This window comes from Doryrhamphus excisus, chromosome 17, assembly GCF_030265055.1.
Source record: "Doryrhamphus excisus isolate RoL2022-K1 chromosome 17, RoL_Dexc_1.0, whole genome shotgun sequence".
Taxonomy (NCBI): Eukaryota; Metazoa; Chordata; class Actinopteri; order Syngnathiformes; family Syngnathidae; genus Doryrhamphus; species Doryrhamphus excisus.
The window spans coordinates 18,146,209-18,217,324 of NC_080482.1; the positions used below are offsets into that span (position 1 = coordinate 18,146,209).

General features: G+C 45.5%; 2 protein-coding genes, 14 non-coding genes and 1 pseudogene across 16 annotated transcripts in view; 6 read left to right on the forward strand and 11 right to left on the reverse strand.

Moving 5' to 3' along the window:
• Positions 1-20,454: 20,454 nt before the first annotated feature.
• On the reverse strand, positions 20,455-20,536 carry trnas-cga (transfer RNA serine (anticodon CGA)). Its single transcript has one exon. It is a non-coding gene; the product is annotated as a tRNA-Ser (tRNA).
• Positions 20,537-22,570: 2,034 nt separating this feature from the next.
• trnas-gcu (transfer RNA serine (anticodon GCU)) lies at positions 22,571-22,652 on the forward strand. The gene has a single exon. It is a non-coding gene; the product is annotated as a tRNA-Ser (tRNA).
• A 1,473-nt stretch (positions 22,653-24,125) lies between these two features.
• trnav-uac (transfer RNA valine (anticodon UAC)) lies at positions 24,126-24,203 on the forward strand. The gene has a single exon. It is a non-coding gene; the product is annotated as a tRNA-Val (tRNA).
• Positions 24,204-24,574: 371 nt separating this feature from the next.
• Positions 24,575-24,648, forward strand: trnat-cgu (transfer RNA threonine (anticodon CGU)). The gene has a single exon. It is a non-coding gene; the product is annotated as a tRNA-Thr (tRNA).
• Positions 24,649-26,197: 1,549 nt separating this feature from the next.
• Positions 26,198-26,361, forward strand: LOC131105755 (U1 spliceosomal RNA). Its single transcript, XR_009119988.1, has one exon. It is a non-coding gene; the product is annotated as a U1 spliceosomal RNA (small nuclear RNA).
• Positions 26,362-27,990: 1,629 nt separating this feature from the next.
• Positions 27,991-28,061, reverse strand: trnag-gcc (transfer RNA glycine (anticodon GCC)). The gene has a single exon. It is a non-coding gene; the product is annotated as a tRNA-Gly (tRNA).
• Positions 28,062-30,019: 1,958 nt separating this feature from the next.
• LOC131105299 (general transcription factor II-I repeat domain-containing protein 2B-like) lies at positions 30,020-32,264 on the reverse strand. The gene is made up of 2 exons (XM_058053282.1): positions 31,416-32,264; positions 30,020-30,639 (listed from the first exon to the last, which is right to left on the reverse strand). Exons 1-2 carry the CDS (start codon positions 32,097-32,099, stop codon positions 30,631-30,633), a joined length of 693 nt encoding a protein of 230 aa, XP_057909265.1. The 5' UTR covers positions 32,100-32,264; the 3' UTR covers positions 30,020-30,630.
• Positions 32,265-36,811: 4,547 nt separating this feature from the next.
• On the reverse strand, positions 36,812-36,885 carry trnat-ugu (transfer RNA threonine (anticodon UGU)). Its single transcript has one exon. It is a non-coding gene; the product is annotated as a tRNA-Thr (tRNA).
• A 3,661-nt stretch (positions 36,886-40,546) lies between these two features.
• Positions 40,547-40,628, forward strand: trnas-gcu (transfer RNA serine (anticodon GCU)). Its single transcript has one exon. It is a non-coding gene; the product is annotated as a tRNA-Ser (tRNA).
• Positions 40,629-40,909: 281 nt separating this feature from the next.
• trnak-cuu (transfer RNA lysine (anticodon CUU)) lies at positions 40,910-40,982 on the reverse strand. Its single transcript has one exon. It is a non-coding gene; the product is annotated as a tRNA-Lys (tRNA).
• An 879-nt stretch (positions 40,983-41,861) lies between these two features.
• Positions 41,862-41,935, reverse strand: trnat-agu (transfer RNA threonine (anticodon AGU)). Its single transcript has one exon. It is a non-coding gene; the product is annotated as a tRNA-Thr (tRNA).
• Positions 41,936-42,277: 342 nt separating this feature from the next.
• Positions 42,278-42,348, reverse strand: trnag-gcc (transfer RNA glycine (anticodon GCC)). Its single transcript has one exon. It is a non-coding gene; the product is annotated as a tRNA-Gly (tRNA).
• Positions 42,349-43,709: 1,361 nt separating this feature from the next.
• trnas-cga (transfer RNA serine (anticodon CGA)) lies at positions 43,710-43,791 on the reverse strand. Its single transcript has one exon. It is a non-coding gene; the product is annotated as a tRNA-Ser (tRNA).
• Positions 43,792-44,782: 991 nt separating this feature from the next.
• trnan-guu (transfer RNA asparagine (anticodon GUU)) lies at positions 44,783-44,856 on the reverse strand. Its single transcript has one exon. It is a non-coding gene; the product is annotated as a tRNA-Asn (tRNA).
• A 1,553-nt stretch (positions 44,857-46,409) lies between these two features.
• Positions 46,410-46,483, reverse strand: trnat-agu (transfer RNA threonine (anticodon AGU)). The gene has a single exon. It is a non-coding gene; the product is annotated as a tRNA-Thr (tRNA).
• A 13,656-nt stretch (positions 46,484-60,139) lies between these two features.
• LOC131105764 (5S ribosomal RNA) lies at positions 60,140-60,247 on the forward strand (annotated as a pseudogene).
• Positions 60,248-69,575: 9,328 nt separating this feature from the next.
• The window catches only part of LOC131105298 (uncharacterized), a 3,666-nt gene continuing 2,125 nt past the window's right edge, over positions 69,576-71,116 (reverse strand). The window contains exons 6-8 of the mRNA XM_058053281.1: positions 70,790-70,931; positions 70,312-70,439; positions 69,576-69,966 (exon numbers count right to left, since the gene is read on the reverse strand). Of these exons, the coding sequence (XP_057909264.1) occupies positions 69,658-69,966; positions 70,312-70,439; positions 70,790-70,931 (579 nt within the window). The 3' untranslated portion in view covers positions 69,576-69,657. The remainder of the gene's footprint in view (positions 69,967-70,311; positions 70,440-70,789; positions 70,932-71,116) is intronic.

The window sequence follows — 71,116 nt, forward strand, 5'->3', positions numbered from 1 at the left end:
TCAGGCTGTCTTGCTAGGTGCTAGCATGTTAGCCGTTAGCATGTTAGCATTTAAGCTAATTTACTCATGTCTAAAGGCAAATACACACATGGCATGATGTAGGGAGGTTATAGGACAACCTTGGCACTTTCTAAACTTGAGGGTCTCTTGTTAGGTGCTAGCATGATAACTGTTAGCATGTTAGCATTTAAGCTAATTTACTCACGTTTAAAGGCATATACACACATGGCATGATATAGGGAGGTTGAAGGACAACCTTGGCACTATGTAAACTTGAAACTCTCTTGCTAGGTGATAGCATGTTAGCCGTTAGCATGTTAGCATTTAAGCTAATTTACTCATGTCTAAAGGCAAATACACACATGGCATGATGTAGGGAGGTTATAGGACACCCTTGGCACTTTCTAAACTTGGGACTCTCTTGCTAGGTGCTAGCATGATGACTGTTAGCATGTTAGCATTTGAGCTAATTTGCTCATGTTTAAAGGCAAATACACACATGCATGATGCAGGGACGTTATAGGACATCCTTGGCACTTTCTAAACTTGAGGCTCTCTTGCTAGGTGCTAGCATAATGACTGTTAGCGTGTTAGCATATAAGCTAATTTACTCACGTTTAAAGGCAAATACACACATGGCATGATGCGGGGAGGTTATAGGACAACCTTGGCAGTTTCTAAACTTATGGCCCTCTTGCTAGGTGCTAGCATGGTAGCCGTTAGCATGTTAGCATTTAAGCTACTTTACTCATGTCTACAGGCAAATGCACACATGACATGATGTAGGGAGGTTATAGGACAACCTTGGCACTTTCTAAACTTGAGGCCCTCTTGCTAGGTGCTAGCATGGTAGCCCTTAGCACGTTAGCATTTAAGCTAATTTACTCATGTCTAAAGGCAAATACACACATGGCATGATGTAGGGAGGTTATAGGACAACCTTGGCACTTTCTAAACTTGAGGCTCTCTTGCTAGGTGCTAGCATAATGATTGTTAGCATGTTAGCATTTAAGCTAATTTATTCACGTTTAAAGGCAAATACACACATGCATGATGCAGGGACGTCATAGGACATCCTTGGCAGTTTCTAAACTTGAGGCTCTCTTGCTAGGTGCTAGCATAATGATTGTAGCATGTTAGCATTTAAGCTAATTTACTCACGTTTAAAGGCAAATACACACATGACATGATGTGGGGAGGCTATAGGACAACCTTGGTAGTTTCTAAACTTGAGGCTCTCTTGCTAGGTGCTAGCATGATAACTGTTAGCATGTTAGCATTTTAGCTAATTTACTCATATTTAAAGGCAAATACACATATGGCATGATGTAGGGAGGTTATAGGATAACCTTGGCACTTTCTAAACTTGAGGCTCTCTTGCTAGGTGCTAGCATAATGATTGTTAGCATGTTAGCATTTAAGCTAATTTACTCAAGTTTAAAGGCAATTACACACTTGGCATGATGTGGGGACACTATGGGACTGCATCAACTTTTTCCGTACTTGAGGCTCTCTTGCTAGGTGCTAGCATGATAACTGTTAGCATGTTAGCATTTAAGCTAATTTACTCATATTTAAAGGCAAATACACACATGGCATGATGTAGGGAGGTTATAGGACAACCTTGGCACTTTCTAAACTTGAGGCTCTCTTGCTAGGTGCTAGCATAATGATTGTTAGCATGTTAGCGTTTAAGCTAATTTACTCAAGTTTAAAGGCAATTATACACTTGGCATGATGTGGGGACACTATGGAACTGCATCAACTTTTTCCGTACTTGAGGCTTTCTTGCTAGGTGCTACCGCAGTAGCCGTTGGCACACCGGGCCCGAGGTTCACAGCACAGGTGGCCAGTCCATCAAAATTTCCGCGGGAATTTTCTAGTTATGGACTGGCTCAGTAGCCAGCCCATAGACTGCTACTTGCAGTAGCAGTCTATGGGCTGGCTACTGAGCCAGCCCATATTGTTATTGCTGTTTAGTTATGGACTGGCCCAGTAGCCAGCCCATAGACTGCTACTTGCAGTAGCAGTCTATGGGCTGGCTACTGAGCCAGCCCATATTGTTATTGTTGTTTAGCTATTATTATTATGGACTGGCTCAGTAGCCAGCCCATAGACTGCTACTTGCAGTAGCAGTCTATGGGCTGGCTACTGAGCCAGCCCATATTGTTATTGCTTGTGGTGTTTAGTTATTTTTCTTCTTATTATATCTTAATCTTCCCATTTTTGCGCGCGAAATGCGGCCAAAACCGCAAGAAGGACCCCCACACATGTTACACCGTCGGAATCGTGACGCTCGGGACTACAGCGGTATTTATTTTTTGGAACGTTTCGTGTAACCATGGCGACGCTATTTGCGATAGAAAAAAAAATCGGCCACTAGATTAGGTACACCATTCTATTTTTAGAACAGCCGCATTCCAGAGAAAACGAGAATTTACAGACTTTTCACAGCCTTGTAGCTCAGCCATACGGCCACGTAGAAACGTGGTTGATGGCTCATTTTTTAGATAAACTTCTTAACTCTCTCTGTGGCTAAATGCTAATTGCTAGCATGTTAGCATGTTAGCATTTAAGCTAACTTACTCATGTTTAAAGGCAAATACACCCATGGCATGATGCAGGGAGGTTCTAGGACAACCTTGGCACTTTCTAAACTTGAGGCTCTCTTGCTAGGTGCTAGCATGGACCCGTTAGCATGTTAGCATTTAAGCTAATTTACTCACGTTTAAAGGCAATTGCACACATGACATGATGTAGGGAGGTTATAGGACAACCGTAGCAGTTTCTAAACTTGAGGCTCTCTTGCTAGGTGCTAGCATGGTAGCCGTTAGCATGTTAGCATTTAAGCTAATTTACTCACGTCTAAAGGCAAATACACATATGGCATGGTGTAGGGAGGTTATAGGACAACCTTGGCACTTTCTAAACTTGAGGCTCTCTTGCTAGGTGCTAGCATAATGATTGTTAGCATGTTAGCATTTAAGCTAATTTACTCACGTTTAAAGGCAAATACACACATGACATGATGCAGGGACGTTATAGGACATCCTTGGCAGTTTCTAAACTTGATGCTGTCTTGCTCGGTGCTAGCATGTTAGCCGTTAGCATGTTAGCATTTAAGCTAATTTACTCATGTCTAAAGGCAAATACACACATGGCATGATGTAGGGAGGTTATAGGACAACCTTGGCAGTTTCTAAACTTGAGGCTGTCTTGCTAGGTGCTAGCATGTTAGCCGTTAGCATGTTAGCATTTAAGCTAATTTACTAATGTCTAAAGGCAAATACACACATGGCATGATGTAGGGAGGTTATAGGACAACCTTGGCACTTTCTAAACTTGAGGCTCTCTTGCTAGGTGCTAGCATGATAACTGTTAGCATGTTAGCATTTAAGCTAATTTACTCACGTTTAAAGGCAAATACACACATGGCATGATATAGGGAGGTTATAGGACAACCTTGGCACTTTCTAAACTTGAAACCCTCTTGCTAGGTGCTAACATGGTAGCCGTTAGCATGTTAGCATTTAAGCTAATTTACTCATGTCTTCAGGCAAATACACATATGGCATGGTGTAGGGAGGTTATAGGACAACCTTGGCACTTTCTAAACTTGAGGCTGTCTTGCTAGGTGCTAGCATAATGATTGTTAGCATGTTAGCATTTAAGCTAATTTACTCACGTTTAAAGGCAAATATACACATGACATGATGTGGGGAGGTTATAGGACATCCTTGGCACTTTCTAAACTTGAGGCTCTCTTGCTAGGTGCTAGCATGTTAGCCGTTAGCATGTTAGCATTTAAGCTAATTTACTCATGTCTAAAGGCAAATACACACATGGCATGATGTAGGGATGTTATAGGACAACCTTGGATCTTTCTAAACTTGAAGCTCACTTGCTAGGTGCTAGCATGATAACTGTTAGCATGTTAGCATTTAAGCTAATTTACTCATGTCTAAAGGTAAATACACACATGGCATGATGTATGGATGTTATAGGACAACCTTGACACTTTCTAAACTTGAGGCTCTCTTGCTAGGTGCTAGCATGACGACTGTTAGCATGTTAACATTTAAGCTAATTTACTCACATTTAAAGGCAAATACACACATGGCATGATGTAGGTAGGTTATAGGACAACCTTGGCACTTTCTAAACTTGAGGCTCTCTTGCTAGGTGCTAGCATGGTAGCCGTTAGCATGTTAGCATTTAAGCTAATTTACTCATGTTTAAAGGCAAATACACCCATGGCATGATGCAGGGAGGTTATAGGACAACCTTGGCACTTTCTAAACTTGAGGCTCTCTTGCTAGGTGCTAGCATGATGACTGTTAGCATGTTAGCATTTTAGCTAATTTACTCATGTCTAAGGGCAAATACACACATGGCAGGATGTGGGGACACTGTAGGACTGCCCCAAACTTTTCAGGACCTGAGGCTGTTTTGCTAGGTGTTAGCATGGTAGCCGTTAGCATGTTAGCATTTTCGCTAATTTTCTAAAGTTTAAAGGCAAATACACACTTGGCATGATGTGGGGACACTGTAGGACTGCCCCAAACTTTTCAGGACCTGAGGCTGTTTTGCTAGGTGTTAGCATGGTAGCCGTTAGCATGTTAGCATTTAAGCTAATTTACTCATGTCTAAAGGCAAATACACACATGGCATGATGTAGGGAGGTTATAGGACAACCTTGGCACTTTCTAAACTTGAGGCTCTCTTGCTAGGTGCTAGCATGATAACTTAGCATGTTAGCATTTAAGCTAATTTACCCATGTTTAAAGGCAAATACACTAATGGCATGATGCAGGGAGGTTATAAGACAACCTTGGAAGTTTCTAAACTTTAGGCCCTCTTGCTAGGTGCTAGCAGGGTAGCCGTTAGCATGTTAGGATTTAAGCTATTTTACTCATGTCTAAAGGATAATACACACATGGCATGATTTAGGGAGGTTACAGGACAACCCAGGCACTTTCTTAACTTGAGGCTCTCTTGCTAGGTGCTAGCATGATGACTGTTAGCATGTTAGCATTTAAGCTAATTTACTCATGTCTAAAGGATAATACACACATGGCATGATTTAGGAAGGTTATAGGACAACCTTGGCACTTTCTAAACTTGAGGCTCTCTTGCTAGGTGCTAACATGATAACTGTTAGCATGTTAGCATTTTAGCTAATTTACTAACGTTTAAAGGCAAATACACACATGGCATGATATAGGGAGGTTATAGGACAACCTTGGCACTTTCTAAACTTGAAACCCTCTTGCTAGGTGCTAGCATGGTAGCCGTTAGCATGTTTGCATTTAAGCTAATTTACTCATGTCTAAAGGCAAATACACACATGGCATGATGTAGGGAGGTAATAGGACAACCTTGGCACTTTCTAAACTTCCGGCTCTCTTGCTAGGTGCTAGCATTGTAGCCGTTAGCATGTTAGCATTTAAGCAAATTTACTCATGTCTAAAGGCAAATACACACATGGCATGATGTCGGGAGGTTATAGGACAACCTTGGCACTTTTTAAACTTGAGGCTCTCTTGCTAGGTGCTAGCATGATAACTGTCAGCATGTTAAGATTTAAGCTAATTTACTCATTACTAAAGGCTACTAAGCACATGTCATGATGTGGGGAGGTTATAGGAATACCTTGGTACTTTCTAAACTTGAGGCCCTCTTGCTAGGTGCTAGCATGATAACTGTTAGCATGTTAGCATCTTAGCTAATTTACTCATGTCTAAAGAAACATACACACATGGCATGATGTCGGGACACTGTAGGACTGCCACAAACTTTTCAGGACCTGAGGCTGTTTTGCTACATGTTAGCACGGTAGCCATTAGCATGTTAGCATTTTAGCTAATTCACTCATGTTTAAAGGCAAATACACACTTGGCATGATGTGGGGACACTATGGGACTGCATCAAACCTTTCCGTACTTGAGGCTTTCTAGCTAGGTGCTACCGCGGTAGCCGTTGGCCCACCGGGCCCGAGGTTCACAACACAGGTGGCCAGTCCATCAAAATTTCCGCGGGAATTTTCTAGTTATGGACTGGCCCAGTAGCCAGCCCATAGACTGCTACTTGCAGTAGCAGTCTATGGGCTGGCTACTGAGCCAGCCCATATTGTTATTGTTGTTTAGCTATTATTATTATGGACTGGCTCAGTAGCCAGCCCATAGACTGCTACTTGCAGTAGCAGTCTATGGGCTGGCTACTGAGCCAGCCCATATTGTTATTGCTTGTGGTGTTTAGTTATTTTTCTTCTTATTATATCTTAATCTTCCCATTTTTGCGCGCGTAATGCGGCCAAAACCACAAGAAGGACCCCCACACATGTTACACCGTCGGAATCGTGACGCTCGGGACTACAGCGGTATTTATTTTTTGGAACGTTTCGTGTAACCATGGCGACGCTATTCGCGATAGAAAAAAAAATCGGCCACTAGATTAGGTACACCATTCTATTTTTAGAACAGCCGCATTCCAGAGAAAACGAGAATTTACAGACTTTTCACAGCCTTGTAGCTCAGCCATACGGCCACGTAGAAACGTGATTGATGGCTCATTTTTTAGATAAACTTCTGAACTCTCTCTGTGGATAAATGCTAATTGCTAGCATGTTAGCATGTTAGCATTTAAGCTAATTTACTCACGTTTAAAGGCAAATACACACATGGCATGATATAGGGAGGTTATAGGACGACCTTGGCACTTTCTAAACTTGAGGCTCTCTTGCTAGGTGCTAGCATGATAACTGTTAGCATGTTAGCATTTAAGCTAATTTACTCACGTTTAAAGGCAAATACACACATGCATGATATAGGGAGGTTATAGGACAACCTTGGAACTTTCTAAACTTAAAACCCTCTTGCTAGGTGCTAGCATGGTAGCAGTTAGCATGTTAGCATTTAAGCTAATTTACTCATGTCTAAAGGCAAATACACATATGGCATGGTGTAGGGAGGTTATAGGACAACCTTGGCACTTTCTAAACTTGAGGCTGTCTTGCTAGGTGCTAGCATAATGATTGTTAGCATGTTAGCATTTAAGCTAATTTACTCACGTTTAAAGGCAAATATACACATGACATGATGTGGGGAGGTTATAGGACAACCTTGGTAGTTTCTAAACTTGAGGCTGTCTTGCTAGGTGCTAGCATGTTAGTCGTTAGCATGTTAGCATTTAAGCTAATTTACTCATGTCTAAAGGCAAATACACACATGGCATGATGTAGGGATGTTATAGGACAACCTTGGCACTTTCTAAACTTGGGACTCTCTTGCTAGGTGCTAGCATGATGACTGTTAGCATGTTAGCATTTAAGCTACTTTGCTCATGTTTAAAGGCAAATACACACATGCATGATGCTGGGACGTTATAGGGCATCCTTGGCAGTTTCTAAACTTGAGGCTGTCTTGCTAGGTGCTAGCATGTTAGCCGTTAACATGTTAGCATTTAAGCTAATTTACTCATGTCTAAAGGCAAATACACACATGGCATGATGTAGGGAGGTTATAGGACAACCTTGGCACTTTCTAAACTTGAGGCTCTCTTGCTAGGTGCTAGCATGACGACTGTTAGCATGTTAGCATTTAAGCTAATTTACTCACGTTTAAAGGCAAATACACACATGGCATGATATAGGGAGGTTATAGGACAACCTTGGCACTTTCTGAACTTGAAACCCTCTTGCTAGGTGCTAGCATGGCAGCCGTTAGCATGTTAGCATTTTAGCATTTAAGCTAATTTACTCATGTCTAAAGGCAAATACACACATGGCATGATGTCGGGAGGTTATAGGACAACCTTGGCGCTTTCTAAACTTGAGGCTCTCTTGCTAGGTGCTAGCATGATAACTGTTAGCATGTTAGCATTTAAGCTAATTTACTCACGTTTAAAGGCAAATACACACATGGCATGATGTAGGGAGGTTATAGGACAACCTTGGCACTTTGTAAACTTGAAACCCTCTTGCTAGGTGCTAGCATGGTAGCCGTTAGCATGTTTGCATTTAAGCTAATTTACTCATGTCTTCAGGCTAATACACACATGGCATGGTGTAGGGAGGTTATAGGACAACCTTGGCGCTTTCTAAACTTGAGGCTCTCTTGCTAGGTGCTAGCATGATAACTGTTAGCATGTTAGCATCTAAGCTAATTTACTCACGTTTAAAGGCAAATACACACATGGCATGATATAGGGAGGTTTTAGGACAACCTTGGCACTTTGTAAACTTGAAACCCTCTTGCTAGGTGCTAGCATGGTAGCCGTTAGCATGTTAGCATTTAAGCTAATTTATTCATGTCTAAAGGCAAATATACACATGGCATGATGTAGGGAGGTTATAGGACAACCTTGACCCTTTCTCAACTTGATGCTCTCTTGCTAGGTGCTAGCATGCTAGCCGTTAGCATGTTAGTATTTAAGCTAATTTACTCATGTCTTCAGGCAAATACACATATGGCATGGTGTAAGGAGGTTATAGGACAACCTTGGCACTTTCTAAACTTGAGGCTCTCTTGCTAGGTGCTAGCATAATGATTGTTAGCATGTTAGCATTTAAGCTAATTTACTCACGTTTAAAGGCAAATACACACATGACATGATGTGGGGAGGTTATAGGACAACCTTGGCACTTTCTCAACTTGATGCTCTCTTGCTAGGTGCTAGCATGGTAGCCGTTAGCATGTTAGCATTTAAGCTAATTTACTCATGTCTAAAGGCAAATACACACATGGCATGATGTAGGGAGGTTATAGGACAACCTTGGCACTTTCTAAACTTGAGGCTCTCTTGCTAGGTGCTAGCATAATGATTGTTAGCATGTTAGCATTTCAGCTAATTTACTCACGTTTAAAGGCAAATACACACATGGCATGATGTAGGGAGGCGATAGGACAACCTTGGCACTTTCTAAACTTGGGACTCTCTTGCTAGGTGCTAGCATGATGACTGTTAGCATGTTAGCATTTAAGGTAATTTGCTCACGTTTAAAGGCAAATACACACATGCATGATGCAGGGACGTCATAGGACATCCTTGGCAGTTTCTAAACTTAAGGCTGTCTTGCTAGGTGCTAGCATGTTAGCATTTAAGCTAATTTACTCATGTCTAAAGGCAAATACACACATGGCATGATGTAGGGAGGTTATAGGACAACCTTGGCACTTTCTAAACTTGAGGCTCTCTTGCTAGGTGCTAGCATGATAACTGTTAGCATGTTAGCATTTAAGCTAATTTACTCACGTTTAAAGGCAAATACACACATGGCATGATGTAGGGAGGGTATAAGACAACCTTGGCACTTTCTTTTTTTTTTTTTTTTTTTTTTTTGTCCCGTCCAGCCATTGGGGCAGATAGTATTGTTGATCTAAATGCCCTTACATGCTAGACAGATTTGCTCTGTGTCAGGAAAGGTGTTGGCTACAACTTCCCTGTACCATGAAATTTTATTTGCCGTTATTTGATGTCTTTGTTATGCCATTTGGGACGACCGGACCGGAGCAAGAAGAAGAACAGAAAAGAAGAAGAGAGAAGAGAAAGGTGGGGTCGGGGGGGGGGGGGGCAGTAGAGGGAGAGAAAAAAACAGCAGCAACAAGAATTCCCAAAACAACAACAGTGACAAACAGAACAGTTAAATGTCAATGATGGCTAAGGGTCACACTGGAGATGATATCAGTGGAATGAAACAGTCCAACTTACCAATAGCAATAGTAACAATGAGGACATGACCCATGATAGTAAACACAATTGCAACCATACAGTTACAGTAATTAAAATCTCATTGCTTGACATCATTATTACTGTAATAATAGCATACCAATACTATATAAACATCAGGGATAAGAGAGTAGATTGTATAGAGAAGCACCCATGTGCTGTGAGTGCCCATATGGAGGTGTGTTGTGTATGTGAATGCGAGTGTGTGAATGTGTAATTGTCACTGAGAATGACAAAAGGAGAGAGACTGCCTTCTACCACCCAGCAAACCCCGCCCCGCGCCGCCAGGTCAAGCCCCCACCGCCAGAGATCCTCCGGCCCCGTGGGTGTGGGCAAAGCCAGGGCCGACTCCCCAAGACCCGCCCCCGAAGCAACTCCCCGAAGAGACCAGCAAGAGGCCATGGAGGAGCAATCCCAACCGGCAACAGGGCGCCAGCAGGCCGGAGGAGAGCCGCACCCCCGAGACCAGCGGGAGACCATACCCTACTAGGGCAGAAGGGCATCGAAGGCCACACACCCGTGGGCACAGGGGTGCCCCTGCCGGCCGGAAGGGAGCCCGTCCACGGCCGGAGGCACCGCCTCCCGCCTCCCACACACCCCCAGGAAGCAGAACCCGGCCCGCCCCAGGTAACCCCAGGCCCGACCACCGACATAGGACCGCCCCGGCCAGGACAGAAGAGGCCCGGGCACACTGCCCTATGGAGGACCGGGCGGTTGAGATGGAACACCCTACGCCAGACCCCCGCAGAGCCCCCCCCCCCGTATATCTACATGGCCATATACCCACATACACATCCACACATATACATATATATATACATATATATATAATTATAATAAAACTAATCATTAATTATCTAAGTATTTAAAACAATAAATACATAAAATAAACTCAGACACATGCACACCCCATCCACTCAGTACACACACATGCTGTGGACGTCCCCGGGTGGGGCGTCCGGGGCATCACAGGGTGGGGGACCCAGGGGTCCCAGACCCACAACCAGGCCCCGAGCCCAGGGAGGTACGGACCGCCAAGGCATAGCACCCCCAGACTCCCCTCGACCACGGCATCAGGGCTACTGCAGTGTGGCAGACAAAGGAGCGGGCGAGGGGAGGAGGCCCGCACATGAGCAAGCAGAGGGGGCGAGCAGGCGAGTGGTGAGGCGCTCCACTGCGCCGGCCGACATCCACCGGGCAGCTCACCCCCGTGAGGGAGAGCCATAGCTCCAAGTCACGGGGAGGCCACGCACCAGAGCCGAGGAGTTAAGACCAGCGCAAGGCCCCCGAAGGACCCCACCATCCACCGGGAGGGCCAGCCCCCCCCGCCCCCAGAACCAGCAGCGCTCCGCCCACGTACCGGAGAACCATCCCCGACGAGCCCTAAGGCAAGACTGGGAATGGGCAAAGACAGGGACAGCGATGCGGCAGAGCATAGGACCAGTGGCAGCAGACACCCAAACGCCCGAAAGAGCACCGCCCCCCCAGCAGGCCCCACCCCGAGGAGCATGCTCCCCATCCCCACACGCCACCCCGGCCCCCGTACCCACGAGCAGGATCAGGTCCCCTCCCAACACACAGCCCGGTCCCCGCAGCAGCCACCACAGCGCAACAACCCCAAGCCACCACCGTAGACTTCAGGCCACCAGCAGCGCGGACCCCACTGCCTGGAGGCCGGTGAACGCCCCCCCAAGGGCACGTTGGCGCCCGCGACCCAGGACAGATCCAGGGAGGTAGCGCCAACCATGACACCAGGGCAAGCCCTGGCGTCAGCTGGTTCCAGCGGGACCCCCAGGAAGGCCAGGCAGACCAGACCAAAATATCCTGCAGCCCAGGGCACCCCGAGCGAGCCGCCAAGCCCCAGCAGCCAACGGGCCAATCGCGGGGGTAGGCAGTAGGCTCTCCGGTCCAGCCCGCTACACCTGTGTGTGTGAAGATGGTATTGTGTAGATAGTGCAATTAAAAATAGGCCTGTCCCATAGGGCTGACCTATGTGTGTGGTGTATGTGTATGTGTGTGTGTGTGTGTGTGGAAGGAAGCTGAGCAAAGGTGGGTCCCCTGCCTGCCCAGACCCCCCCCAGAACTGAGTGTCTAAGGTGCGGTTAAAATTGAAGGGTGACCAGCCAGAGGAATGCCGAGGACAAAAGGGCATCCGCAAGGAAACCCTTCGCCCCCGGCAAAACCAGTTGCAGGCCACCCCCCAAAGTCCTACATGTATGTGAGGTGGTGCAGTGCAGCAGGGAGGATCGGGGCCCCACACACGCCCACCCCGCACTACCGGCCAACCGAGCCGGGCAAGCCAGCCGCCCGGAGCAAGCCCTGGGCCACAGGACCAACCACGGGCCCCACCCAGCCCATCGTGGCGGCCAGTCCGGCCTGCCAGCTCCCCCCCGGAGGGCCCCACCAGAGATTGAGCCAGCTATGCCACCCCCGGACCACCAGGAGCCGCGGACAAACCACACGCCCCGAGGCTGCTCCTACAACCACCAGAACAGCAGGAACCGCGCCCCGGCAACACATCCGTCACCATGGCAGCCCAGGGAGTGACACCACAGAGACCGCAGGAGAACCGGGACCCGCATGGGGAAGAGCCCAACCCCGCCCCCCGGGCTCGTGAGCCAAGAGTGCCAGGGCGGGACAGAGACACACACACCAGGCAGCAGAGCCCACCAGGCAGACGATACCCCAACAGCCGCAAAAAGTGAATGCCCCCCCCAGTCCCACCCTCCACCACAGCGCCGACCCGTCTCCACCACATCCCCCATCCACCCACGGACCCGCCAAGTAGGACACCCCGGAGGCGGGAAGACCGCCACCAGACCGGAGACAGAAGGGGCCAACCAGACACCGGCAAATAGCAGGGGCCGCCCGTGAGCCACCGGCCAGCCCCACCCCCCAACCCTTGGTCGAGGCCCCCCCACGACCCAGAGCCCACCACCCCGCCCCCCAAGCAAGCCCCCCGCTAATCCCGGCCCACGCCGCGCAGAGCACCACCCCCACCGCTATCCGCCCCGCTACCCACGCACCCACAGCCAGCCCCCCACCCGCCCGCCCCACATCCACCACAACCCAGCCATCCCTCCACCGAAGGGAGGGAAGCAGGTAATGCCCCACCCCAGCACCGCACCTCCCCACCCAGAGCCCAAGCTGCACAAACGAGACCCCCCCTCCCGTATGAGCTTTACCAGGCGCCCCACCCGGGGCCATACACCTACCATACACAAAAATTAAAATTGAGAATAAAAATAATAAAAAAAAATATAATAATAAATAAATAAATAAATAAAAATAAAGTAAAGTAATTGATAATAATAATAATAATAGTAACCATAATAATAATAGTAGTAATAATAATAATAATAATAATAACAATAATAATAATAATAACAATAATAGTAATAACAATAATAGTAATAATAATAATATTTATTGATAGTTATGTATGTATAATAATGATACTACTATTGATACTTAATATATAATAATTTATATAAAATATATTTTCTAATAATTTAGATCTTTTAACTATTTTAGATATGATAATAATAAATATATACATGCATACCTACACACACACATATATAGCCATGTACATACCTAAGAGGGAAGGCTCTGCAAGGGCAGCGGGGTATAACCACCCGTGCCCACACCAAGGGCAGGGCCAAAGCCTCCCATGCCCACACCCCACGGTCCCACACAGTAGCCAGGCCAGAGCACCCAGGGCAAACCCGGCCCACCCCCAGGGGCGAGGGAGGCCGCGGAGGAACCAGCACCACCGGACGCACACAGGCCCCCCCCAGCAGCAGCAGGCGCCCACCACCCACAGGATGCGGCTCCCCGTCTACCCACCACCCCGAGGGACGGCCTGCACCACCCCCGGGACGACCACCACCACCCCACCCACGCCCCATCCCCAGATCCGGACAGCCCCCCACCAACCCCCACCTGAACCTCCAGGGGGTCAGCCCAGCAGGAAGGGACAGAGATACACGGCACCCACCCGCTCACCCCCCAGACGCCAGGGCAACCCGGCGACCAAGACCATGCCCCCAGCCAGAGGAACGAGACCGCCAGGGGCAGAGACAGGCACACTCAGCCCTTCGAGAATTACAAAAAGAGATTAATTTAAGAGATTAATTATTGGAGCCCATATAGATTGAAATTCTGACAGTTGTTCTTTGGATTCAGCAGACATTCTCTCAATTGCTATATGATCTAACAGAAGATTTTTGTAAGAGGCTATGTTCAGTTTTTTTCTGGATTTCCAATTGATAAGAATGGTTTTCTTGGCAATGCTTAACGCTGTGATGAGGAGTTGTGTGTGATTTGTTTCTACGTTGACTGTAGAAAGATCACCCAACAAGCATAATACAGGTGAGGAAGGAATAGAGGTCCCAAGTGCCAAAGAAAGGTCCTCGCACACTGCTTGCCAGAAATTACTAATGGGGGCACATGCCCACATGGAGTGTAAATAATCATCTACTACATGATCTGGGCAGTATACACAGATGTTGGAGTCGGTTAGACCCATTTTAAACATTCTCTGCCCTGTGTAGTGTACTCTATGAATGGTTTTGAACTGAACCAACTGTAGGTTGGGATTTTTTATTAAACGGAACGAATTAAGGCATATTTGCTTCCAGAACTCAGGGTCACAGCTTGTAGATAAATCTAGGTTCCATTTGGAGACTGGGACCCCAACGGTGTTGTCACACTTTGACAAAAGAATGTACAACTTGGATAATGTTTGGGGAGCGGATATGTTTAAGAATTGGTCAATGGTGGGATAGCTTTCCCAAGATATGTTACGAAACCTAGCTCTAATTATGGATTTAATTTGTGAGTATTCAAGAAATGTATTCTGGCTTAACCCATACTGTGTAACAAGGTAAGTGAATGACACAAACTTTCCCCCCCTTATGATATTTTCCAAGCAACTTATTCCTTTGTCATGCCATGTTGTAGAATCCAAGGGTTTTTTTTTAAGCAATATATCCGGGTTATTCCAGATCGGAGTGTACTGGCAAGGATTGAGCGAGGACCTGGTTATTTTTAAAAATTCCCACCAAGCTGTCAGAGTGGTTTTAATATTTATGCTTTTAAAACAATCGTGTTTCCTAAGGATTTGACTTATGAAAGGTAAGTTAAAGATGGGGATTTCTTGGCTAAATGATTGTTCAATGTCTAGCCATAACTGATCCAAGGGGTTAGGTTTTATCCATTTTAAGATATACTGTAGCCTATTTGCCAGAAAGTAATTGGAGAAATTTGGCAGTTCTAAGCCCCCACATTCTTTAGATTTTTGTAATGTTTTTAGGCTTATTCGTGCTGGCTTATTTTTCCAAAGAAATTTATTTATATATGAGTCTAATGACTTAAACCAAGTTATAGATGGTTTGGTTGGGATCATAGAGAACAGATAATTGATCCTTGGTAATATCATCATTTTCACAGTGGACACTCTGCCCATAAGAGAGATCGGCAAAGTTCTCCAACGTTCAAGATCATCCTCAATCGATTTCAACAGTGGGGTATAATTCAAGCTGATCAGGTCTGACAGATTGGAGGAAATGTTGATGCCCAAATACCTGATATTCCCTGAACGCAGTGGTATAGAGGGGGTGCTCTGGAAAACGAAATTAATGGGCAATACTATGGATTTAGACCAGTTAATAGAGTAGTCCGAGAAGGTGCTAAAGTTATTGATGAGTGTGATAGCTTGGTGAAGTGAGAAGTGTGAGTTTTTTAGGAAGAGTAACACATCATCAGCATAAAGGCTTATCTTATGATGAACATTTGTTGTCTGGATACCTTTAATATTTCCATGTTGTCGAATAGCAGCTGCAAGAGGTTCAATAAAGATAGCAAACAATGAGGGGGAGAGTGGACAACCTTGCCTAGTACCTCTTTGTAAAGTGAATTCTGGAGAGATCAGATTATTGGTTCGAACGGAGGCCTTTGGGATGCTATATAATATTTGGATCCACGTTCTAAATGACTCGCCAAAGCCAAATTTCTGTAGGGTTGCAAAGAGAAATTTCCAGTTAACTCTGTCGAATGCCTTTTCAGCGTCTAGTGAGACGATTGTGGTTTCCAAATTATGGATGATAGAGTGATCAATCAGATTGGTTAAGCGGCGTACATTGCTAACTGAGTGTCTCCCCTTGATAAATCCTGATTGATCGGGATGTATTATATGAGGGGTAACTTTTTCCAGTCTTCTAGCTAATACTTTGCATATTATTTTAAGATCCGCATTAATAAGTGAAATTGGATGATAACTGGAAGGTAATGTTGGGTCCTTTTCTGATTTTAGCAAAAGACTGATTGTAGCAGAATTCATATATGGGGGTAGGCGTGCATTTTCTTTTATTTCCTGAACCATTTTAAAAAAAACTGGGGCTAGCAGTGACCAGAATGTTTTATAAAATTCGGCAGGAAACCCGTCCGGTCCTGGTGCCTTGTTATTTGGCATTTCCTGTAGAGCATCATAAAGATCTGTTAGTGAAATGGGTAAGTCCAGGGTTGTCACCTGATTTTTTTCTAATTTTGGTAATTCTATGGTACTTAGAAATGTTTCAATGTCTGGATCAGAAGGGTTAATCTGAGGTGTGTATAGTCTTTTATAAAAGTCCCTAAAGACTGAATTAATTTCCTCCGGAAGGTGAGTGATGTTACCTTCTGAGTTTCTAATGGAGGAGATAGAGTTTTTTTCTTTATTGAGTTTTAGTTGGTTAGCTAAGAATTTTCCAGATTTATTGGCATGTTCAAACTTCTCCAAACGTAGTCTTTGTAATTGGAACTGAATTTTCTTATCAGTAATTTCTTTTAAATCTAATTTCAATTTTCTAAGATTATTCAGAGTATTCTCATCCTGTGAATTTGCATAAGCGGTTTCAAGGAGTTTAATTTTTTCCTCCAATTCCAATTCCAATAATCTTTCTTTCTTTTTCTTATATGATGAGTAGGAGATAATTTTCCCGCGCATTACTACTTTTGCTGTCTCCCAGAGAACACAAGCCGAGGTTCCCGGTTGGTCATTAAAATCTAAAAACATTGTCCACTCACTCTCAAAGACCTTTAAAAAGTCTGGGTCTTTAAGCAATGATGTATTAAATCTCCAGCATTTAGTAGGTGTACTTGTGGTTTGGTTAGTGAGAAAGAGAGAGACTGGTGCGTGATCACTAATAATGATAGGGTGTATGTGGATATTTGATATGTCAGATAAGATTGAGCTACTTGTTAAGAAGTAGTCAATTCGGGAGTACGTGTGGTGCACTGGTGAGAAATACGTATATTCTCTGTGAGTAGGGTGATAAGAGCGCCAAGCATCACAAAGACCAAAGTCAGACATATATTTTTTCAGTGTTGTTGTTGCTTGAGACTCACGATGTCCCCCAGCTGGGCTAGACCTATCTAAATCTGGATTAAATACCAAGTTGAAGTCCCCTCCCAAGATCAAGCTTGAATCCAGGTGTGCAGAGAGAGAAGAAAAAAAGGTGTGAAAGAAAGAGGGGTCATCAACATTAGGGCCATATATGTTGGCAATGCAAAATTTAACATTGTCCACAGATATGTTGATTATTATATATCTACCTTCTATGTCTATAGTATTGTTGAGCAGTGTAAAATTGACCCTCCGGCGAATTAAAATGGCTACGCCCCTCTGTTTGGAGTTGTAGTTTGCTAGGTATATGTGTGGAAACTATGGTGAGTGAAATGTATGGGCAGCTGCATTGGAGATGTGAGTCTCTTGCAATAAGACAATGTCTGCTTGGATATTCTTTAGATGGTTAAACATTGTTTGTCTTTTTTCTCGAGACCCGACTCCCCTGACATTCCAAGTGACAAATTGCAGTGAGGACATCCTAGACTAGCTTATGATGATATGTGTGTGTATATATGTGCAAGTGTGAAGTATATGTGCCTGTAGGTAATGTAAGCATATACTATTACATATATGCTTAAAGTGCACATGGGCATATTATAATGTAGTCCTCCTGATCTGACTAGTGAAGGTGTAATGTTGGTGTATGCATGTGTGAGATATGCGTGTGTGTAAGTGGCAGTGTTGTAGGTTTATGTGTCAGATGTACAGTACGAGCCACCTGTGTACATGGATGTGTGTCTTTATGTACAATGTTTGTATTTGCGGGTTTGTGATAATGTGAGTGTGTGTGAACTGTATAGACATGCTGGTACAGAAAACAGACAAGTGACAAACAGGAATATAAGTGAGTGAAAGAGGGGAAAGACAGTGAGAAAGTGTGCAAGACAGGGAGGAAAGGAATGAGGTGACATGCAAGGGAGAAAAATGGGGAGTAATTTGAAGGCAGAGTGCAGGCGTTAACGAGGATGAGCGCGTTATAATATACGAACCTTTATCATGTAACTATGAAAAAGTAGGACGTTACCTTACCTTACCAAGCATATTCAGTTACCATGTTAGAATGATTAATACAGCCATGGTGTAATTTCACGATCGCGGTATAGCTGTCCATTAACAAAGAGTTTGTCCACTGTGATGACAGCTCGGCACCCCTCGTTGATGAACTTTTTTCGGATAGGGAATAGGCGACGGCGTCTGTCGAGGATCTCCCTTGGGAACTGGTCGTTCACGCTGAAGTCCGTCCCCTTCAGCTCTCGGCCTCGGCCTTTCACCTGCTCCTTCTGCTTGAAGTGTTCAAATTTTGCCACGATGGGTCTCGGTCTTGTATTTTCTGGCTTCTTGGCTCCCAGGCGGTGGACGCGATGGAAGGTGATGTCCCCGATGACGTCAGCCGGGAGCTTGAGCCGTTGCGCCATGAAGGCCCTTATGGATTCTTCCGGGTCTTCCTCGGATTTCTCCGGAATTCCTGCAAAGACGAGGTTGTCCCTCATGCTTCGAGCCTGAAGGTCCAAGATCGTTTCCTTCATGGACTTGTTTTCCTGGCGGAGTTGTGAAACTCCGTCGGTGAGGGACTTCACCGATTCACGGAGGGTTGCGTTCTCCGTCACCAAGGAGATTATTTGTTTTTGGCTGAAGTCCAGAGACTCACGGATGGCCTGAAATTCTTTATGGAGTACCTCGACAAGAGCCAGGCGGCCGTCCAAGCAAATCAGCCTCTTGTCGATGGAATCGAGGATGTCCTTGATGTCTGTGCCTGGTGGCGACGTCTCCCCAGGGGAGTCCTCATGACGGCTACGCTTGGAGTTCGGCGTCTTGGGTGACTTGCCCGACTTGCCCATGACGATACTATCGAAGCAACCGTCGATGTACTCCTCCAGATCTTCCAGGTTTGTTTTTTGTGAACTGTAACTTTTCCAGCAGTTAAATACGTTGGTTTATATGTGAGAATTCTACCACTGAACCACCAATGCCACGTTTGGAAACACTGTCGGAGAACAAATTAAATTGTTGAGTGGATGTGCCCCTGCAAAGTGGCGCTGAATGACAAAACATCACAACACACGCATGGGATGCCAGGGGAGGCCGAGTACTAACAGAGCTGAGCGAGAGGGCATAAGAAAAAAATTTGTGACCTTGTGGTGGTTACCCGGCAGCACCAAGGATATGGTGCACGTCTGATGCGTAATGCATGCCAGGTGATGTTCATCTAGCGAGCGGACATTCTTGTGGGGGACAAGCTCAACAGTAGGAATGTTGAGAGAACTGACCAGTCCGCTATCAATGAAGTTCTCGTCCGCCCCATAGTCAATTAATGCTGTGGTAGGAGAAGCTTCCCCCGCCCAGGATATCGTACCTTCCACCTGAAGTCGGCCCACCAAAGCGGATGACGCAGCCGGTGTGGTTGGAGCGGGCAGTGCCAGCAGCTGGGGAATATCCCTGGTGGAGGAAGAGCGTTGGCGTGCTGGGCGAACTGGACAGCGGGAAATTGTGTGTAGGACTCCCACAGTACAGGCACAGCCACAGGCGTGGACGGTGACTCCTCTCCGCTGACGAAAGGCGACTGGCTCCCAGTTGCATGGGGACGACACTCCCGACGTCATCAGACGGCGCTCCGCTGCTGGAGCAGGGAGGGAGGAGTGGTGCCGGAAGAGCCCCAGGAGGTGGGATTTGGAGCCGACGTGTGGGTCGGAGAGGCTCCGCCCTCCGCTGTGCGCTGCGCTCCCGCAGCCGGTTGTCGAGTCGAATGGATAGCGACAGAGAGCGGCTGGAATGACAAGGCGCTGCGGAGCGCATATCGGGCGAGCCTCAGCCAACAAGTGCAAGATGAGCTGGCCGCTCGGGATGAGACCCAGACGCTGAGGCTCGCCCGATACGCGTTTCGTAGCGCCTTGTCATTCCAGCAGCTCTCTGCCGCTATCCCGGTTAGCTCAGTTGGTCAGCGTGTGGTGCTCATAACGCCAAGGTCATGGGTTCGACCCCCCGTACTGGCCACTCTTCTTTATGTGCTCCAGGAACAACAAAAGGGCTACAACCCACTGGCCCCCATATCCAACATCACACCACCCACCCACCTGTGAAACACCCTCGACAAGGCCGCTGAAAGACCGAGGAGAGGTAAAGAAAACAGCATGTCAAAGCAGAGTGGCAACAAACCTCTCGGCCACCGAGACTGCAAGAAGCAGATCAATGGGGACAGTGGACCCCATTATCCTCTACCCAAAATTTAGACCTCCAGTGTAGAGAATGCGGGCCGTGAAAGGACAACACCCCGGCCCTCATAACCAACAGTACTCCACCACAAGGTAAACAGCATGGCGGCAACAAATGCCCAGCCAAAGCGTCACAGACAGGATTCCAACCTGTGCGGGGAAACCCCATTGGATTTCGAGTCCAACGCCTTAACCTCTCGGCCACCGTGACTCCTTGGAAAAGACCAATGGGGGCAGGTGACCCCATTGTCCAAGAACCAAATTTTTGCTGATGTCAAGGATCAGCTGGCAACATGTGCATGGGTTTGTGTGAGGGGCTACACAAGTCTTTCCACTTCTAGTTAAAAGCCAGGCACCTCACATTGTTTCCATAAAGTACCAAGGGATTGTCCTGTTGCCCTTGTATTTTGTGGGCAAAAAGGAGGCGTTTGCAAGTGGACCTCAGACCCTATCACTGGTCACCTGAACAGGGACTTGAATCCCGGACACTCAGATCAAAAGTCTAATGTTCAGGTGACTGGCTCAAACTTTGTCTTGTCTGACCACTCTTTTGTCCAGAAGATATTTGGCTAATGTTTTCTTAAACCTGCAAATGTCCAAATACACAAGGGTATTGTCTTTGTAGGGAGCATTGTAGTACATGTGACATGTATACTACATATGACATCAGAAATGATGGGTCTTTATTCAACAGAAGAAGAACAACATTTCTTTTAAATAACAGCATAGGAGCTGCTGAAACACAGAGAAGGCACTGCTGGGATTTGAACCCAGGATCTCCTGTTTACTAGACATGTCTGTCAAAAAATCACAACAGTATACAGTATACCTCAGTATGTTTACAGACCATGGACTCCTCCTAAATTTAGATACATACCCTTATCCATGCCAAAACCACACAACAACCATGACCAAATCCTGACTGACATAACTGACTTGGTACATAATCACCGTCTCAACGGAACTGAATTAGCCCAACTGTTGACATTGACCACAGGCTCCAAGTATGGTGCTTTTTGTACGGTCAATTTGGCCAAAGGGGAATTCAGAACACGCTCGTGGCCCATTGCCATTTTTATGGTACCTGGCGACTTCAACCAGTGAACTCCACTGTACCGCTTATCCTCATCAACGGACTGTATTCCCCACCCTTTACCAGCATGGGGACATTCCAACCCAAGATGAGAACACACTGGACCAGGTGCACAGCAACATAGTACGTGGCACAGACACAGCTTCACCCTACCCCCACTTTTAGCCCAGACTGAAAAAGCAGAGAACCCCCTTTGCAGCTGAAATTGCTCAGTTGGGAGAGCGTTGGATTGAATCTCTAAAGGTCCCTGGTTCAATCCCAGTTTTCAGCACAATTGCTGTTTACATCGTGAGTTGGCAAATAGTTTGTAAAGGGGTGACTTTGTTCTCTTGATTTCATCAACATCGATCACGACAACACAGCCAATGACATATTAAGACCAGACAAGTGCAGTTGGGAGGTGACATACCGAATCCTGATGCATATCATGTTACAATCAGACACAAACAGGATGTAGGACCCAACCTTGAGTTCGCGCAAATGTTCACAGCATTAGGTCTGCAAAGTGTTCAGCTGATGCACATTTACTGGAAAGGAAAATGGGCTTTTGTCACGGTAGCCATGCCGACACGAGCTAAAATGTTTCTCCCGCCAGGACAACACCCACATGAAATTCAAGCTTTGCTCGCAGACGAAAAAGAACCAGCTGGAATGAGCAATCTGCACCTCCAAGTCTGAGTTTATGGTTCTTGCCCAGAAAAGCATAGCTCACAGCCGTAATTGTATAGTGGTTCCTACTCTGTGTTGTGGCCGCAACAACCCCGGCCGATTCAGGGTCATGGCAGGTGTGTGTTGCTTTTGTAATTGTATTGTCTGAAAAGACAAGATTGTCTGTCCACTTGAAGTGTGGTGCTATAAAAATACACTAGTTTTGACCACACCTGTATTTTTAGTAAACATTATTAGCATGCAATGAATCAAAGTATAAGGTACGATGTTGGAGATCAAGAACGCTTTTGTTGGCAAAAAAGCCATAACATATCATTTCGACAATACGGGTATCAAACCCGCTATTTCTTGCATGTAGAGCAAGAACTCTAGCCTTTGAGTTAAATCCCCCCGCTGCACAGGAAGGCTGCCACAATTTCTGCAACACCAAAACACTAATTAAGATGTGTCATTTTGAGTCAACAAGACCATGTCCACAAAGGAGATGAGGTGACCGAGAGGTTAACGTGATGGACTGCTAATCCATTGTGTTCTGCACGCATGGGTTCGAATCCCATCCTCATCAGACTATACTAATGCACCAGTTTTGACACCACCTGTGTTTTTAGGAAACATCATTAGAATGCAAATAATTAATTGCATTCTTGTGGGGGACAAGCTCAACAGTAGGAATGTTGAGAGAACTGACCAGTCCGCTATCAATGAAGTTCTCGTCCGCCCCAGAGTCAATTAATGCTGTGGTAGGAGAAGCTTCCCCCGCCCAGGATATCGTACCTTCCACCTGAAGTCGACCCATCAAAGCGGATGACGCAGCCGGTGTGGTTGGAGCGGGCTGTGCCAGCAGCTGGGGAATATCCATAGGTGGAGGAAGAGCGTTGGCGTGCTGGGCGAACTGGACAGCGGGAAATTGTGTGTAGGACTCCCACAGTCCACAGGCGTGGACGGTGACTCCTCTCCGCTGACGAAAGGCGACTGGCTCCCAGTTGCATGGGGACGACATTCCCAACGTCATCAGACGGCGCTCCGTGTTTTGTCACGGCTGGTGTGTGTTGCTTTTTGTTGTTTTCTTGCCTGAAAGGACTTCTCGCTCGACCCAATTTTACTCTTGGCGAAACACTGATAATCCAGAACATAGCCTTAAACTGCAGGTGCATTAGTTGGAGGGCTCGTGGCCACCTGGTCACCTGAACAGGGACTTGAATCCCGGACACTCAGATCAAAAGTTTATTGTTCAGGTGATTGGCTCAACCTTTGTCTTGTCTGACCATTAACTATTTTTGTCCAGAAGATATTAGGCTTGTCCATGTGGGCAGTTTAAGACCTCCGTCGATCTTGGAGGTGGCAATTTCGGGACAGGGGCTTCTTCATCTCTGCAAGGTCAAGTACAGTATGCCAGAAGATTTTGCCTTGTGAGTTGTCCTCATTCATCAAGCGCCTGGATAGCTCAGTTGGTAGAGCATCAGACTTTTAATCTGATTGTCCACGGTTCAAGTCCCTGTTCAGGCGGAGAAGAGTAGACCCCACATTACCAGCATGGGGACATACCAACCCAAGATGAGAACACACTGGGCCAGGTACACAGCAACACATGTGGCAGAAACACAGCTTCACCCTGGCCCCTCTTTTAGCCTCTACTGAAAAAGCGGAACACCACCTTTGCAGCTGAAATCGCTCAGTTGGGTGAGTGCGAGAATTAAGATTTAAAGGTCCGTGGTTCAAGCCTGGGTTTGAGCACAATCCCTGTTTACGTTGCGACTTTGCCAATAGTTTGAAAATGCTTATTGGCAGGCTGAAAGGACCTTAACTTCATTCATCAAAGGGCCACCCCCCAGACAACGTTAGAGGAGGTTACAAGCCAAACCTGTCAAGCCGTGATTGTGATTTCATGTTTTGTTGAAGAAAAGCCCATAATTTGTGGAACAATTTTCCCTACAAGGGAGAAACATTTGTCGATTTGGACAATTGTCAATATGCCCCCACTTTGGACACATCGTCTTGTGTCATTGTTTGGCAACTGCTTCACCAGTCCCCTTAAAGGGCTTACCCTTCATAGTGTAGTGGTTAGCACGTTTGCCTTACATGCAAAAGGTCCCTAGTTGGAAACTGGGTGGAAGCAAGGCCGTTCAATTCCTTCTTTCACAAAAAAATCAAGGTGACAAATGGGAAAAAGGATATGTGCTTGATCCCTGAAGGTGTGTACACGGGCATCTGTCCCCAGTTTGGACACACAATCCATATTTCCCGGATGACTGATCGGGTGCGTCACTGGCCTGCACGAAGGGGCTCATAGGAAGGAGGTGGCCGCTGTGGTGTCGTTGCATGCAAACAACATCCTCATCCTTGACACAGCGAAGACCAAGGAGGAGAATAATCGTGGATTCGGTCCGCTTACACTGGCAGGATTTCACCAGTCCTGTTGAAAGCCTGGCCACTGGTGTGGTTTCCGTCATGCAGTGGTTCGCCTAACACTGAAGACACTCCTTCGCCGGCGCTGTGGCTTAGTTGGTCAAAGTTCCTGTCTCGTAAACAGGAGGTCCTGGGTTCAAATCCCAGCAGTGCCTTGCATATGTGTTTCAGCGACTCCATTTTTTTCTCTCCAACATTTCAAGTAAATGTTTTGAATCAGACGTCATGTTCTGTTGAAAAAATATCCATCATTTCTGATGTCATATGTAGCATAAATGTCATATGTACTACAATGCTCTCGACAAAGGCAAAAACATTGTGCATTTGGACATTTGCGGGGCTAAGAAAACAGACCACATTAGCAAAACAAAAGAGGTTCGGGTCTAACATTTAAGGGAAGCGCTCTACTATCTGAGGTAATTCCCCTGCTGCTGCAATGTTGGCAGAGAAGGTCCAGTCACAGAACTATTTTGGTTCCTTTGCTGGAGTACGTCAAAGTGACACTGTCTCTGCCTTGCTGAGTGCAGACATAAAGCAGTCCCTGGTGGTCTAGTGGCTAGCATTCGGCGCTCTCACCGCAGCGGCCCGGGTTCGATTCCCGGTCAGGGAATTTACATTTGGGTAGGTTTTGACTGGAGCTAGGATTTGTCTTCGGCCTCGGTCGAATGGTTGGGGTCATCTTGAAGCACAAACCGTTGTCATCCTGAAGCGACTGACAACAGAAATATAAACAAAACATGGACACACAATGGACAACACAATAAGACAAGGTCCTCGACTGAGAATGCTGTCAGGCCTGGGTTTAGGGTGAGACAGAGCATTTGTCGGATGCTCAGGGATAGATCCTTGTTAGAATAAAATGTAGATAGAATGAACATAGCATCAGTTATCACCCTTATATCCATTTGCTTAGACAATAGAAAGAGTGTTTGAATGTGCTGAAGAAGAAATGTTCCTGTGACCCTGATCAGAGACCCCCAGCAACCCCCAGGTCCTGGAGGTGCCTGGATGCGCCAACCGCAACCCTGCAGATGTTCACGTAAATCCTGCAAGAACGTGTCAAGATAAGAACTCATAAAACAATAAAAGTAATTCCTCTCATATACACACAAATACACATAGAGAAACAAATACAGCTCGTGCAACTGCCACCCCTAGACCCCTAGAGTTGCATGACCATGTAGTAGGGACCCCCGAAAGAGAATAAATAAAGAGGAGTTTGAACTGCATACTCAGTGGAGCGGCATGTAACTGGGTATGTGGTTTCACTCTCCTCGCTGCGAGTAACTTTGAATATTGTTGTCTGTCTCTTCTGTATTTCTGCATTTAAGTGTTTTTACAAGTGTCACAGGAGTTTGACCCTGACAACCCACTGACTCACAACGACCTTGCACATCTACACGTGTCAGGGTTAAACATATTGGCCTCTCATGTTACATGGTGTGACTAGGGACGTGGAGTCAGTACTTCAGTCTCCGCATTGAACGTCTGCAGCAACTGCCCTAAGCCACTCGCTGCCGCTGCCTTTGCTCAGAATGAAGTCACAAGAGTGCCACACAGACTGACTCCTTGAGATAACCAAAGTCCTGTCTCTGAATTTGGACACAGGTCAAGTGGCTGGGCTTGTTGTGGGCGACCTGATGAGACCACCACTCAGCATGTGGCATGTGCGAGAGACTAGTCCGGGCGGGACCGGTGCAACTCATACTTACCTGCCAGGGGAGATACCATGATCAAGAAGGTGGTTCACCCAGGGCGAGGCTCAGCCATTGCACATGGGTTGAGCTGACCTCTGCGAATTCCCCAAATGCGGGAATCTCGACTGCATAATTTGTGGTAGTGGGGGACTGCGTTCGCGCTCTCCCCTTATCCCGTGTTTAAAACAAGAGGCAGCACCGTGCCGAGCTCCTTGGCTTGCGAGTGCAGCCAGACCGAGCAAGAAACGACCAGCCCAGCACTACCAATGCTTGCTGGAAAGGTCTGCCCGTCCACGGGAGACAACCAACCAGCCGTGAGGCCGATCTGCTCTCAGTCAGGAAACCTCAATGAGAAACGGCAACAAGACAGAGAAAGGGGCGTCGACAACCATTTCGATTGATCTGAGTCTAAAGTTCAAGGTTTGCTCGCAGGCAAATTTGAAGCAGCAAGAATGAGCAATCCGCACCTCTGAGTAGGAGTTCATGGTTCTCACCCAAAAAACGATAGCTTGTAGCCGTAATCGTGTTCTTGTTTGTATTCTGTGTTTTGTCTGAGTCACGGCTGGTGTGTGTTGCTTTTTGTTGTTTTCTTGCCTGAAAGGACTTCTCGCTCAGCCAAAGCAAAGCCAGGTAAAAACGCGTAATCATTTGTCCCTTTGTTGGAATAGTTGCATCTTGTGCCTGTAGTGACACTGCCTGCAGCAATGGTTATTTAACCACCACCACCTGCTCATACCCCGTTGGAGCAGCAGCAACCACCTCCTGTGTCAAAAAACTCAAACAAAAACCATGTCTGTGCTGTGGCCAACCAAAATCAAAATATCAAGTGGATAGGACATCAACCACGACGTTCATCAACAAGGCCCTGTCAGATAATCTTAGTGCTGCAGAAGGTCTGACAGACCCTAAGATGCCATTTAAAGATTTCAGTCAAACAGACTTCTTCCAGCGAGAGGTGGATGAGACAAGAAAGAGGGTGGAGGAAAAACAGCAGAAGAAGAGAAAGAGGGATGAATCTCCTCCACTCCCTGTCCGAAAGTGCCTCTGCAGGATGCAGCTGAAGCAGGGCCGGAAAAGCCCCCGCATCCACACTGGCTTCAGAGAAGTACATCTACTGTCCTGCCAAAGTGTTCTCCATCTATAGAGAGCACAGGATGGGAAAAGAGATGAGCTGGAGGGAGTTCCAGGCCTCTCCTTTCTATGAAAAGGAGAAACAAAGGCGGCAAAATAAGTGAACAATGTGTATATTCATTATTCATAACTGCTTACATGTAGATTTTTTTTATTATTATTGAGAGTGTTCTTGAGTGTGGCAACCTGATAAATAAATATTCTTTGTGACATTGCATTGATTTTGTATTTTATTTCAAGCACTGGTATCAATATAAGCCTGATAGGAATAATTTGTAATTATATAGGGATTCATTGGAAAAAAATAATATTGTGGAGAAGAAAACTGTGACTTGACTGATGCCTTAGATGGGATTCAAATACCTGACTTCATTTCTCCAAAGTCTCTCTGCTTGTCTGACATCTGTCTCGCATCCTGATTGGCTGGCAGCAAATGTCAACAACACAAGCAATTGCACAGAGACTACAACAGCATCACTGCAGTAAGGTTTCAATAAGTTTCTACTTCTGACAGAAATGTGCAAATACTCAAGTGCTGTCCACCTTAACTGTCAGGTGGTCCGTTCTCTTACGTTTCAGGTGTCATTCTGAGTTCTACCCTTTTGCAGGAAAAAGAGCCTTTGTACTTTTTCACATGAACTCTAAAGAAAGGTACAAGCAGAGATGCACTGCATTGGCTGGGAATTGGACCCAGGGCTCCCGCTCGGCAAGCGAGAATTCTACCACTGAACCACCAATGCCACATGGGGTTGCACTGTCGGAGAAAAGTGGCTGAGCCTATGCAAAGTGGCACTGAATGACAAAACATCACAATGTCATACTCTTTGGATTTAGCTCCTTCTGGCGTAATGGGATCCACAACAATCATGTCAGGTGTGGATGCACCGTAGACTCGTTTTTGAAGGGCAAGTGACAAAAAGAGGTACGTGGATCAAAATTCAGCTGCCAAAGTTTCACGGACCAAGCACCCAGGTACTGCTGGGATTTGAACCCAGGATCTCCTGTTTATTAGACAGGCACTTTCACCAGCTAAGCCATAGTGCCAGCTGAGCATGTCAACCTGGCAATGCTGCCTTTACTCTTCTAGACAGTAACTGCTTGCAACGTTGAGACAACGCCATTTGTCGTGTGTCATTCGGTCAGCAGGTGGGGAATCCCGTATATATTTGGCACCGATACAAAGGGTTTACCTATTGGGAAGAATGCAAGGGCTCTCCAAAAGAGTCCAACACAAGTGTCACACGAGGGTCTGGAAATGGTCCCTGGGACTGACACAAATAACTAGGTTGTTAATCTGGACTAACATAACATAATACCCACATGGGAAACAAAACGCAGTGTGAATGTGTGAATGCCTTTTAAAAAGTAGCCTCTGGAGGGTCAGGGTGGCCGAGTGGTCGAAGGCACTGCCTTCAGGTGCAGTGCCTGGACAGTAAACCAGGGGTACTTTTCAAAATGTCTGCTGCTGAAAAGTGTACAAAGAAGACCTATTGTATCCCGGGATCTTGCATTTCTCCTGAAAACAGGCTTTGTATCTCAACATGACCTCTGATAAAAAAGTATGGAAATACCAGTAGAGGACTGCTGGAATTGGAACCAATGAGCCCCTAGACATGTAATTTGACCAACTAAAGCATCGTGCCTGTGAAGCATGCAAACTTGACTTGAATGGGGCCTTTAGTAGAAAAGGAAATCCTGGGCATCTGGCACGGACACAAAAACAGTTCACCAATGGGGAAACATGTTCATACAAGGGAGGGAGACCAAAGTGTCAATTGTCACCAGTGAAACACCCTCGAGAGGTAAACAAAACAGCATGTCAAAGCAGAGCGTCAACAATCCTCTCAGTCACCAAGACTGCAAGGAGCAGATCAATGGGGGCAGTGGACCCCATTATCCTCTACCCAAAATTTAGACCACGAGTGCAGAGAATGCGGACCGTGAAGGAACAACAAAAGCCCCCGTCGACAACACCCTGCCCCTCATAACCCCCCGGCCCCATAACCAACAGCGCAGAACCCAGTGAACTGCGAAACACCCCCATCAAGGCAACCAACCGACCAGGTAAAGGTAAAGAAAACAGCATGGCACGGAGAATGCGGTCTGTTAAGGATGAGTTAGTCGATTTTAGCTGGAAACATTTGATGCAATGGTGTCCTGTGGTCGATTAGCTCAGTTGATCAGAGCGTGGTGCTAATAAAGCCACGGTCATGGGTTCACCCCCGTACCGACCACTCTTCTTTATCTGCTCCAGGAACAACAAAAGCCCACGGCAAAAACCCATCGGGCCCCATAACCAACAGCGCACAACCCAATCAACTGCGAAACACCCCCATCAAGGCCGCTAACTGACCGGGGAAAGGTCAAGAAAACAGCATGGCAAAGCAGAGCGGTGGCAAACCTCTCGCGCACCGTGACTGCATGAAGCAGATCAATGGGGGCGGCCACCCCATTGTCCTCTACCCAAAATTTAGACCCCGAGTGCAAAGAACAAACAGCAACAAAAGCCCACGTCGACAACACCCCGCCCTCATAACCAACAGGACACCAGGAAAACCTATCCAAGGGTCAATGTACGTCAGTTTGGAAGCACCGAACCAGGGTGAGGTTGACACACCTTGTCTGGTCCTCAGGGCGTCCGTGGCATGAGGTGAGACCCTACGGAAGTAGCACTATGCACTAGGCCAGGGGTGGGCAATTAATTTTTATCAGGGGCCGCATGAGAAGCCTGAATTGTGTCAGAGGGCCACCAACTTTCTTTCATTGTAAAATACTTAAATTAAATATTTTGAATAGCTGGTACTGATAATCAGAAGAATAAAGCACTCTGTAAATATGTATATTAGGTTATGTGAAACTGTGGTCTATTGGTTAAATAAGAAAAACAATTATTGAACCAGTGCAATTTATTTTTTAACTTGTTAATCTCCACAAACAATAACTTGTAATGCTTTCCACCTCATGTTACCTCTTCAGTGAGAATAATCCAGTCTGTTCTGGGCTTGAACAAGGGCATTGAAATCTGGCGGAATGTCTGAAGTGGCTATGCGAAGGACAGCTGAGAGGTGGTCATCAGTCATTGAGGATCTGTGTTTGGATTTGTTGAACTTCATAACTGAGAATGTCTGTTCACATTGATAGGTAGATCCAAAGAGGACTAGGATCCTCTGAGCATGCCTCCTCAGGTGTGGAAAGTTCTCCTCTTTGAGGGCGGAGTAAAAGTCCAGAAGTGAGACTGACTTGAAGTGATCTGCCAGATGTGTGTCAGACTGCAGATCAATGAGTTCCATCTGAACTTCACTTGGTGCATCATCCACACTGCAGTTGAAGGGAGAAGAAACCATGTACATTTCACTCTCAAGAGTTTTGAAATCTTGAAATCGCCTTGAAAACTCTGCATGCAATGCTTCTAACATGGTTGAGTACTTTTGGAGGTGATCACCAGATCTTTTGGCTTCCTTAAGTGTTGGCAAGTGGGTCAGAATGTTGTCCTTCACTTGGCTTGAGAGAAGCTGCAGTTTTCTCATGAAAGCCTTCACTGCACTGTACATCTCATGCACAAAAAGGCCCTTGCTCTGCATTTTGACATTTAGTTCGTTCATTAGTGCAGTCACATCCACAGCGAATCCGAGGTCTGCCAACCAGTTGTTATCTGAAAGTTCTGGGATGTCATGACCTTTCTGAACACAGAACTCCTGAATCTGGTCTCTCAGGTCCCAGACACTTTTCAGAACCTTGCCAAGGCTGAGCCACCTAACAGTGCAGTGATAGCTTATGTCACCATGTTCAGCCTCAGTTTCCTCCAACAAAACAACAAACTGTCTGTGATTTAAAGCTCTTGCTCTGATGAAATTAACTATTTTAGTGACAGCATCAACTATATGTTTCATTTTTAACACTGTCTTACACAACACTTCCTGATGTATGATACAATGCAAAAATGTCAATTTCTGATCAGGGTTAATTTCTGTCACTTTATCCTGCATTCTCTTTAAGAGTCCAACATTTTTCCCTGTCAGATTTGGACAACCATCTGTTGTCACACCTGCAAGCTTGTCCCATTTCAGTCCTAAAATGTCCATACATGCATTTACCTCTCTGAACAAGTCATTACCGGTGGTTGTCCCTTTAATTGACTGCATGGCTGCCAACTCCTCCGTGATTTGAAAGTCTGCGGTTATCCCACGTAAGAAGATGAGCAGCTGGGCAGTGTCACGTACATCGCAGCTCTCATCCAAAGCCAGAGAAAAATAGTCAAAGTCGGCCGCTCTGTTCTTCAGCTGAAGCTCTAAGTTCCCCGCGATGTCCTCAATCCGCCTCGTTACAGTGCGTCGGGAGAGTGAAACGTTCTCAAATGCGCCTTTTTTCTCTGGGCACATCAGCGCAGCAGAGTCCAATAAACACTCCTTAATAAACTCTCCGTCGGAAAACGCCTTACTTTTTCTGCCGATTTTGTGAGAAATGACATAACTTGTCCTGACGGCTGCATCTCTGGGAGTGTGAAGTTTAGTGAAAAATCCTTGTTGGGTTTGTAGTTTTGCAAGCAATGCATCAGACTCCCTTGCACGCTCTTCACCAGACAGATTTCTGTATTTATCTTCATGCTTGGTGGTGTAGTGGCGATTCAAATTATATTCTTTAAACACAGCAACCTGTGTACCACAGACTAAGCACACTGCTTTGCCTTTACTTTCTGTAAAGAAATATTTGGAAGTCCATGTTTTGTTGAAAATACGGCATTCGTTATCAACTTTTCTTTTCTTGGGGTGTGCCGACATCTTGGGGATAACCTCGCGAACAGCATCACCTTCACTCACACACGTGTATACGCGAGTGAAGGTGCTACGTCTACGACGTGCATACGTAGCGACGTAACGCTTTTCAAAATAAAATTTCAAAATAAAAGTTTAAAAAAAAGTTTAATTTATGGTGTTTATGATTGGCCTCACGCGGGCCGGACCGGGACGTACAAAGGGCCGGATGTGGCCCGCGGGCCTTAATTTGCCCAGGTCTGCACTAGGCGCTCCGCATCAATTTACAATACTGTTATTGGAGGAAGGAAAGAAATCAGGGCACAAACACCAGTCATGTTCTCGGTCGGTAACCTATCACTCACGTCGGGTCCACCGCACCACTACCAGAGGTCAGCCCTGAGGAGTGACCAGAAGAAGGCATCCACCAGTAAGGTAGAATTACACTAAGAGGTATTAATGCCGGGTTGTACAAATCGGGAACCTGTGGAAACGGTAATGCACATAAATTTACCTTTCACCACTGTGCTGCTGAATATGGGCTTACCTTTGACCTCTGTAACCTCGGGGTGCGCGAATGGCCTACAATTAGCCAATAAAACAAAGGATTCCTTGTAGAATTTAGGCAATCGATCCCGCTACCTCTCACATGCAAAGCAAGCGCTATACCATTTGAGCTAATTCCCCTGCTTTTCCTGAATTGGCAGAGAAGGTCCAGTCTCAGAACTATATTGGTTCTTGAATTAACTCAGAGCAAATGACTACTGGATCCTGGGAGGGAGCAAAGCAGTGGCTCAACATATTTGACAGTGCATCCCATGCCAGAAAGCTCGAGGAGCCACAGAGGAACAAAAGATGGCTGACTTACCTCAAGACCACATTGAGCCTTCTCCACCAATTACCTATGGTGGCATGGATTGTTTTGGCCCGTTTCACACAAAACAAGGGCGTAAAGAACAAAAACAGTACAGTCTACTATTCACTTGTCTATGTTCTGGAGGTGTTCACATAGAGATGCTGGAGGACTTGACCACTGACTCATTCATCAATGCCCCAAGATGCTTCATTGCCATCAGAGGTGCTGTTTGGCACATCCGATCAGATCAGGGAACATACTTAGTTTGAACTAAAAATGAAATGGAAAAGTCTCTAAAGGAAATAAACACAGAAAGAGTAACAGAATACCTGGCAGACAAGCAATGCAACTTTGTCATAAATGCAAGCCATATGGGAGGTGTTTGGGAGCGCCAGATCAGAACCATCAAAAGCGTGCTCATTTCAGTCCTAGCAAACAGTGCTGGCAGGTTGAGTGACAGTTCCTTGAGAACCTTTCTTTAGGAAGCCATGTCTGTTGTGAATAATCACCCTCTTACTGTGGACAATGTAAACAACCCATGTGTCTGGAACCACTGACACCTAACCACCTGATTACCATGTAGTCATCTATTCCCATGCCACCACGTGTTTCCAAAATGGCGCTGCGGACGGCTGCCTTGGTGTGTTGGTCCTCCAGCACCTGGACTCCGCAGGAACCTATGCTAGGATCCTGTTTGTGGACTTCAGCTCCGCCTTCAACACCATCCTCCCAATTATGCTCCAGGAGAAGTTCTCCCAGCTGAGCGTGCCTGACTCCACCTGCAGGTGGATTACTGACTTCCTGTCTGACAGGAAACAGTGCGTGAAGCTGGGGAAACACATCTCAGATACAAAAACCGTCAGCACCTGATCCCCCCAGGGCTGCGTTCTTTCTCCTCTGCTCTTCTCCCTGTACACAAACAGTTGCACCTCCAGTCACCAGTCTGTCAAGCTCCCGAAGTCTGCGGACGACACCACCCTCGTCGGACTCATCTCTGACGGCGACAAGTTTGCCTACAGGTGAGAGGTTGACCATCTGGTGACTTGGTGCAACCTGAACAACCTGGAGCTCAACGCCCTAAAAACAGTGGTGATGGTTGTGGACAACAGGAAGAACTCAGCCTCTCCTGTCCCCATCACCCTCTGTGACTCTACGATTGACATTGTGGAGTCCTTCCGCATCATCTCATCTCCCAGGACCTCCAGTGGGAGCCGAACATCAGCTCCCTCATCAAGAAGGCACAGCAGAGGATGTACTTCCTACGTTCCTATGGCAGCTGAAGAAATTCATCCTGCCAAAGACAATGTTGGTGCACTTCTACAGCTCCATCATTGAGTCCATCCTCACCTCCTGCAATCTCCCATCCCTCCAGGATCTGTACGCCTCCAGGACCCTAAGGCGTGCAGAAAAGGATTGTGGCCGATCCTTCTCAACCCGGACACAGTCTCTTTGAGAGGAGGCTGCGGTCCATCAGGACCAAAACCTCACGCCACAAGAACAGTTTCTTCCCGTCTGCTGTCAGCCTCATCGACAAGTCCCGGAACCAGCCAAGGTGTTGAGGGAATCTGTTTCAGGGGCCTTAAAATCTCATCTCTCTTATTTGCAGATGATGTGGTTCTTATGGCCTCTACGGGCTGTGACCTTCAGCGCTTACTGGGACGGTTTGCATCTGAGTGCGAAGCGTCTGGGATGAGACTCAGTACCTCCAAATCAGAGGCCGTGGTTCTCAGTCGTAAAAGGGTGGAGTGCTCCCTTCGGGTTGGGAATGAGGTCCTACCCCAGGTGGAGGAGTTTAGGTATCTTAGGTATGGTCACGAGTGAGGGAAAGTGGGAGCGTGAGGTCGACAGATGGATCGGCGCAGCCTCGGCAGTAATGTGGTCGCTGTAACAGACCGTCGTGGTTAAAAAAGCTCTCAATTTACCGGTCGATCTATGTTCCCACCCTCACCTATGGTCATGAGCTTTGGGTCATGACCGAAAGAATGACATCTCGGATACAGGCAGCTGAAATGAGTTTCCTCCGTAGGGTAGCTGGACTCATCCTAAGAGATAGGGTGAGGAGCTCAGTCATCCGGGAGCGCTCAGAGTAGAGCTGCTTCTCCTTCACATCGAGAGGAGTCAGTTGAGGTGGCTCGGGCATCTAGTCCGGATGCCTCCCGGACGCCTCCCTGGTGAGGTGTTCCGGGCATACCCAGCCGGGAAAAGGCCCCGGGGCAGACCTAGGACATGCTGGAGGGATTATGTCTCACAGCTGGCCTGGGAACACCTTGGTGTCCTCCCGGTGGAGATGGAGGAGGTGGCCGGGGACCGGGAAATCTGGGCTTCCCTACCAAGACTGCTGCCCCCCGCGACCTGGACTTGGATAAGCGGAGGAAGATTGATGGATGTGGAGGTGGAGAGGTGTGACATTTCTGATCAAATTCAGAGGTCATGTGTTGGTCCCGAAAACGGTCTTTGCACTTTTTTACACCGATGAAAGGTATAAAAACAGCCCTGTTGCATTCGGAATCGGACCCGGGTCTCCGGGTCTGCTGAAACGACCGAAACATTCCCCATTCATTTCCAATTATAGCGAAAGCCCATTATGAATGTAATATACTTTTGTCCAGGAGTGGCGCTGTGGCCGCTTTTTCCTCCATCCATGTTGAACTTCGGGTAATAAACAGCACAATTGCTTTTTCCGAGCGAGCGAGCGACGAGACGGACAAAACTACAGTAAAAGAAAACAGCACAAATACTTGAAAATATTTTGTCTTTGAACTGTTCTGCTTTCATGTTTTTATGTGGCTGTTTGTGGTGTGGCGGTGCCACTTCCGCTATTGTTCGTTATTTACGACCGCCGCAGTATACCTATTACACGTAGTATACCTATTAGCATTAGCAACAGTTACATTACATTAGCAACAGCTTCAGCCAAAGCAAAGCCAGGTAAAAACTTAATCATGTGTCCCTTTGTTCTCATAGTTGCATCTTGTTTGAACCAAATTACAAATGTGTATTTCATGGTTTTATTTGCCAAGAGCCCAAAAAAGATTGTCCATCCAAACTTCTCCAACTGCTGCCCACACTGGACCAGTGAAGACTGGAGGGAGGGTATTTCTCCTTTCTATGAAAAGGAGAAACAAAGACGGCAAAATAAGTGAACAATACGTATATTTATTATTCATAACTGCTTACATGTAGATTATTATTTATTTTTTATTATTGAGAGTGTTCTTGAGTGTGGTACCCTGATAAATAAATATTCTTTGTTACATTGCATTGATCCTCTCGCCCGAAGACAGCTGGGATAGGCTCCAGCACCCCCCGCGACCCTTGTGAGGAAAAGCGGTAGAAAATGAATGAATGACATTGCATTGATTTTGTATTTTATTTCAAGCACTGGTATCAATATAAGCCTGATAGGAATAGTTTGTAATGATATAGGGATTAATTGGAAAACAATAATATTGTGGAGAAGAAAACAGTCACTTGACTGATGACTTAGACGGGATTTGAAAACCTGAATTCATTTCTCTGAAGTCTCTCTGCTTCTCCGACGTCTCTCTTGCATCCCGATTGGCTGGCAGCAAATGTCAACACCACACGCGCGGCCCCCGCTTGGCAAGTGAGAATTCTACCACTGAACCACCAATGCCACGTGGGGACACACTGTAAGAGAAAAAAATTAAACTATCAAGTGGATGAGCCTCTGCAAAGTGGCGCTGAATGACAAAACATCACAATGTCATACTCTTTGGATTCAAGCACCTTCTGGCGTAACGGGATCCACAACAATCATGTCAGCTGTGGATGCACCATTGACTCGTTTTTGAAGGGCAAGTGACAAAAAGAGGTACGTGGGTCAGAAATCAGCTGCCAAAGTTTCACGGACTAAGCAGCCAGGCACTGCTGGGATTTGAACCCAGGATTTCCTGTTTACAAGACAGGCACTTTGACCAGCTAAGCCACAGCGCCAGCCGAGTAAGTCACCCTGGCAATGCTGCCTTTACTCTTCTAGACATAAACTGCTCCAACGCTGAGATGATGCCATTTGTCGTGTGTCATTCGGTCAGCAGGGGGAGAATCCCGTATATTTGGCACCGATACAAAGGGTTTACCAATTGGGAAGAATGCAAGGGCTCTCCACAAGTGTCACACAAGGGTCTAGAAACGGTCCCTGGGACTGACACAAATAACTAGGCTGTTAATCTGGACTAACTGTTAGAATAAAAAGTAAATTCAATTATTATAGTGTTAAGTTATCACCCTTATATCCGTTTGCTTAGACAATAGACAATAGTCTTGAGTGTTTTGAAGCAGCATTCCAAGACGCTGACCAGCAACTCCCAGCACCACTAATCTTGCAGGTGCCTGGGAATATCAGTAGCTACCTTGAAGATGTTCCTGTTCATCATGAAAAATGCGCCAAGATAAGAACACATAAGAACACAAAAAGTAATTGCTCTCACATACACACACACACACAGACAACAAGTACAGCTCGTGCAACTGCTTGCTTCCCCCTCCCCTTAGAGTTGCACAACCATGTATTAGGGACCTCCTAAAGAAAATAAAAAGAGAGGAGCATGAATGGCATCCTCAGAGTGGAGCGGCATGTCACTGGGTTTGTTTTTTCACTCTTCTCGCTGCGAGAAATTTTGAATTTTGTTGTCTGTCTCTTCTGTAATTAAAGTGTCACAGGAGTTTGAACCTGAACCTGAAGTTTGGTGCTGCATTCAGGTTGCAGTCTCTAATGAGGCGTGGGTTTGAGTCCCACTTCTGACAGCTTCTTGCATCTTGAAGTGGCGTCACCCTTCATTCTAAAGTGGCCGAGGCTGCTCCTCATGGGCAGTAAACCAGGGGTGCTTTTCAAAATGACCGCTGCTGAAAAGTATACAAAGCAGACCTATTGCATTCTGGGGTCTTGCGTTTCTCCAGAAAACAGTCTTTGTTCTTCAACATGACCTCTGATAAAAAGTATGAAAACCAGAGTCATGGAAATACCAGTAGAGGACTGCTGGAATTAGAACCAATGAGCCCCTCTTTGCTAGGCATGTAATTTGACCAACTAAAGCATAGTGCCTGCGAAGCATGCAAACTTGACAATGATGCCTTTAGTAAAAAAGGAAATCCTGTGCATCTGGCACCGACACAAAAACAGTTCACCAATGGGGAAAAATGTTCATAAAAGGGAGGGAGCCCAAAGCCAAACACATGTGTCAATTGAGCGGCCCTGGGTGGGCTCGAACCACCAACCTCTCAGTTAACAGCCGAACGCGCTGACCAATTGCTGCATAGAGACTACATCCGCATCACTGCAGTAAGGTTTCAGTAAGTTTCCACTTTTGACAGAAAGTTGCAAATACTCAAGTGCTGTCCACCTTAACTCTCAGGTGGTCCGGTCTGTTAGTTTTCAGGTGTAATTCTGAATTCTGCCCTTTGGCAGGAAAAGAGCCTTTGTCCTTTTTCAACATGAGCTCTGGGTAAAAGCTTAGATATACTGTATTGGCCGGGAATCAGACCCGGGCCTCCCGCTTGGCAAGCGAGAATTCTACCACTGAACCACCAATGCCCGCCTGAGGTGCCTACCTTTTAACTGGAACTGGAAAGGCTTGTGTAGCCCCGCACACAAACCAAGTGTCTTCCTCACATGCACACCCAATGTGGGTCTCAAACCCAGGACCCTGAGAGTAAGAGTCTCATGCTCTACCCACTGAGCTAACCAGGCCTTTTTCTGCTGTAGATATAATTTTTTGTTTTTCTTTTTTATCGATGTGGCCATCTTGATGTTTGATCAATTCCACAGACAACCTTGTTTCAGAAGGAGTGAGACTTTCAGTCATCTGTAGTTCTACAGTCTCCGACTCAGGCAACATCTTTGTACCCGACATTTCCAATTTATGATCACTCTGCAACCGCCCCTGAACAGACACCCATGTCCACCCTCTCTTGGGGAACTATTGACTCGACTCAATTAAATGACTAAAACTAAAACCAAAAGACCATAGTTGGAATCCTCCCAGCCTCGTTGGCATATCAATGAGTATGTCCACACCCCGAGGTTATCAAACTCGCTCCCAAGGAAATGTTGGAACTCGGGAAAGCATTAATGGCAAGAAGTAGGATTAAGAATCCTACTTCTTGCCAAAACCTACCCTTTGAAGTAGAAGGAGAAGCCTACCCTATGGTAGAAGATAAGATATGCCTTTATTCACCCCTCAGTGGGAAAATTTGCAAGTTCCTGCAAGTTCCGCAACAGCAGGGGGAGTATCTCAGTATGTTTACAGACCATGGACTCCTCCTAAATTTAGATAAATAGCCTTATCCATGCCAAAACCACACAACAACCTTGACCAAATCCTGACTGACATAACTGACTTGGTACATAATCACCGTCTCAACGGAACTGAATTAGCCCAACTGTTGACATTGACCACAGGCTCCAAGTATGGTGCTTTTTGTACGGCCATTTAGCCAATTCTGCCAAAGAGGAATTCAGAACACCCTCGTGGCCCATTGCCATTTTTATGGTACCTGGCGACTTCAACCAGTGAACTCCACTGTACCGCTTATCCTCATCGACGGACTGTATTCCCCACCCTTTACCAGCATGGGGACATTCCAACCCAAGATGAGAACACACTGGACCAGGTACACAGCAACATAGTACGTGGCACAGACACAGCGTCACCCTTCCCCCACTTTTAGCCCAGACTGAAAAAGCAGAGAACCCCCTTTGCAGCTGAAATTGTTCAGTTGGGAGAGCGTTGGATTGAATCTCTAAAGGTCCCTGGTTCAATCCCAGTTTTCAGCACAATCGCTGTTTACATGGTGAGTTGGCAAATAAAAGGTGTAAAGGTGTGACTTTGTTCTCTTGATTTCATCAACATCGATCACGACAACACAACCAGACAATTACATATTAAGACCAGACAAGTGCAGTTGGGAGGTGACGTACAACAAATGTTCACAGCATTAGGTCTGCAAAGTGTTCAGCTGATGCACATTTACTGGAAAGGAAAATGGGCTTTTGTCACGGTAGCCATGGCGACACAAGCTAAAATGTTTCTCCCGCCAGGACAACACCCACATGAAATTCAAGCTTTGCTCGCAGACATATAAGAACCAGCTGAAATGAGCAATCTGCACCTCCAAGTCTGAGTTTATGGTTCTTGCCCAGAAAAGCATAGCTCACAGCCGTAATTGTATAGTGGTTCCTACTCTGTGTTGTGGCCGCAACAACCCCGGCCGATTCAGGGTCATGGCAGGTGTGTGTTGCTTTTGTAATTGTATTGTCTGAAAAGACAAGATTGTCTGTCCACTTGAAGTGTGGTGATGTAAAAATACACTAGTTTTGACCACACCTGTATTTTTAGTAAACATTATTAGCATGCAATGAATCAAAGTATAAGGTACGATGTCGGAGATCGAGAACGCTTTTGTTGGCAAAACAGCCATAATATATCATTTCGACAATAAGGATATCAAACCCGCTATTTCTTGCATGTAAAGCAAGAAACTCTGGCCTTTGAGTTAAATCCCCCCGCTGCACAGGAAGGCTGCCACAATTTCTGCAACACCAAAACACTAACTAAGATGTGTCATTTTGAGTCAACAAGACCATGTCCACAAAGGAGATGAGGTGACCGAGAGGTTAAGGTGATGGACTGCTAATCCATTGTGTTCTGCACGCATGGGTTCGAATCCCATCCTCATCGGACTATACTAATGCACCAGTTTTGACACCACCTGTGTTTTTAGGAAACATCATTAGAATGCAATTAATCCAAGCATCCGGTACGATGTGGGAGATTGAGAATGCTTTTTGCAGGCAGGCATCGATTCCACTTCATCTCACATGCGAAGTGAGCGCTCTACCATTTGTGGTCCTACAAGAATGGGATTTGTTTTTGTGTACTTCGAATGACATGTTTTCCGCATGTTGCAGAATTTTCCACAGGAAAGAAATCTTTAAGATGTATCACCAAAAGAGCTGAACCGCCCAATGTGGGGCTCGAACCCACGACCCTGAGATTAAGAGTCTCATGCTCTCCCGACTGAGCTAACCGGGCATTTTTCTGCCACGATATCACTTTTTAATTTTTTTGAATTGATGTGGTCTTCTTGATGTTTGATCAATTCCACACCCAACCTAGTTTCTCAGGGAACAAAGGAGCAAGAGGTTCAGTCATAGCTGAGAACTTTGGAAGTGTAGTCATCTTAACCCTCCTGTTATGTTCATTTGCCAGGAACAGCCATGATGTTCCCGGGTCAGTTTGCATGTTTATTTATCTGAAAGATGTCCAACACCAAAAAAATCCCCACAAGCATTGTTAGTTATTCACTACTAACTCCATTACTAACTATTCTATCAATGTTTAGAGCAATGGTGTACCTTACCTCTCACAGGTAGTGGTTTAATTAATTTTAATTAATTAATTAATTGAATGAATCAGAGGCATCATGAACAGTCTGCATCAAAACATTATCTGAAATCCTGTGGCAGGTTTCTGGCATTGATTCTTAATTCAGTTGCCATCCCTGATAGATGGTAATGGTAATGGTAATCATGCCCGCGTGGCAGGCGAGTCTCTTTGCTTGTCTGACGTCTGTGTCGCATCCTGATTGGCTGGCAGCAAATGTCAACAACACGCGCGCGGCCCCCGCTTGGCAAGTGAGAATTCTACCACTGAACCACCAATGCCACGTGGGGACACACTGTAAGAGAAAAAAAATTCAACCGTCAAGTGGATGAGCCTCTGCAAAGTGGCGCTGAATGACAACACATCACAATGTCATACTCTTTGGATTCAAGCACCTTCTGGCGTAATGGGATCCACAACAATCACGTCAGCTGTGGATGCAACGTCAATTCGTTCTTGAAGGGCACGTGACAAAAAGAAGTACATGGTTGACAAATCAGCTGCCAAAGTTTCACTGACCAAGCACCCAGGTACTGCTGGGATTTGAACCCAGGATCTCCTGTTTACTAGACAGGCACTTTGACCAGCTTAGCCACAGTGCCGGCAGTGCATCTGGCACCAACACAAAAACAGTTTGCCAATGGGGAAAAATGTTCATACAAGGGAGGGAGTCCAAAGTCCAACAAATGTGTGAATTGATAGTCCCTGGGTGGGCTCGAACCACCAACCTCTCAGTTAACAGCCAAACGTGCTGACCAATTGCGCGACAGAGACTACAACAGCATGACTGCAGTCAGGTTTCACTAAGTGCTGTCCACCTTAACTCTCGGGTGGTCCGGTCTGTTACGTTTCAGGTGTCATTCTGAATACTGCCCTTTCGCAGGAGAAGAGCCTTTGTACTTTTTCAACATGAGCTCTAAAGAAAGGTACAAGCTAAGATATACTGCATTGGCCGGGAATCGGACCCGGGCCTCCCGCTTGGCAAGCGAGAATTCTACCACTGAACCACCAATGCCACATTGGGAAACACTGTCGGAGAACAAATTAAATTGTCGAGTGGATGTGCCCCTGCAAAGTGGCGCTGAATGACAAAACATCACAATCACAACACACGCACGGGATGCCAGGGGAGGCCGAGTACTAACAGAGCTGAGCGAGAGGGCATAAGAAAAAAAATTGTGACCTTGTGGTGGTTACCCGACAGCACCAAGGATATGGCGCACGTCTGATGCGTAATGCATGCCAGGTGATGTTCATCTAGCGAGCGGACATTCTTGTGGGGGACAAGCTCAACAGTAGGAATGTTGAGAGAACTGACCAGTCCGCTATCAATGAAGTTCTCGTCCGCCCCAGAGTCAATTAATGCTGTGGTAGGAGAAGCTTCCCCCGCCCAGGATATCTGAAGTCGGCCCACCAAAGCGGATGATGCAGCCGGTGTGGTTGGAGCGGGCAGTGCCAGCAGCTGGGGAATATCCCTGGTGGAGGAAGAGCGTTGGCGTGCTGGGCGAACTGGACAGCGGGAAATTGTGTGTAGGACTCCCACAGTACAGGCACAGCCACAGGCGTGGACGGTGACTCCTCTCCGCTGACGAAAGGCGACTGGCTCCCAGTTGCATGGGGACGACACTCCCGACGTCATCAGACGGCGCTCCGATGCTGGAGCAGGGAGGGAGGAGTGGTGCCAGAAGAGCCTCAGGAGGTGGGATTTGGAGCCGACGTGTGGGTCGGCGAGGCTCCGCCCTCCGCTGTGCGCTCCGCTCCCGCAGCCGGTTGTCGAGTCGAATGGATAGCGACAGAGAGCGGCTGGAATGATATGGCGCTGCGGAGCGCATATCGGGCGAGCCTCAGCCAACAAGTGCAAGATGAGCTGGCCGCTCGGGATGAGACCCAGACGCTGAGGCTCGCCCGATACGCGTTTCGTAGCGCCTTGTCATTCCAGCAGCTCTCTGCCACTATCCCGGTTAGCTCAGTTGGTCAGCGTGTGGTGCTCATAACGCCAAGGTCATGGGTTCGACCCCCCGTACTGGCCACTCTTCTTTATGTGCTCCAGGAACAACAAAAGGGCGACAACCCACTGGCCCCCATATCCAGCATCACACCACCCACCCACCTGTGAAACACCCTCGACAAGGCCGCTGAAAGACCGGGGAGAGGTAAAGAAAACAGCATGTCAAAGCAGAGTGGCAACAAAACTCTCGGCCACCGAGACTGCAAGAAGCAGATCAATGGGGACATTGGACCCCATTATCCTCTACCCAAAATTTAGACCTCCAAAGTAGAGAATGCGGACTGTGAAAGGACAACACCCGGCCCTCATAACCAACAGTACTCCACCACAAGGTAAACAGCATGGCGGCAACAAATGCCCAGCCAAAGCGTCACAGACAGGATTCCAACCTGTGCGGGGAAACCCCATTGGATTTCGAGTCCAACGCCTTAACCTCTCAGCCACCGTGACTCCTTGGAAAAGACCAATGGGGGCAGGTGACCCCATTGTCCTAGAACCAAAATTTTGCTGATGTCAAGGATCAGCTGGCAACATGTGCATGGGAGGAAGACACATGGTTTGTGTGAGGGGCTACACAAGTCTTTCCACTTCTAGTTAAAAGCCAGGCACCTCACATTGTTTCCATAAAGTACCAAGGGATTGTCCTGTTGCCCTTGTATTTTGTGGGCAAAAAGGAGGCGTTTGCAAGCGGACCTCAGACCCTATCACTGGTCACCTGAACAGGGACTTGAATCCCGGACACTCAGATCAAAAGTCTAATGTTCAGGTGACTGGCTCAAACTTTGTCTTGTCTGACCACTCTTTTGTCCGGAAGATATTTGGCTAATGTGGTCTGTTTTCTTAAACCTGCAAATGTCCAAATACACAAGGGTATTGTCTTTGTAGGGAGCATTGTAGTACATGTGACATGTATACTACATATGACATCAGAAATGATGGGTCTTTATTCAACAGAACAAGAACAACATTTCTTTTAAATAACAGCATAGGAGCTGCTGAAACACAGAGAAGGCACTGCTGGGATTTGAACCCAGGATCTCCTGTTTACTAGACAAGTCTGTCAAAAAATCACAACGGTATCTTGTAACAGTAAGAGGTGTCTTCTCTTAAGGGCCCCTGCTTACCAGTTGATGGGGTTTGACTTGATTCCTTTTAACATAAAAGCATTCCGTCGTCTCTTAATCTATAATCCTGGCTGGCGCTTTTGCAAAAGATAATATTTTCAAGCAGAGCTTCTGTGTTTCACCAGACCTGTGCAGAAACAAACTGAAATCTGTGACTTGATCAACCTAACTTCTGATCAAATGTGTTAGACCATGGAAGCTGGAATGTGCTTTTGAAAAGTCATTGACACGCAGTTTGCCAATTTGGAACCACACAAGTGCTGTGCAAGAGTGGAGCGCAAACATGAATGAACAGTGACACTGATGCATCCAGAGAACGTCCCTGGGTGGGCTCGAACCACCAGCCTCCCGGTTAACAGCCGAGCGCGCTGACCGATTGCGCCACAGAGACGGACACACTGCCAACTTCTGTTCAGTTGAAGCCATACTAACGCATGCTATGCGTCCAGCATGCCCTTTGTTTTGGATGTGACTCGCACCTTCTGGTGTAACAATCGAGGCATTGCAAACCAGGACACCAGCTTTACTCTTTGATGAACGCAAAGTATTTTTGGGTACAATCCAGGGGTCTTGTGCTCTCACGGAAATGGCTCTGTCCTTTTTCAACATGAGTTGAGACGAAATGTATTAAAATAGACATACTGCATTGGTCACTCAATCAGAATTTCTCCGTTTGCCAATTTCAGACTGCGTGACAAAGAATCAAGTCAAACTCCATCGACAGGATGGACAGGGGACAACAAAGCAGGGAAGATAAGGGATAGGGAGGAGAGGGGAAAGATGAGACCGCCTTTGTTAAGAGCCAGAGAAGAAGCTCTCATCTCTGCAAGGTCAAGTACAGTATGCCAGAAGATTTTACCTTGTGAGTTGTCCTCATTCAACAACGGCCTGGATAGCTCAGTTGGTAGCGCATCAGACTTTTAATCTGAGGGTCCAGAGATCAAGTCCCTGTTCAGGCGGTGAAGGTAGGCCCCTTCCCTGAATAACTTGTTTAAGTAAACCTTTGCGATCTTCCAGGACTGTGGGTAAACGCCATTCTCAATAATTAAATTGAAGATACAGTGCGAGACAGGCACTTTGACCAGCTTAGCCACAGCGCCAGCTGTGCATCTGGCACCAACACAAAAACAGTTCGCCAATGGGGAAAAATGTTCATACAAGGGAGGGAGTCCAAAGTCCAACACGTGTGAATTGACAGTCCCTGGGTGGTCTCAAACCACCAACCTCTCAGTTAACAGCCAAACTCGCTGACCAATTGCGTGACAGAGACTACAACAGCACACAAGGAATAACTTGTTTAAGTAAACCTTTTCGACCTAGCACCTTTGCGATCTTCCAGGACTGTGGGTAAACACAATTCTCAATAATTAAATTGAAGATATGAGTTTCTCAGGGAACACAAGGAGTGAGAGGTTCAGTCATCACTGGGAACTTTGGAAGTGTAGTCACTTTAAGTCAGGTCTGCTTTGGTGAACTTCAGAGGCATCATGACCAGTCTGCATCAAAACATTATCTGAAATCCTGTGGCAGGTTTCTGGCATTGATTCTTAATTCAGTTGCCATCCCTGATAGATGGTAATGGTAATGGTAATCATGCCCGCATGGCAGGCGAGTCTCTTTGCTTGTCTGACGTCTGTGTCGCATCCTGATTGGCTGGCAGCAAATGTCTGAGAATTCTACCACTGAACCTCCAATGCCACGTGGGGACACACTGTAAGAGAAAAAAAATTCAACTGTCAAGTGGATGAGCCTCTGCAAAGTGGCGCTGAATGACAAAACATCACAATGTCATACTCTTTGGATTCAAGCACCTTCTGACGTAATGGGATCCACAACAATCATGTCAGCTGTGGATGCAACGTCAATTCGTTCTTGAAGGGCAAGTGACAAAAAGAAGTACATGGTTCAGAAATCAGCTGCCAAAGTTTCACTGACCAAGCACCCAGGCACTGCTGGGATTTGAACCCAGGATCACCTGTTTACTAGACAGGCACTTTGACCAGCTTAGCCACAGTGCCAGCTGTGCATCTGGCACCAACACAAAAACAGTTCGTCAATGGGGAAAAATGGTCATACAAGGGACAGAGTCCAAAGTCCAACACATGTGTGAATTGAGAGTCCCTGTCAGGTTCAAACTCCTCCAGGTCTCTGGTGGTGAAGAAGGGGAAAGTCACAGACCAGTTTCGCTTCTCAGTCAGAGGCACCCAGATTCCATCGGTGGGGGAGAAGCCAGTTAAGAGCCTGGGCAAGATCTATGACTGTACCTTGAAGGACACCGGAGCACTCCAAGCAACATCAGAGGAGTTGGGAACCTGGCTGACCGCAGTGGATAAATCAGGATTACCAAGTTTACCAAGTTTAAAGCCTGGATCTACCAACACGGTATCCTGCCACGCCTACTCTGGCCGCTGCTGGTCTACAATGTGCCACTGACCACCGTCAAGGGCTTCGAGAGGAAGGTCAGCTGTTTCCTGCGGAAGTGGTTGGGCTTACCGCGAAGCCTCAGCACCATCGCCTTGTACGGGAGGAGCAACAAGCTGAAACTGCCCTTAACTTAACACTATAATCATTGTATTTACATTTTATTCTAACATTTCCCTCCTGTTTATCACACATTTTCTGTTTGCAGTCCCTCCTAGGCTCTCCTCTCGGTTTTCACCTAGCAGGTCATCTATGTCAGAAATTGTGCTTACACCTGAACGGAAGTGTTCTCGTCGTCTGAGTCAAAGTACTTGTCTTGGTCAGGAAACAAGTCAGGGGCATGTCCATGATGGCTATCTGAGTCGTCACTGTCATCGCTGCCACCTGCCACCAGTAGGGGGTACATTTCATTTACCTTGTTGTAATTGGTGCCATGGCTAAATCCACAGTCCATGTGATTGTATCCTTCAGGATAGGGATACAACAACATCCACATAAGGCACACAAAAGAAGGGCAACAGCGAGTGCAATAAGCACGGACATCACATAAGGAGACCATTGTCCCCCAAGTTTTCTCCAGTCACCGAACATCTCAGTGTCAACACCAGTGTTCCTTCATCTTGGTGTTTAGCGCCTTTAAACCAGAAATCGCACGCAACAGCATTCCTGTGGAATCTGTATTGTTGGGGATGGACATGCCACATTGGTCGCCAAGCATGGCGCACACTCCTTGCTAATGTGCCAGCAGTCCATCCAAGGCGATACGATTCTGGAAGGCCATGAGTGACGTGGCATGGAGTTGTTCTCCAATTGCTGTGAGTCCGGCCTCGGTGTAGTTCCCAAGCTTTTGTATGTTATAGTGGAGGTAGTTAATCCTATCCACATTTTTGTTAACTGTTATCCATGGGATAATACTTTCCAAACCTGATGCAACCTGATTTACTAGTTTGTATCCGTCTGGTACCCCTCGTGGCACGCTGATGGCATCGATGTCGGTGGGATTGTCTTGCATCATCCAGTCGGGGGCTGGAACTTCTCTCTTCCTTTGGAAGTAGTTTGCGATGTGGTGTTTATCTGCTTCAATGATAGCACTTAGTAACATGTCAACATTCATAGGGTAAATAGATACTGGAATCAGTAATGTCACTACTGCACATGTTCCGGTCATGTTATAAACGATGTCATCGAGGTATTCGTCCTCGCACCACTACCACACGTCTGCTCTAAAGTACTAAGTTGATGGGGGTGTGTTTCCTCCTTCTGTGTTGTAGGTATCTTGATTTTTTTTACATGTCTACAATATTTGAACTCAACGTGACCTACATTTCTTTGCGGTTCCTTTTAGCTGTACACTGGTGAAATTTGTTCGGGCTACTTTAGTAGAGAATGGTGGGGGCCTTTTTGTCTCATTGACTACTGGGAATATAGTGTTTATATCACATAAACATTCTCGACAAAAACATTCTAATATTCTGAACATGATGGTGACAGTGTGGACATTTTTGTCATTACTTCAGGGACTCAAGTAGCATTGATCAGTGCTGGTACAATCTGGAGAAGTGGGGTCATGGTCATACATGCAACACAACTAATATTTTTAACATAGTTTGCTGCACTTTTTGCTGCTTGTTCAATGTTTAAAACCCAGTTTTTAAAAGTTCCTGAAATGGTTCCATGGTGATGCCTTCCATTTTTACTATTGGATTCATTACAATAATCATATAGACATAAACATTTATTAATTATTATATTATTTATAGCTTAACCCGACTACAATAGTTATTGGTAAGCTGGGGGACATTTTGGTTACTGTTTCATTTTTGTGCCATTCTGCTACAGTGCCCTCAAAACCAGGATGCATTGTTGGGTTTTCTGGCCAAGGGTATGTGCTATAATCTTCACTGCTCAGCACGATGCCCCAGAGTCTAGGACTCTGAAGTCCCCTGCGTCACAGACGGGCCTTTACCTTCCTCGTCAGACTCCCGAACAATGACTAGTTTACAATGCGATTGATGTACCTCTTTTTGCAATTTCAATGTCGTCAATGTCGTTAACAATACTTGATAAGGTCCTTCCCACTTGGAAGAGTGTCAGTGTTTTCTTTTTACACTTATAAAACAATAAAGTCCATGTGTATTACTTGAAATAAATATTGTGGTTTTTGAAATTGGCCACACCGAGGTCGCAAGCTGCCCTGGGCATTGTGTTTTGCACACATTAAACACGCTCTACAAATTTTTTGGAATAAGAATTAAATTCATACATAGTAAAGTGGGTGTTAATAGTGTGGCACATTCCTCCTGTTGAGACATGTGCAAAACCATGGCTCAAAATAGCGTCCCACTTATGCAAATTTTTTGGCAAGATTGTTTTATTATCTGTCGACATATTAACCTTTTTGTCCAGGGTTGCTTTATTCCTAAGCCAGTGGTCAATTTCTTGCTTTGGACTCTGTTGTTGCATGTCTGCCAGAATCTCAAAGTCTACTTGTAATTTTTTAGTGTTAAGATGGTTCAGTTCCTTTAGTGCTGCTTGTTTTATCATTTTATCAGCGAACGCATTTCCTAAGGATATCGGATCAGTATTATTTGTAATATGTGTCATGCATTTACATACAGCAATTTGTTTTGGCAATTGCACTGCTTCTAGTAATGCTGTTAGTAATCCGTCATGAGTTACTGGTTTCCCCGTTGATGTTATCATACCTCTGTTTTGCCAATATTGTGCAAAGGTATGTACTGTTGAATATACATATTGGCTATCAGTATAAATTGTCACCTTTTGACCTTTCATTAATTTGCATGCTTCTGTAAGCACTACTAATTCTGCTGCTTGCACAGAATAAGAGGATGGTAAATGTTCTGCTTTCAACACCATATCTTGTGTAACAACTGCATAGCCTGTTATTGTTTGTCCAAAATTATTTTTCTTCAAGGAACCATCTACAAAATCTCCTCTTTTTGTTAGTGCCTGATCTAATATGTCTGGTCTACACTTTGCAGTTTGTGTTGTTAGTTCATAACAATCATGTGGTTGGCCTTCCTCAGGGAGTGGTAGAAGGGTAGCTAGGTTGAGCGTGGTGCATCGCTCAAGTGTTAAATGTGGTTGGGACAAAAGTGTTGCCATGCAAGACAGATGTCCAGCAGGAGACAAAAATGTCACGTTAGTCTGTAATAGCAGGGTGGAAACCGCATGAGGTACTTTCAGTACGAGTAGATGGAATAATACAATGGTTGCACTTGTTTCCACGGCTATAGATGCTGCTATTACAGCCCGCACACAAGGTTATGTAAAGACCTTTACAATCTACTGTTTGTATAAATGTTTTGCTGTAATCAGGTAGTGCTAGAATCGTAATTCCTACCAGTATATATATATATTTTTTATTTATTTTTTTAACACATAATGCTTTTTCTGCCTCATTCCACTATAAGGGTGCTGTCATTTTTAAGTCTGTTTTATATGTTATGTTTGTTAATGGTGACACTATTTGTGCATAGTTTGGAATCCAACATCTACAATAATTAGTGAGTCCTAAAAAGGACATCATTTGTTTTTTCGTTTGTAGTTTAGCTGCATTTAAGATTGCTTGTTTTCTGTCTGTTAGAATGGTTCGCCCTTGTCCAGTCAACTGATGCCCTAAATACTTCACTGATTGCTTACAAAATTGTCTTTACTCACTTTATGGCCTTCTTTTGCTAAATGGTGTAATAAGGCTATTGTGTCTTCTTCACATGACTTCCTATCTTGTGACGCTAGTAGGATGTCATCTACATATAATAATATCTGGCTTCCATTTGGGGGTTCAAACGTGGACATACTGGCCATCATTGCTTGTGAATAAATTGTCGGGCTTTCACAATATCCTTGTGGTAAGCGTGTGTACGTATATATATATATATATATATATATATATATATATATATATATATATATATATATATATATATATATATATATATATATATATATATATATATATATATATATATATATATATATATATATATATATATATATATATATATATATATATATATACGTATATATATATATATATATATATTTTTTTTTTTTTTTTTTGCAAACGTAAATGCGAACCTGAACTTTCTTTCTCTATTTGAATGGAGAAGAATGCATTACTGATGTCTACTATGGTGAACTATGTGACATCTGTTGGTAAAGAATTTAACAATGTGTGTGGGTCAGGCACACAAGGTGCTCTTGCCACCACAGCTTGATTTACAACTTGTCCTGTATCATTCTCCATCCCACAGAGAGTGGCACTTTTTCTCACTGGGAAAATAGGGATGTTACATGGTGGGTTATCGCATTCTACTAAGACTTGCTGGTTTTATTCCTTCATTTGCATTTAGTTTTATTAGGTGTACTTGTAATTATACTACTGGTTCATCATTTGGTTCTGGTTGTATTTGTTAAGACAAGCCTAGTCATGCTGAATATAGCTTTTGGTTCCTTTTTGACTTGTGGTTTTCCACTTTTATTTCCCATCTTGGGAATAATTTAGTCCCTGTTGTGATGATCTTCCTAGGGAAAACTAACAACAGGGTTGTTTGTCAGTGAGAGAGTAATGAACTTTTCTTTGAGGTAATTCTCAAGCTTCTACCCCGGTGAGGGTGGAGAATTCTTGCCTCTGCTTCCTCAAAGACTTACTCTTTTTCTCACCCTTTAATATGAAGACCTGTCTAGTGACAAAATCTCCCATTCACACACTCATTTGTACTTTGAAAACGTTTTCACATTCAAACCCCGAAAAGGCCTTTAACCGCGGAGGCTCTCCTTTCCTAGCCTAGCATGACCGTCAACTCCGTCTTTGTACAAAGAACTGCTAACTCGGTCTTTTTTTTTGTTTGTTTTTTTTTGTTTTTTTTTGTCCCGTCCAGCCATTGGGGCAGATAGTATTGTTGATCTAAATGCCCTTACATGCTAAACAGATTTGCTCTGTGTCAGGAAAGGTGTTGGCTACAACTTCCCTGTACCATGAAATTTTATTTGCCGTTATTTGATGTTTTTGTTATGCGCATTTGGAGCGACCGGACCGGAGCAAGAAGAAACACAGAAAAGAAGAAGAGAAAGGGGGGGTGGGGGGGCAGTAGAGGGAGAGACAAAAACAGCAGCAACAAGAATTCCCATAACAACAACAGTGACAAAAAGAACAGTTAAATGTCAATGATGGCTAAGGGTCACAATAGAGATGATATCAGTGAAATGAAACAGTCCAACTTACCAGTAGCAATAGTAACAATGAAGACATGAACCATGATAGTGAACACAATTACAGCCATACAGTTACAGTAATTAAAATCTCACTGCTTGACATCATTTTTACTGTAATAATAGCATACCAATAGCATATAGACATCAGGGATAAAATGGTAGATTGTATAGAGAAGCACCCATGTGCTGTGAGTGTCCATATGGAGGTGTGTACTTCTGTGTATATATTCATATATGTGTGCGTAAGCGTGCTTGTGTATGTGAATGCGAGTGTGTGAATGTGTAATTGTCACTGAGAATGACAAAAGGAGAGAGACTGCCTTCTACCACCCAGCAAACCCCGCCCCGCGCAGCCAGGTCAAGCCCCCACCGCCAGAGATCCTCCGGCCCCATGGGTGTGGGCAAAGCCAGGGCCGACTCCCCAAGCAACTCCCCGAAGAGACCAGCAATAGGCCATGGAGGAGCAATCCCAACCGGCAAGAGGGCGCCAGCAGGCCGGAGGAGAGCCGCACCCCCGAGACCAGCGGGAGACCATACCCCACTAGGGCAGAAGGGCATCAAAGGCCACACACCTGTGGGCACAGGGGCGCCCCCGCCAACCGGAAGGGAGCCCGTCCACGCCCGCCCCCCCGCCCCCCACACACCCCCAGGAAGCAGAACCCGGCCCGCCCCAGGTAACCCCAGGCCTGACTACCAACACAGGACCGCCCCAGCCAGGACAGAAGAGGCCCGGGCACACTGCCCCATGGAGGACCGGGCGGTAGAGATGGAACGCCTTTGCGCCAGACCCCCGCAAGGCCCCCCGTATATCTATATAGCCATATACACACACGCACACCCACACATATATATATAGAATTATAATAAAACTAATCATTATTTATCTAAGTATTTAAAACAACAAATACATAAAATAATCTCAGACACACGCAAGCACACACTGTGGACGTCCCCGGGTTGGGCGTCCGGGGCATCACAGGGCGGGGGACCCAGGGGTCCCAGACCCACAACCAGGCCCCGAGCCCAGGGAGGTACGGACCGCCAAGGGATAGCACCCCCAGACTCCCCTCGACCACGGCATCGGGGCTACGGCAGTGTGGCAGACAAAGGAGCGGGCGAGGGGAGGAGGCCCGCACATGAGCAAGCGGAGGGGGCGTGCAGGCGAGTGGTAAGGCGAGTGGTAAGGCGCTCCACCGCGCCGGCCGACACCCGCCGGGCAGCTCACCCCCGTGAGGGAGAGCCATAGCTCCAAGTCATGGGGAGGCCAAGCACCAGAGCCGAGGAGTTAAGACCAGCGCAAGGCCACCGACGGACCCCACAATCCACCGGGAGGGCCGACCTCCCCCCCGCCCCCAGAACCAGCAGCGCTCCACCCACGTACCGGAGAACCATCCCTGACGAGCCCTAAGGCAAGACTGGGGATGGGCAAAGACAGGGACAGCGATGCAGCAGAGCATAGGACCAGTGGCAGCAGACACCCAAACGCCCAGAAGAGCACCGTCCCCCCAGCAGGCCCCACTCCAAGGAGCATGTCCCCCATCCCCACACGTCACCCAGGCCCCCGTCCCCATGAGCAGGATCAGGCCACCACAGCACAGCAACCCCAAGCCACCACCGTAGACTTCAGGCCACCACCAGCGCGGACCCCACTGCCTGGAGGCCGGTGAACGCCCCCCCAAGGGCACGTTGGTGCCCGCGACCCAGGACAGACCCAGGGAGGTAGCGCCAACCATGACCCTAGGGGCAAGCCCCGGCGTCAGCTGGTTTGAAATTGACTTTTAATTACTGAAGTGTGTGTGAGGGTTGCCTTGCTTTTATGCTTTTAAGGATGTTCTTTTTCGTTGGCAGGTGCTGAGGGCCCAGAGCGGCAGCCTGTTGGTCCCCTTTTTTCCCACTTTTGGTTTACTGAGTCACGGATGCAGTGTGGTTTGGATCCCTCCCATTATGTTACCGCTGTCGTGCTAAGCCCCAGCCCAGGCCTCTTTTCTTTTTGACTCCTCCCATCACCACTTTATTTGTATTATTCATGGTTTGTCACTCATTTTAAGATAATCGTTTAATAAAATAACTACTTTTATCATTGTAAATCACAATCTTGTTCTGTGGGATTTGGGGGATTAATGTAGAGTTTGTGATTGATCAAACCTGTTACATCCTGGGGTGAAAGTCCCCAGGTGGCGTTGTCAGCAAACTACCTACCCCGCTCGCTTTGCCACACACGCAATGACACCACAGCCCCTCCATGCAGGCCAGTGATGCACCCAATCAGTCATCTGGGAAATATGGATTGTGTGTCCAAACTGGGGACAGATGCTTGTGTATACACCTTCAGAGATCAAGCACATGTCCTTGTTCCCATGTTTTTGTAAAAGTAGGAATTGAACGGCATTGTTTCCACCCAGTTTCGAACCGGGGATCTTTTACATGTGAATGGGGATCAATGGGGAATGGGCTGTGAAGAGGACTGGCGAGGTCACAAAGCAGTTGCCAAACAATGAATCACGACGATGTGTCCAAAGTGGGGGCAGAATGACAATTGTCCAAATTGACAAATATTTCTCCTTTGTAGGGAAAATTGTAGTTCATATAACATGTTCCAGAAATAATGGTTTTTTTCTCAACAAAACAAGAAATCACAATTGGAAATGAGGCTTGAAAGGTTTAAAAGCCAGCTGTGAAGAAAGCACCTGAGCCAACCTCAGGCTCACCTTAATGTCTCAGTGAACTCAAGGTTGGCTGGATGGGCGGGATTTTGAAGTTAAGGTCCTTTTTCCAAACTATTTGCCAAGTCACAATGCAAATCAGGATTATGCTGAAAACCGTGCTTGAACCAGGGACCTTCAGATCTTCAGTATAACGCCCTCCCACCTGAGATATTTCAGCTGCTAAAGTGGCTCTCAGTCTGGGCTAAAAGAAGGGCAGTGTGACACTGGGTCTGTGCCACATAAGTTGCTGTGTCCCTGGTCCAGTATGTTGTCATCTTGGGTTGGAATGTCCCCATGCTGGTAACAGGTGGGGAATACAGTCCGTTGATGAGAATAAGCGGTGCAGAAAATGGATGGATTTCATTGGTTGAAGTCTCCAGCTACCATAAAATTGTTCATGGTCCACTTTGGCCAATTGACACCAAAGATCAATCAAAGATGGCGGCGCGCACAGACGCAGCGGCTCACGGCTCTCCCTTTCAGTGCTTTTTTTGCTTATTTTATGTGTGTTTGTCTATGGACTCTATCCACGTATACATCGGCATTACACCACTACACCCGACAGGACCTTGTGGACATCGGCTACCGACACAAACTGGCAGTTTGCAGAGACTTTCATCGTCGACACAACATCCCAGACGAACTAGCGAGACCACCGGGCGCTCCGTGGATTGTTGTCGGGTCTGGAAAGAGGCGCAGGCGGCGTCGGGAGCGCAAGCAGAGGCGGGGTCGCAGGTCCGGCCTACTGCTACGGCTACGAAACAACCCACATAAGCCACCCCTGCCCAGCCTGTACCTCACCAACGCCAGATCCATTACCCACAAAAAGGACGACCTGGAGTTACAGCTCGAGGGAAACCGCTACATTCGTGACTGTTGTGTTCTAATCATCACGGAGACCTGGCTCAAACCGACGATCCCCGATGCTAGCGTGCAGCTAGCCGGCCGCTCTCTACACCGCTGGGATCGAACAGAGCACTCCGGTAAGAGCAGAGGTGGGGGGGTCTGTATTTACGTGCATGAGGATTGGTGCAACAACAGCAAGATCATAGAGACTCACTGCTCCCCTGACATTGAGTACATGTCCGTAAGATGCCGGCCGTATTTTCTCCCGAGGGAGCTAACTGTTGTGATTGTCACCGCTGTTTACATCCCACCGGATGCTAACGCTACTCTCTCTCCTGTTGAACGTCATCAATGAACATCAGCGGGCCCACCCTGATGGCGTTCATATTATAGCCGGGGACTTTAATAAGGCCAATTTAAAGACTGTACTCCCGAAGTTTCATCAGCATGTCAAGTGTCCAACGCGAGGACCAAAAACTCTTGATCATGTATGCTCAAACATAAAGCACGGCTACAGAGCAACACCACTCCCCCACCTCGGACAGTCAGACCATCTCTCCCTGCTGCTCACTCCTGCATACACCCCCCTCAGACGCAGATCCAGACCCACCAAAAAGATCATCACCACATTGCCGGAAAATGCACTCAGTGAACTTCAGGACTGCCTCCAACACACAGACTGGGACCTATTTCAACATCAGGACCTGGAAACATACACAGTGACAGTACTAGACTATATCAAGTTTTGTATGGGAACTGTGTCTGTGGACAAAGTCATCCGGATTTTTCCAAACCAGAAACCCTGGATGACCAGCCAGGTCCGCTCCCTCCCCAAAGCCCGCGACTCTGCCTTCAGGTCAGGCGACAGAGCTCTGTACAGTACGGCTCGAGCTGACCTGAGAAGAGGAATAAAAACAGCCAAAGCGGACTACAACAGGAGGATAGAGTCCCACCTCTCCAGCACGAGAGGTGTGGCAGGGACTGCAGAGCATCACTAACTTCAGAGGACGTGATGTGATGTCAGGAGACCTGAGCGTGTCTCTGGCAGAGGAACTCAACAGTTTCTTTGCCCGCTTTGAAACACCACAGCCACACTCATCTTCTCCAGCCCTGCCCCCAGCCCCTCCCGACCCCCCCCCCCCCCCCCCCCCCCCCATTAACTGTAGGAGAGCATGACGTGAGGCGTGTGCTCCAAGCAGTGGACCCCAGGAAGGCCCCGGGCCCTGACAGCGTACCTGGAAAGGTTCTCCGAGCATGTGCACACCAGTCCGGAGTCTTCTGCAGGATTTTCAACCTCTCCCTGGCCCAAGCAGTCATCCCCACCTGCCTGAAATCCGCCACAATCATCCCCATCCCGAAAAAGTCACCCGCATCCAGCCTCAGTGACTATCGCCCTGTTGCCCTCACACCCATAATCATGAAGTGCTTTGAGAGACTGGTCCTCCAGCACATAAAAGGCTGTCTCCCCCCCCCCCCCCCCCACTCGACCCCCACCAGTTTGCATACCGGGCGAACAGATCCACAGAGGACGCCATCGCCATAGCCCTGCACGCGGTGCTGAACCACCTGGAACAACAGCACAGCTATGCCAGGATGCTCTTTGTGGATTACAGCTCGGCCTTCAACACCATCATCCCGGACATCCTAACTACAAAACTGGACACCCTAGGCCTCCCTCCCCTCACATGCAGATGGATCAAGGACTTCCTAACAAACAGACCCCAGACTGTGAGACTCGGCCCCCACCTTTCCTCCACCCGCAGTCTGAGCACCGGATCACCACAGGGCTGCGTGCTGAACCCCCTCCTGTACTGCCTCTACACACACGACTGCAGTCCGGCCCATGAGAGCAACATCATCGCCAAGTTTGCTGACGACACCACAGTGGTCGGACTGATCTCACAGGGAGACGAGGCAGCTTACAGGGAGGAGGTCCAGAGGCTGACGACCTGGTGCTCCGACAACAACCTAGCCCTGAACATGCACAAAACAAATGGAGATCATCGTGGACTTCAGAAGGAACAGAAGTGACCCGCCCCCCCCTCTACATCAATGGCGAGTGTGTGGAAAGGGTCCACACATTCAGGTTCCTGGGAGTCCAGATCTCCGGCGACCTCTCCTGGACAGACAACATCACAGCTGTCATAAAGAAGGCCCAGCAGTGTCTACACTTCCTGAGAGTCCTCAGGAGGAACAACCCGAACAGGGAGCTGCTACTGGCCTTCTACCACTCGTCCATCCAGAGCCTGCTGACCTACTGCGTTTCCACCTGGTACGGAAGCTGACTGAGGCGGACAGAGGGAGGCTTCAGAGGACAGTCGCGGCAGCGCAGCGCATCATCGGCTGCCCTCTCCCCTCCCTGACGGACATCTACTCCACCCGGTGCCTCAGCAGAGCTCGCAACATCATCAAGGACAATTTACATCCCGGTGCTCAGCTGTTTGACCTGCTGCCCTCCGGCAGACGCTACAGGTGCATCAAGGCAAAAACAAGCAGACTGAGAAACAGCTTCTTCCCAAGAGCCATCACCACCCTGAACTCAGACATACAACGTACAAATGTGCAATATTTTCCATCACTGCCTCTGTTACTATCTCAATCATATTTATTTATTTAACAACCATTACAATACACTCATATGTAACTTTACTCATCTGTATACACCAGACATTATTTGCACTATGACCCATTGATCATTGCACTAAAATTAATATATCTGCTCCTGCATATGCTCCTGTGCAATACTATGTGTATATTTTGGATATCTTGTATATATCTTGTTAAATAGTCTTTTTTTCTCTACTTTATATACTTTTTTTGTTTCTTTAAACTTGACTACTTCACTGGAAGGAGAAGCTCTCCAATTTCGTTGTACATCTTGTATAATGACAATAAAGGCCATTCCATTCCTATGGAACTTTATGCTGAGCCATGCGAGGTACGCCATATGGCTGAGACGGAACCTCACAAAGTTTGAAAAAAAGAAGATTACCGTATGGACATACTTTGAGGCTAATGTAAAGAAGGCCATGTCGATATGACGGGCCGCCAACCAAGAAAGCTTTGAGAACTCTTTTACAGAAGGGAGCAGCCTAATCTCAGTAGCAGACAATGGCAAAATAATGTTCAACTTATAGGCTAGAGAGAGGACAGGGAAAAAAACATTATAATAGTAATCGAAAATAATAGTCATAATAATAATGACAACAATTACATATATTATATATATATATATATATGATTTTTAAAAAATAATAATTAAAAAAAACGCAGATCTGTGATGTACTGTTGTAAGTTCTATAATAAAAAAATGAAAAAACGTCCGATCTCAGACGCTAAGCAGGGGCCGGCCTGGTTAGTACTTGGATGGGAGACCGCCTGGGAATACCAGGTGCTGTAAGCTTTTTATGGTTTCTGCTCTTGCCTGACAGCAGAGGGCGCTGTTTGACACTTTTTGCTGGAGTCTAGTTTGGCCTGCGTCGCCTTCAAATAGGATCTTTTCAGTTGACCTGGTAGCTTATGGCCATGCTACCCTGAAAACGCCCGATCTCGTCAGATCTCGGAAGCTAAGCAGGGGTGTGGTTAGTACTTGTATGGGAGACCACCTGGGAATACCCTAACCCTATCTTGAAGGTTAGAATCACATGGACTGTGAATTTAGCCATGGCACCAATGACAACAAGGTAAATGAAATGTACCCCCTACTGGTGGCAGGTGGCAGCGATGACAGTGATGATGACTCGGACAACCATTATGGATACGTATGCCTGACTTGTTTCTGACTTGTACTTTGACTCAGATGACGAGAACACTTCCGTTTAGGTGTAAGCACATTTTCTGACAAAGATGACCTGCGAGTAAAAACCGAGAGGACAGCCTAGGAGCGACTGCAAGCAGATAAAAGCGTGATAAACAGGAGGGAAATGTTAGAATAAAATGTAGATACAAGTATTATTTTGTTAGTTATCACCCTTATATCAATTTGCTAAGACAATAGAAAGTGTTTGAATGTGCTGAAGAAGGAATGTTCCCGTGACCCTGATCAGAGACCCCCAGTGACCCCCAGGTCCTGGAGGTGCCTGGATGCGCCAACAGCAACTCTGCAGATGCTCATGTTAATCCTGCAAGAATGTGTCAAGATAAGAACTCGTAAAACATTAAAAGTAATTGCTCTCACATACACACACTCACATAGACAAACAAATACAGCTCGTGCAACTGCCTTCTACCCCCCCCCCCCCCCCCCTTAGAGTTGCACGACCATGTAGTAGAGACCCCCAAAAGAAAATAAAAAGAGGGGAGTGTGAACTGCATATTCAGAGTGGAGCGGCATGTCACTGGGTATGTGGTTTCACTCTCCTCGCTGCGAGCAACTTTGAATATTGTTGTCTGTCTCTTCTGTATTTCTGTATTTAAGTGTTTTTACAAGTGTCACAGGAGTTTGAACCTGACATTGACCTGGCAGCTTACGGCCATACTACCCTGAAACCCCCCAATTTCGGAAACTAAACAGGGCGGGCCTGGTTAGTACTTGGATGGGAGACCACCTGGGAATACCAGGTGCTGTAAGCTTTTTATGGTTTCTGCTCTTGCCTGACAGCAGAGGGCGCTGTTTGACACTTTTTTTCTGGAGTCTAGCCTGCATCACCTTCAAATAGGATCTTTTCAGTTGACCTGGCACCTTACGGCTATACTACCCTGAAAAAAAACGGTGAGAGCAGTTGCAGAGTAGATCACAGAGAGATATTTTTTTAGATATATTCCGTTTTTTCTTTTCTATTTAAAGTGTTTTTTTTTTCTTAAAAATTCTCTTTTGTGAATGTTCAGGGAGTGGGCCCGCTCCCCCCTCCCTGTCCTCCCCCACCCCCCAAATTTGTGGCTGGTGGGGGGAGGGGCACTTTTTGTTTTAAACAAGCACAAGTCAAGCTGGTAGCCAGGGAGCCATCAGACAAGGCTGCTGCCTATCCTAGGCAATTAGCTGTGGCAGTGGAAGTTGTGGGTGAGGGGGCCATTGCACCACTGGACAAGGGAATTGTTCTAAACTGTGGAACCATGACAGGATGCAGATTTAAAGGAAGAAATAGATACGAAGTCACAATGAAGGATATGGAGGGTAAAAAGAAGCTCTTGGATGGTCTAGGAATCCAGAATTGCAGGTTAATTGCCTCTGAACCGTGCAGAGATGAACTGACTGTTTCTTTTTTAAGTCACCCGGTATGTGACTGCAGCTGTCTTTCTGTGCTCTGATTGATCGTAAAAACTTTCCAACTCGAGAAAAACTGTTCTTTCTTCACAAGTATGTTGGAGGAACTGCTAAGAGAGCTATTGAAGGCCATTTCCTTGCAGGAACAGAAACGGCTTATCATGCTGCCTGGGGCATACTTGAAGACAGATTTGGTAATCCATTCATTGTTGCCAAAGCATACCGTGAGAAGATATATGCATGGCACAAAATTAGCCCCAAAGACAGCGACAATCTTCGCGAGTTTGTTGATTTTCTAAACAGTGTGGAATCAGCTATGCCATATGTTCAAGGCCTACAAACACTAAACGACTGTGTAGAAAACCAAAGGATTATTGCCAAACTACCAGATTGGTTGAGCTCGCGTTGGAACAGAGAAGTTACAATTTATCAAGACGAACACAAAATGTTTCAGATATTTTGTGCAATTTCTCAACATGGAGGCTCGAATCGCATGCAATCCTATTACATCACTAAATGTAATGAAGCCAACTGACCAAGAAAGAACAAAGCCAACAGAACGAGAACAGTCCAAGTTTCAAAGAAATCAAAACTTAAGTGCTAAGACTTTCACAACTAGCGCAAGTGAGAGAACAAACATCACATGCCTTTTCTGTAAGAAGCGGGGACATACTGTCCACAAGTGCCGCCAAATTATGGAAAAAACAGTTGAAGAAAGACTCAAGTTTGTACAACAGGAGAAGTTATGTTTTGGTTGTCTCAAGAATGATCATAACTCCAAAGCCTGTACATCCAGGAGTGTGTGTGACTTATGTGGAAAACGTCACCCCACATGCCTTCATCAAGACCGTGAGAAGAGAGCTCAAGAACAAGGACGAAGTAAAAGGCAAGCAACAAATGAAACCACTACAGACGAAAACAAAGGAGAGAAAAAACAGCAGTCTGAATCCATAGAAATGCAGCAAGTTACATCCAACAGAGTTGTTCAAGAGGAAAAGGGAACTCATACTTCATCTATTGTTCCAGTCTATGTTTCCACGTCAACTGAACCAGGCAAGGAAGTTCTAGTGTATGCTTTACTGGACAGTCAAAGTGACACAACTTTCATTTTGCAAAATGTAGCTGAAATGTTGTGCATCAAGAAAGAGCCAGTAAAACTTAAATTATCCACAATAACATCAAAAACAAAGGTGGTGAAGAGCGAAAGGGTGCAAGGACTACAAGTAAGAGGCATCGGCTCGGACACAAAAATAAAACTCCCAACAACCTACACCAGCAGTTACATACCAGCTAATAGATCTCATATACCTACATGTACAACTGCAAAGCTAGTTCCAGCTATCAAGCCATCTTTGGAGATCAAGTCTGAGGTTCAGTTTGTCTGTAGAACTCAGGTTAAAGAAATTATCACTCCAGCGGAAATACTTAAAGTATTTGAGTCAGACTTTACTGAAAGGTTCAGTGAAATGTTCTAATATCACAAGAAGATATTGAGTTTTTGACGACAATGAGAGAAGGCATCAAGCATAAGCCAAATGGACATTACGAAATGCCATTACCTTTCAAGGAAGAGAGGCCCAAGCTGCCAAACAACAAAGTATGTATGTGCAGAACATCGACTCAGGTGTCTGGAAAAACGTTTTAGGAAAGATGACGTATACCACAAGCATTATGGTACATGGTATATCCCTCACCATGGGGTTTACCACCCACACAAGCCAGGGAAGATTCGCGTTGTATTTGATTGCTCAGCTAAGTTTCAGAATACATCGCTGAATGAGCATCTACTTACTGGACCAGATCTTACCAATACCCTTGTAGGGGTCTTGTCTCGCTTCCGCAAAGGACAAGTAGCCCTCATGTGTGATGTGGAGCGGATGTTCCATCAATTTCATGTTGCACCAAGAGACCAAGACTACCTCCGATTCCTGTGGTGGGAACAGGGAAATATAAAAGCTCCAGTGTCAGTGTTCCGCATGAAAGTTCACTTGTTTGGAGCTGCATTATCACCCGGATGCGCAAACTTTGGTCTCAAGCACCTGGCTGCAGAAGGAGCAGGAAACTTTAGTGAAGCCACAGTGCGGTTTATAAAACACGACTTTTATGTCGATGATGGATTGACAAGTTTGGACAGTGAAGCAGAAGCCATCCAGCTTGTCAAAGAGGCAAGAGAACTGTGCAGTGTTGGTAAGCTCCACTTGCACAAATTCCTCACCAACAATCGGAATTTGCTTGACACAATCCCAAAGCAAGAACAGGCAGAAGGTGCAGCTGATCTGGACCTGGCCCTGGGAGAACAAAGAATGGAACGGGTTCTTGGGGTCCAGTGGTGCATTTGCTCCGATATGTTCCAGTTTAGAGTGAGGATAAAGGATCATGCCTTTACTAGAAGAGGAGTATTGTCGACAGTTGCCTCAATTTTTGATCCTCTTGGATTTGTGGCACCGGTCATCTTGAAAGGTAAGCAGATTTTACAACGGATGTGTCAAGACAAGGTAGGATGGGATGAGCCACTTCCTGATCACCTCAGACCGCACTGGGAAGCATGGCTCCAAGACCTCCTTAATCTGTCTGAGGTTGAGATTTCACGACACTATATACCACTAACAACCAAGGAAGTTCAGTGCTATGAACTACTTCCTTAAGTTAAGGACCGTTACGGCCGTTAGGTGGCGCTCGTGCATTTTGAGAGAGGTATAAGAAGGACAACTGCTCAAGAGATGTAAATGCCACTATAAAATGTCTAGACACTGTTAAGAGCAGAGTTTTGTAGAGTCGTGACTCCGCCATTGATTGAGAAGCAGGCTAAAGTGGTGAGTGCTATTTATATTTGGTATTAACTTTGGTGCGACAGTGCCGCTGATGTTTAACTGCCATATGAATTTCATGTATGAATTTTCATGTTATTTTCTGTACATTAGTTCTACGATGTTCCATGACGAAGGGAAATAACCAATTTAAATACCATTACCAATAGCTTCCAGGTCATGTGACCTTTGACCTCCAAACCACTTTGTATCAGTAGGACTTGTCTGCTAGTATCATACACGCCTTATTGCTTTGCTACTCAACTTTGCTGGGATTTTATATAATTTTTTGAAATAAAATATTATGAATAGCTTCCAGGTCATGTGACCTTTGACCTCCAAACTACTTTGTATCAGTGGGACTTGTCTGCCAGTACTATACGCGCCTTTTTGCTTTGCTACTCAACTTTGCTAGGATTATATATGAATTTTTTACACAAATCATTACCAATAGCTTCCAGGTCATGTGACCTTTGACCTCCAAACCATCTTGTATCAGTAGGAATTGTCTGCTAGTACCATACATGCCTTTTTACTTTTCTACTTAGCTTTGCTAGGATTTTATATGAATTTTTTACACAAATCATTACCAATAGCTTCCAGGTCATGTGACCTTTGACCTCCAAACCACTTTGTATCAGTAGGACTTGTCTGCTAGTATCATACACGCCTTATTGCTTTGCTACTCAACTTTGCTGGGATTTTATATAATTTTTTGAAATAAAATATTATGAATAGCTTTCAGGTCATGTGACCTTTGACCTCCAAACTACTTTGTATCAGTGGGACTTGTCTGCCAGTACTATACACGCCTTTTGCTTTGCTACTCAACTTTGATAGAATTAAATATGAATTTTTTACAAATCATTACCAGTAGCTTCCAGGTCATGTGACCTTTGACCTCCAAACTGCCTTGTATCAATAGGAATTGTCTGCTACTACCATACTCATCTTTTTGCTTTTCTACTTGACTTTCATAAGATTGCATGTGATATTTTTTATATGAACTATTATAAATAGCGCCAGGTCATATGACCCTTGACCTCCAAATCACTTTGAATCTTTCATACTCCCATGCTGGTACCATACACTCCCTTTTTATGGTCCTCCTGAAATCTGCAACTATCTTTTTAGTTTTCTTCAAGTTGATACTGAGGCAGGCGTGTAATTGGAGGATCATAACCCATGCAATGTCCAAGTCAATCCATTTTGTTTATGTAGCAGAATTAAACAAACACAAGGTTTCCAAAGTGCTGCACAAGCACAATAAGGACAATGAAAATGTCAGTCTGGTAAATTAGAGTAATATAAGATCAAATAAAATCTAAAAAAAATAAAGCATAAAAATATAAAATCCATAAAATAAAATAAGATAATACAGTACGATCAAAGTCATAAAAAATAACCCCCACCCCCAAAACAGTCAAAAGTCAGCCTCCGACTAAGTGTTAAAACCCATGGAGAAGAGGTGGGTCTTAAGATTGAAAAACAGACGGAGAGGAGGCCTGTTTGATACACTGTGGCAGATTAGTCCAAAGTTTTAGGGTTGCAACAGCAAAGGCACGATCCCCCCCTGAGCTTCCGCTTTGTTTTAGGCTTCCTCAGGAGCAACTGATCAGCTGACCTGACCAGACTGTAGAGTGCAAAAGTAAAAAAGCTCAGAGCGGTACGGCAGTTAGGTGATGATTTGTGACTGGAGTTGGTAAGCTAGTTGTTAGATTGCCAGTGGCCTGTGCGGTGAAGCAGAGGGATCAGGGATGTACTGTGTAGGACCAAAGTTAGTGTTTCTTACTTTGCTCCAATACAGTCTGGGCTAGCAGCGTTAATAGCTCAACTACCTTTCTCACCTGAGTGATGGTAACATGGCTGTTTTCCACATCAAATAATCTTGTTAGTAGTAGAGGTATTTTATTGATAAATTAACTCCAATTTCTCCAGGCATTTCTACACTGTATATGCAGCAGAGTCTGGTGCGGGCAGCGTGGTAACCATGGTGATGACAGATGCTCCTTCACATGACATACCAGTCCTGCTGCAGGAGGGCGACTGACAAAGAGAAGTGTTGAGTGAGTTCATTTGGTTAATCTTGACAACCTTTGTGAAACCTGAATGTATTTCCTCCATTCATTTTAATAAGGCTGTTACCATTTCAACATTAAGCTTTTTTATGCATCAATCCTCCAGGTGTTTCTCCTTTTATGAGAGTCGTCACATTGAGCGGTTTCCGTTCTCAGACCCTGCTCCAGCCACAAACTAATAGACTGTCGCTGGCCTGTAGGATGCTCACATACCTCCTGGGTGCTGGTGGCTGTAACCGAAGCCAAGAAGCAGCAGCAGAGTTCTGCAAACAACAACAACAAGACTTGTGATAACACTTTAAAGGGGGGCAGCACTTTGGGGGGAATTTGGCCCATTCACAATCCTGATGTGAACCATGAACACATTTCTTTCCTTTTTCTATGTATTACTCCATGAGATAAGTTGATATAAAAAAGGATGTCATGTTTGAACTAGTGAGCTGTTTTAAAACCCAAAATGGAGATGTAAAATGTGGGCCAAAAATGCTTACTAAAGAGAAGGTGCCCTTACAGGGGAAGGGCAAACAAACACCAAAAGGGTAAGCAAAAAGTATAGCTGAGAACACTGTCCAATGCTAAATACAAAAAAACAAAAACACTTCAGCAAAAGGGCTCACAGGCAAAAAGCAGGACACAAGGCACAAGAACAAAAAACAGAGCTGACAGAAAGTCTGCGGGTAAAAACTGGGTAAGGGTAATGTAGGAGCTATTTATTAGTGTGTTCCTAGGTTTCTGATATCTGTTGATTTATTTTTTTGTTGTTGTTGTTTTGTTTGGATTACTTGATAATATTTTCTTGTTAGTTATTTATTTATTTGTTTATCTATCATATTTTGTTGGGGTTAATTAGTAGTTAATTTCTGGGTTTATTTCATTGGATAACACCCTGGGCACCTGCAATATATTTAGGTAGGCAGTGCTCACAGGACCAGCATGCACCGGGGTGGGCCTATGGTTTTTGTACCAGCGCAAGAGAGGCAACAGGAAAAGGCCCTTGTTCCTTTTTTATTTGTTTGCTTGCTTGGTAATAAAAGGAAAGAAGAAATGGAACAGGATTGTTTGGACAATGACTCTTTTGCCTGCGTAAAACAAAACCCATGGTGCATCAGTGGCCGTTTGATTATAAGTTACGTTTATTATTTTAGTGAAGGACAAATAGCCACTACAGGTAACGTAAAATACCACGGCATAAAACAGTTGGCGAGTACTCACGACACTAAGATTAAAAGCCCGAAAACAAGGGGCCTGCGAGTCCACACACGGGGCCAAGTGGACAGGAGGTGTGCAACAGGTTGTCATAAAAGAAGCTTGAGGAACAATCTGGTGGTGTGCTGGTCTCTGAGTGCAGCTTAAGTAGTCCAGGGGATAAGTGGCCTCAGGTGTGTGCAGAAAAGACCAGCCTGCTGCCCATCAGGATGCACTGTAAGAAAAAGGCAGCAGGTGGCAGCAGAGCGACGACACAGCTCATGACACGTCATTGGGATACACCTATTTGGCCTGTGAAGCCCTCTTAAGAAACCTCTAACAAAGTTGCATGGTTTGATATCCATGCTGTGATCATACAATAACACGTACACTAATGATGACATATAATAGTTGCTGTATCTTTCCATATTTTGATGATTTAAAACACAACCCAAACTTTGTTTCTAAGCGCATTAGATATGAGGCGGCATACATACAGCGACAAAACTTCCAATGTCTACTCTCTGTGGGATGGCTGTGTCTTCCAGCACAAGACGTGTGCTCCAGTCCTCAGGCAAATGCTGCTGGAAAACGAGCATCTTGTTGAGTCTTTGTAGTGGAACTTAGAGCCAAGTATCCACTCTTTTGTCTGTGAATTATGCTGAGACCAGCGATTAGTGACACGCCGTGTTCGTCCCCAAGATAAATATTGTTTTACATTTTAACTGCCATAACAACAATATGGCTGTGGCTTGGTTAATACACTAGGCAGTTCTGTAAATGGACATTGTTGGCGTTTTTTGTGGTCAAAATAGATATTTCCCATGATGTCTGTTGTGAGCTAACTCATTTTAACTCATTTTCTCATGTTAGAATGCACAGAAAAGGGAAAGAAATATGTGTTCATGTTTCACATTGTGAATGATGTGAAGGATCGTGAATGATGGGTAAAATAAAAAAAAAGCAGTTCCCCTTTAAAGGGGACCGTTTATACTAATTTTGCAACCCTTTATATGAGTTGTGGTCTCAATAATCCAATAACCCGCACAGAAAACTTTTTAGATTTAGCAGAATCTGCACCTATTCCATCTGTATTACCTGTCATTTGTGCTTCCTGCCCAAATGGGGTGTTGTCATTTATTCCACCTACGGCCTGCCTCCAGGCATGCCCACTACGCTGCGATTGGTCACACGGCCAAAGTGCGGCTGAACTATGAACCATATAAGGAAGTTCGCCCCTCTGTGACATCACTAAGGGGCAGTTTTACCATGACTTTTACAACTGAGCATTTTGAGCCATCCTAAACTTCTTTCAGGATTCACTTCGAAGTACACAAAGCTCATTATCTGAAACTTTGGGATCATTTAAGACGAGAATATAACATTCTAAATAGGTCAGAAAAGTGGAAAAAGCATAATGGGTCACCTTTCAGGCCTGAGAGGATTCATTCTATAGATATAGGCCTACATATACATATTGTACATAACATATAACACTAGTATACATAGTAGCGGATTAAGTACTTTCTCCAGTAAGCAGTTACTTTACTTATATTCTATATAGTACATTAGTTACTGATTCTGTTACTTTTCAGAAGGAACATGTCACTACTAATTACTTACTTAAAAATAGAATTCCCACAACCCCAGGCATTAACCTTGCTGATTTAACTTGGATTCAGGCTATTCAGTGTGTTTTTGGTTGCCTTCATACAGCTTATTCATTAGATGCATGTTTCTTGAAATGTTTTTCTACACGTACCAAAAACCTGTAGGGGGCGATTTTATTAGCAAAAGATTTCATTTTGTGCATCTCGTTAAACATTTAAAATGGGGCGCTATAGAAAAGGACAAAAAAGAAAAAAAGACCTTTGGGCAAGGGCCGGAGGCAAAGCTTCTGTGACACATTCATTTGTGGCGAATGGATTCGCAGGGCCCAACGCCCCTTGCTCGGAGAAGTGGGCCACAGTTTCAGAAATGGGTAAAAACTATTTGGTTTGAAACCGAAGAGCAATTCGAAGTGACGTTCAAAATCAAGAAGGTAATGCTTTAGATGTTTTTTTCTTAACATAAAGGAACTTTTTATGTTAATTGGGTTCAACGAGGGTGCAAGTCTTGGGGTATCCCGATATGTTATTGTGCCCATCCGCAGAGTTTTTTTTTATGTTTACGTTTACATGTATACTTGTTTCTAACTCATTAACTTATCAGGTACACTCTTAAAAATGCTGGGTTTAAAACAACCCAATCTGGGTTGTTTTTCAACCCAACGCTGGTTAAATATAGGACCAACCTCGCGTTGGGTTATTTTAACCCAACAAGTTGGGTTGGTTCTCTTAACCCAACTATTGGGTTGTACATTGGGTTGTTCAAATGACCCAACGCTGGGTTCATAATTACTATATTGCTGGGTTATTTCAACCTAACAAGTTGGGTTGACGATATACTATATATATATATATATATATATTTTTTTTTATATTTATATATTGTACTATATTTTAATTGCATGCTAATACTATTAATAATATATTACAATGATAATGACACCAATGTGACAAAAATATTTATTAAAATGTAAAATTTACAGAACATAATTCACAATATTTCCTTCATGAACATGAACAAATTATTTACACAAAAATAACATTAAGAACAGGGGATGGTGAAGAACAAGAGGGAGAGGAGCGAAAAAAGGGCGGGTGCAGTCTAATGACAGGAAAGCAATTGGGTTTTTAAGAAAGTGACAGATGGGGACACAGTTCCCTCAAGTTCAAAAACTGTACTCTGTAAAAATTGCCAAGTAGGCGCACACTCATTCGGATAATTACAATCTAATATATAAAAGCTCTTGAAACAAGTGTCGACAGCAGCAAGTGCTGTATCTGAGGGAATGGCTTTGCCCGATATGATGGCAAATGCCTGGGAACACAAAATGCCATCACTAAGCAGGAGCACATATGGATAGGCCCTGAGCGATTCGGCCTGCTCCAAATACTCCACCATGTTAGTTCCAACCTACGATGAGAAAAGAAAAAAACGTAAGTATTTAGATCAGTGCAGTGCAATTGTCATCAGCTCTCTACTGAAGCTATTTCAATCACTTCCCACCCCCATTATAGCCGATTTAGTAGTGTTCTATGGGAGAAGTACGACACCCTTAATCAATGGCACTCAAAAATGTATTCTGGGGGTGAAGATGAGAAACACAGCCAAATGTTATGTTGTCACACATTCCACGAAATACAATCTTTTCAAGTTGCTCCTCATAAAGAGTCCTGCTTTACAACTGTGTAAAAGAACAACTGGAGTAATTTCACAATTCATTTACATTTAAATGTTGTTGAAAGGTAAATTACTTACAGGCTTCACATCAATAAAGGCCCTCTTTGACTCCTGTATGCTCGCCCGAACCAATTTCCTGCCCTTTTTATAGACAGGCGGAGGAAGCAGGATGGGCAGCAGCATCAGGGCGACTTCTCCCCTGGAATCTGTAGGACAATTATGGTTGTCATTACCAGTAATATGAGCCAATGTTTTCTTTCCCTGTTAATTTAGTTAGTAATGGTTAGATTTCAATTGTACTGAACTACTCTGCCATTGCCATCCATAAATCTGACTCCTCATACACAAGTAAACTCAAATCCCATCAAGATAACATGCATTTGACAATCCTCCTTTGCCATCACCCTCTCTCCTTGCCTTTTGCAGTTTGCTAACTTGGACTTTCTTGTTAGAATGTTTGCTTTGTTAGTTAAGTTCCTGTGTGAAGTGTCTGAGTACCCACAAAAATCATCATATAAAAACATTTACCAAATATGTTATAAAATAAATATTTTACCATGGGTGATCTGTTCCTCTGGCACCGATAGTTTTCCTTCGCATTTTGCAAGACGAATGATCTTATCAGAGTAAAGAGCAACCCATGTCTCAAAAAGTTTAGGTGCAGCCTCTCCATAGAGGATCGAAAAATCTTGTGCGATCTAAAAGAAGGACACAAATTGATAAACAATTAGGCAATATACCAACACACATATTTCTATTGCATAATTAAAAAGTACATTTTTCCGAACCAAAAAGTGATTTGAAATACAGGACAATTAAGAAATTGATATAATTTTTTTTCTAGTTGACAAGACCTATGATGGCTGAGCTCCACAAAGATTCC

What these genes read in the sequence shown, in the direction of transcription:
- LOC131105299 (XM_058053282.1), bottom strand. Translation starts at nt 32,099, where the DNA reads ATGTCGGCACACCCCAAGAAAAGAAAAGTTGATAACGAATGCCGTATT.